The 71607-nt window shown below is 39.1% G+C and overlaps 3 protein-coding genes across 13 annotated transcripts in view; all 3 read left to right on the top strand.

Annotated features, from left to right (window-relative positions):
- The window catches only part of LOC104597819 (polypyrimidine tract-binding protein homolog 1-like), an 11014-nt gene extending 7191 nt beyond the window's left edge, over positions 1–3823 (top strand). For all 6 annotated transcript variants that reach the window (XM_088900877.1, XM_010259583.3, XM_010259568.3 and 3 more), the window contains 5 exons: positions 1130–1187; positions 1647–1751; positions 1845–1926; positions 2924–3036; positions 3254–3823. In XM_088900877.1, coding sequence (XP_088757003.1) covers positions 1130–1187; positions 1647–1751; positions 1845–1926; positions 2924–3036; positions 3254–3655 — 760 coding nt within the window. In that variant the 3' untranslated portion in view covers positions 3656–3823. The remainder of the gene's footprint in view (positions 1–1129; positions 1188–1646; positions 1752–1844; positions 1927–2923; positions 3037–3253) is intronic.
- A 17038-nt stretch (positions 3824–20861) lies between these two features.
- Positions 20862–45936, top strand: LOC104597797 (polypyrimidine tract-binding protein homolog 1-like). Of its 4 annotated transcripts, XM_088900698.1 has the most exons (12): positions 21014–21375; positions 23165–23374; positions 23590–23651; positions 23979–24009; positions 24239–24301; positions 24421–24494; positions 24594–24689; positions 43220–43277; positions 43351–43455; positions 43547–43628; positions 44550–44662; positions 45228–45936. In XM_088900698.1, the coding sequence occupies exons 1-12, from the start codon at positions 21190–21192 to the stop codon at positions 45636–45638; spliced, it is 1491 nt and encodes a 496-aa protein (XP_088756824.1). In that variant the 5' UTR covers positions 21014–21189; the 3' UTR covers positions 45639–45936. The 4 variants fall into 4 exon arrangements, with proteins under 4 accessions (XP_010257830.1, XP_010257821.1, XP_088756823.1 ...); XM_010259528.3 differs by lacking the exons at positions 23590–23651; positions 23979–24009 and adding an exon at positions 20862–21007 and having other exon boundaries at positions 21190–21375; XM_010259519.3 differs by lacking the exons at positions 23590–23651; positions 23979–24009 and having other exon boundaries at positions 21008–21375.
- A 3682-nt stretch (positions 45937–49618) lies between these two features.
- On the top strand, positions 49619–58104 carry LOC104602979 (uncharacterized). Of its 3 annotated transcripts, none has more exons than XM_088900864.1 (5): positions 49619–49760; positions 51335–51528; positions 51890–52155; positions 56766–56806; positions 56889–58104. In XM_088900864.1, exons 3-5 carry the CDS (start codon positions 51999–52001, stop codon positions 57834–57836), a joined length of 1146 nt encoding a protein of 381 aa, XP_088756990.1. In that variant the 5' UTR covers positions 49619–49760; positions 51335–51528; positions 51890–51998; the 3' UTR covers positions 57837–58104. The 3 variants fall into 3 exon arrangements, with proteins under 3 accessions (XP_088756990.1, XP_019053581.1, XP_019053582.1); XM_019198036.2 differs by having other exon boundaries at positions 49634–49771; XM_019198037.2 differs by having other exon boundaries at positions 49634–49771; positions 51335–52155; positions 56889–57045; positions 57157–58104.
- Positions 58105–71607: the final 13503 nt, after the last annotated feature.

The raw sequence follows: 71607 nt of genomic DNA, 5'->3' as shown, positions 1-71607 counted from the left end.
TATATATATATATAAAGATTTTGTAATGAAAAACATGTATATGGGCAGTGACTAGATGACTAAGATGTTTTTTGTATAATTGGCTGAGGTTCAAGTCTTGAAACTTGCATTTTATTTAGAAATATACGTGTTTGATCAATATTTATATTAAGAGTCATAAATGTTTACAAGGGACACACTGGGTTAATGGCTGAAGGCTAATAGATGTAAGTAAGAGGTCTCAAGTTCAAATCCTCTTACTTTCTTTTTAAAATTTGTAGCCATTTGTTGGTCCGGGCAGGTCATGGAAAACTGGTTGGATCGTTCAAACTGGCCGGGTTTTGACTTGTTCCACCAATTTTCCAGAAAAATGGAAACCAGGAATTTTAAAAGCCGGAGTGCTTTTTAGTATATGTGTGTGTGTATAATTTCTGTACATCTGGACATGTAGTGTTGATTTTGGCTGATAAGGTGTTGCTAGTTGATGTGTCTGCTTTGTTATCTAAGGTTAGTGAAGCTTGCTGGCCAGAATACAGATGTGTCTATTATGATCACTTAGTAATTTCCTTCATCTTATATGAATTATGCATCTGTGGTAGCTTCCAGAGCTCCTTTATTTAGTTGTGCTATTGTTAGAAAGTGCATTTAATAAAGCCAAGTCACTTCTTTACTTAAGAAATAGAAAACCGCAAAGCCCTGTCACATCCAAATTTTAGTTGTCAACAAAAATTTGACATGGTTAAGTTGTTTTTTAGTATTCCATGCTCATTCATATGCAATCTTGAATTCATTTTCTCAGTTGTTCATGGTTAAGTTTTTGACATCTTGTGGAAGTTTATTTAATGCCTTTCTTGTTCAGAATGGATTGCTAGTTTGTGGGTGTGTGTGTATACACATCTTTTTATGAGCTTCTATCTACTTTTATGATTATTTAACTAGGAATAAGGAACTGGCACTAATGAGGGTCAAATAGGTGGAATCTGGTTGTGTTTGTATGTGGCATTGTGGTGTCTTTAATTTCTTCTTTCTCCTATTTATTTTTTGCAACTGCTGTTGCTTGGTTGAACATGCTGTTTATATGGAATTATTGCATGCTGCATTTGTAAAACATGTCATGGTATAATTGGTTCTTTGTGTTTTGTGTTGCCAGGGATTATACAAATCCTTACCTTCCTGTGAATCCTTCTGCCATTGAAGGCACTATGCAGGTACGCTTCCTATGTTCGGGCCGTCAAGTGCTTTGTGTTGAAATTATTAATATGCACTAACAATTCTCTCTTTCTATATATTTTTTGATTGGTAACAACAACTTTTATTAAGTTGTATATAAGAAACGGTGAGTTATTTACAAATGGTACATAGAATGCCTAGCATTCACCTGGTTAGGTTGGCACCTGCCCCCTCTCCCTACATGCAGTTCCCTATTACAATATATCCCAATACAACTGTTCCCCGTTCACCCCTTGACTCCCATAGCGTCAGCTACCTTGTTTGCTGATCTGTATGTCCATATGAAATTTGCATCCAGTTTTGAAGCTAGTGTTCTTATCTTTCATGTGGTGCCAATAGTGCCAAGGTCCATGTTTGTTTTGTTGAATCCATTTCAACACCATATTTGAGTCCCCTTCTAGCACACGTTGCCTCACTTAACAATTTTCTGTATTCAGTCTACTGTAGGTCCTGATGGAAAGAAAAAAGAACTAGAGAGTAATGTGCTTCTAGCTTCAATCGAGAATATGCAATATGCTGTCACAGTAGATGTTCTTCACACTGTAAGTATTTCCTTTGATGGTTTCTTTTTGCAAGTTCCTGTTTGCTAAATGTTCATCCACATATTAAAATGATAAGAGTTGCACTGTTTTCAGGTATTTTCAGCATTTGGAACTGTCCAGAAAATTGCTATTTTTGAGAAGAATGGTGGAATGCAGGCACTAATCCAATACCCTGGTAGGATTCTTTGTACATTTAATGCAATTCATTAGTCACTGTCTCATTATTTCTCTATTGACTGCTGCTGATGTTAGGACATAGTATCCTCCCTCTAGTTCCACTTTTAATTTGGTGGAACTTGGAGTTGTTCAATTTTTTTTTTTTTGGGCTGAAAAGGGCAAATTGAAATATCAAGTAGTTGCATAAGCGTTTTTTCTTTGATGTGGTGTATGCCTATTTTTTGTTACAAGTTGAAGGGGCTACTAGTAGGGCAAGGGGTAGACCAAAAAGACATGGGTAGAACTTAGAAGTTGTAAGAAATGATTCCAGCACCATTAATTTAACAATGGATATGGCATTTAAAATAACAGATTGGCAAAACAGTATTCATATAGCTGGCCCCATATAGTTGGGATAAGGATTGGATGATGATGATGATGACTCGTTTTCTTTTGCTGTTGCCTCAATTCATTCAGGTCCTTTCAGGATCACTATCTGTCAGTCTCTGATATTAGAGGCTTGCAAAAGTGTTTTCTTTTTACGTGGTCTATGCATATTTCAATTTCCACAGATTACTAATTTTCTGTTGCTGTAACCTCAATCCATTGTGGATTCCATTGTCTATTATGCTAATTTCGGTTCATTTATAGCACCACTATAACATTCATACCCATCTACATATCATCCAAATGCTTGACACATTATGCCTTTATTCGTCAAAATTCGTTCGATAACCTCTCTTTTACCCTTTCATTCTGCTTTGTTTTCAAATTTCTGACTTCTCATTGGTCCGTACAACGTTTTGCAAGACAATGCAGTTATTGTAATGGACTTGCCCATCCTATTCTATGTTTAGGCTCCTCATTTTATCTTCAGGAGAGGAGGATTACTGTACTATTGTCAATCTTTCTTTATGCTATTTTTAACAATGAAAAAATTGTAGTGCGCTGCTTTATGTGGTATTTTTTTCCTGTCAGTTGTTTTGTCTCATCTTTTATTGCTTTTATCCTGTCAGATGTCACAACTGCAGCTGTTGCCAAAGAAGCCCTCGAGGGACACTGCATCTATGATGGTGGCTATTGTAAGCTTCATCTGTCATACTCTCGTCATACTGATCTCAATGTAAAGGTATAGATAAGAGTTTTAAATTATTATATCTATGATCATAAATAGGAGGGAAAAGTTTTACGGCTTTAGAGGAAAACAGTGGGTCCATTATTGTTCGGAAAACCAAAAGAGTTGGTCGAGCAACGTATGCTTCTTGACACTTGTTATTATTATTTGCCCCTACTCTTATTTATGCAAGCTTTCTCGAGTTTGATTGGCGGTTTATATATCCTTGTAGGCTCACAATGATAGAAGCAGGGATTACACAATCCCTGAATCCGGTATACTCCCGATGCAACAGGCTGCTGCTGTACCTAGTGCAGTAGGTGGTTGGCAAACTTCTCAGGCTACATCAATGTATACTGGCAACGTGCCTGCACAACTTCCTGATGGACAGGTAGCATCCTGGGATCCAAGCATGCAAACCGGGAGACCAACATTTGTCTCAGTTCCCACCACATTTCCAGGTCAAACATATCCACCTCCTGCTGTTCCTACCTTCCCTATGGCTGGAGGAACAATGCCAGTTCAGCAGCTAGATCAGGGTCCTGCTGGAATTACTGCTCAGAGACCGCCACAGTATGGCCTCCAACCAGGTGTGCAACCAACCCCAGGTCAGCATCCTTTTTATGGTCAGTGAGTTTGTGCTGTTTCTAGAATTCTTTTGTGAGCTACAGTGTTTTGGTTATGCCACAAAAGGTTTTGTACCTGAATTCGGTTTTGTTTGGAGGGAAAATATCAACTTGTATTGACTATTTAACATTTCAATTTCGTTGCTCAAGGAAATTTACCATTTTTTGTGCATTCACTTGTCTGTACTGTACTCTGGTCTCTCTAGCAGTCACAAATATTCTACGCAGTTTTTGGCGTATTCCGTTCACGGTGTAAATATTATTACTATGTCTCCTTTCTGTAAGTTTGCTAATTTTGGGGTTGCATATACCAGCGAGGATTAAAAGGGAGGTTTATTGGTGTCTACTAGCCAGTCTAGCCCTGAGTATGACCGTGTTCTAACTTCTTTAACTTGAAGTCCAAACGACTCAGATTTTGAAGTTCCATTTGCGCCTTGTTACTTGGAGTTGGAGGAACTGCAGCACATTGTTTCAACTTTCAAGTGGTTTTTGGATCTTTTTGTTTGAACAGGTTGTATGGGAAATGGAAATGTTGTCCTCCCTGCTAATTATGACCAATGCACTTATAGAGAGAGATAAACAGTTGCAGTAAAAAAAAAAAAAAGATAAACAGGACAAATATCTTGTGCGAGTCCTTAAATAACACTAATATGATTTTTCCCATTTTGGATTGAAATCTTCTATTCTTACAACTTCTGCAACGTAATAATATTTGTTCCTAGCTTATTTTATATCACAAACCAAGGGATGAATGGAATAGTTGAATCCCACAAATGGCTCCGTATTGATGAAAGTGCTAGCTAGTCTGCTGCTGGTAAAGTCTCTAATTGGTTGTAAACTTGTAATGAAGACCTGGGCTTAAACCTGGCAATTGGGTTGGTTGGATCAAGGCAATTCCTTGTTGATTCGGTTTGGATTAATAATGCTGAACCCTAGCCCTAAATCTTAGGTCAGTTGATTCACAGGGCGAACAAGTAAATGTTTCAACTACCTGGGTTAGTGGGTGTTTGACCAAATCAGTGGGTTTTTATCAAAAACATAGGGGTCTAATTGAATCATTTGGGTCAATTACAAGTTGAAAACATTAGTTAGAAAATGGGTGACCTAGTGGGTTCCTCGTGACCTGACCCAACATTTTTCTGAGTTGGGTTGGGTTTGGTTTGGTCATTTTCCATTTCAGGTTTCTACCCTGCTTTTTGGGTAGGATAGGATCAGGTTCATGGGTTGGATCAACTTTTTGCAGGTTTACTTGGGATTGAGCCTATTACAGGCTGGAGGGGTTTGGGGGATTGGGTAAGGGTTTATCCCTTATTATGGTGACGGGATTTGAAAGCTTAAGCCATGCACACACTCTGCAAGTATAAGCATTCAATTGCACATTGGGAACATCTCCTGTATACATGTACAAAAGATATTTCTCAGGTGCAACTAGATTCTGTATTTTTTTTTTTTTTGCTTTCTAGAAATGCAGGCTCGCTGTTGTGTAGCGCATTACAAAAAAAAGGATGAAGGGAACATTTATGATATTGGTATGGCAAATAGAATTGGAAAGGCAATTTAGAAATTTAGATGCATTTCAAGAGAGTTTGGAAATGCATGGATATAGTGAAATGATTTGGATAGGAGAAATTATGTTATGAAATTTCTTAAATCTCATATATCTTTTGATAGCAAAAGAAACAGAATTTATTGAAACTAAAAAAGATTTTTTTTTGTGAAGATCTTTTTGAAAATAAAATTTAGATCTGCAAACGGTAGCAGAGCCAGTAATTAAAAGCTTATATAAAACCCACAACTGCATCAATAACAAATTGGTATTACCGTATTACATTAATATAAATTCTTTTGATACTAATTTTTTTTTTCAAAATTTACTAGTTGAATAATGACCTGTTCAATATATGAATGAGAGAGAGAGAAATTAGGGTTTCTTTCTTTCTCAATTGTTTTTATATAACAAAATTAAATTGACCTATTTAGACATTATGGACAAATATTGTAGAAACAAGTAATTAAAAAAAATGTAGCATTAAAATAGAATTATGATATGTGATTTTAATAATAATAGGAGAACAAACGAAGATGAACTCAAGATTTGAGATCAAGAGATAATGCCATGTGACTTTTCTGATATATAGGAGTGTAGACATCAAAATTTTCATGGGTTTCCATTTGGGCGCTACCCCCATAAACTCAAATTCGCTCATGGGACTCACTATAAAGTCCAAGTTAAAGTTCAAATTCAAATTCAATGTGAATTACATATCTCATTGGTTTATGAAAATAATTCAAATAGAACCCATCTCATGTCCTAAAGATGGAAATCTAGTCAATAATTAAAAATCATTCTCTCTGGTTTTTTGGATCACCTTCCAACAAAACACATTTCAACCCCTTATCAACATGATTTGACACTACACATATCATACATGGCAGGTCCCACTTTTATGGTGGGTCCCAGTTTCATGGTGAGATGTGTGGTGCCAGATCATGTTGGCAGGGGATTGGAATGTGTTTTATTGGTAGGAGATCCCAATTGCATGTCCCATCTCCGACCTTAAACTCAAGTACCTTGCCTTGAATATCACTAAGGGTTAGAAATCTTAATCCCATTCCCATCATTGTAGGAAATGGGGATCCCTGATTTTGCCCCACCCTGCCCTACCCTAGTATGCCTGTCATAATCGGGGCCTGCTTCGTGGGGACATGCCATCTCTACCTCCGTAATCACAAAGGCAGTAAGGTTATGTTTGGTTGTACTGGTTTCACCTTTCTCTTCCATTCCCTACGTTTTCCTTCAAACCAAAACATAGCATAAATTTAACACTTAGGCGAGTAAAGGATCGCCATTGGACCTCAGATATTGGTATACGTGTACGGAAGGCATGGAGGCATGGAGGCATTGACTAGATAAAATAAGGGTAAATTTCTTAAACTATCCTTATGGTTTAGCTAATTGACTAACTCTGCCTTTATTGTTTACATATTGTCTTAAAGTATCCTTACTATATTTGACAATTGTCTAAAACCTCCCTTGCTATTAATTTTCTATCACACTCTGTTCACATGTGACATCATATGGTTGGTATTTTTAAAATTCCTAAAATACCCTTCTTATTAAACTGTTCATCATCCTCAACCTTGAGACTAATAGTAGAGCAACGGTGAGTTTTTCATCATGTTCTTCAACAGCAACCAAAGCATAGCTGATGAAGGGTGATTTGGCCCGATTTCATAATCAGGCGACACGTGTACATGACTCGACATGAGCAGATCGGCACATGGACATGACAACGTAGATGACAACTCAGCAAGTATCAGCTCGCTATGGAGTGAGTTCGGGTACAATAATGTCCTGAGATGAAGGTACTTCGGGACGAGTTCATCCCATTTCACAAATTAAAATGATCAAGTTCGTGGCAGTCTAGACCCAGGCAAGTGAGCCGCCTCGGAGACGGATCACCTCGGCACGTCACCAACAATTCATCACAAGTAGCTCGCCACTAGGTAGCTCGCTAGAAGGCTGCTCGTTATCGAGTAGCCCGGTGTCCCGCAATAAGCTTTTTGTCTGACAACCGTACCTGCCAAACCTCGAAGGCTGCTCCCACGTCTCTTGTCTGACGGCACAGTATCTGACAACTCTGAGGACTACACTCATTGTCTCTCGTCTGGCGGCGGCGTGCCTACCAACCCCGGAGGTTGTCTCCTGCCTAGCGGGACCGTACCCTACAACGGTCACATTGGCCCACTTGCTCCCCAGTCTTGACGATAACAGCCAATCACTCTGAGGCGTTACCTAACAACAGATCGTCGCGGCAGAGATTTGGGATCAGCCCAGCCGCGGTGCCCAATAACGCCGCAGAACTAGCAATCGCTCAACCACCGCCGAAGTAGCCATCCTCGCCAAAGAGAAATCTCCCAAGCCTCATCCCGTAGCAGGAGAGAGCCAGTAGCTTCCACTGCCTCGCGGCTACAAGGCGGATTAGAAAGCGCTCGCCCCACCAAGGCCGGTCCGTCCCAGCGCGTGCAACTGGAAACCTCACTGACGGGCAACCAATTCGAAGTCTTGGCCGCGAGCTCTGAGCAAGACCCTTCGGTTCGCGGAAGCCAGTACCAGCCCGATTCTCACCAGGCCAAGACCCGGCCTGATAGCACTGAAGCAAGCAGCACCAACACGGATCCACCAAGAAAGAACGAAGGCGGCGTCCCAAGGATCGCCGCACGATAATTCCTGAACAACTCGCGGAGTCGAGTCAACCCGAGCAACCCATAGGTAAGACGAGAACGGGCCCGGGAGTCGCAAAGACCACCCCTCTTCTCTCGGTGCCATCTTCCCTCTCTCCTGATCTCCTGAAAGCTCCCATGCCAAAAGACTTTAAGGTACCTCCTCTAGACAAGTACGGCGTTCCGTTTGACCTGAGTGACCATGTATACTCCTTCCAGTCGCAGATGCACCTTATCGGGGCCAGTGAAGCCTGCATGTGCGTTGCCTTCTCCACGACCCTCAGAGGAGTGGCGCGCATGTGGTACAGAAACCTCCCATCCAGGGCAATCCAGAGCTGGGCGTAGTTCGTATGAGCATTCACTTTGCACTTCGTTACCAGCAAGAAATGTCTGAGGTCGCAGGAAAGCCTTCTTGGCATAGTCCAGAAAGAGGGAGAGTCCATTCGGAGCTACATCAAGCACTTCAATGATACCTGCCTCTTGATCTCGAACTTGGACCCCGCGGTGAAACTCGCCGCAACAAAGAGAGGAATCACTCACCGGGAGTTCAAGTGGCACGTAGCGATGAACAAGCCCAAGGACATCACCTCTTTTCTCAAGCTCGCTGACCAATTCATCGAGACTGAAGAGGAAATGAACTAAAAGGCCGGAGCTCCAGCGGAGAAGAGAATGAGGGATGATGACAAGACACACCATGAAAGCGGTAAGAGGAAGAAGAGCAAGTCCTCGACCAGGGGAGACAGCAAGTCAGGATGGCACCCCTGAACTCCTTTAGTGGAAAGGACGAGTTACACTCCCTCAACGCGAGGCGGGGGGAAATTTTAATGACGATTAAAGACGCGCTCCGTTTGTAAGGTGGCCACCCCGGATGAAGGGGGACCCCGCCACTAGGAATTAGAATGTATATTGTCATTTCCATAAGGATCACGGTCACAGTACTGAGAACTGTAAAAGCCTCTGCGACAAGATTGAGGAGTTCATCTGTCGCGAATACCTGAAAAATTTTGTACAAAAGAGTAATAAAAACCAAGCAGATCGGCAGGGGGAGCAGAGGAGAGATGCTCCCGAGTCCAGTAATAGACAAACTGAGCAGGGACGACCGCCTGAGGAAAGACCAGTCCGCGGAGTGATCAACGCAATTACCGGTGGGTCCATCATCGCGGGCTGCACCTCGGCGGCAGGAAGGACCTCGGTCCACGAACTGGAACGTGAAGAGCAGAATCCGCCGAAGCGCCCACGGCCCACGACCTGTGGACCTCATATCCTTTATCGGGGACAATGCGCGAGGAGTTCAGTATCCCCTTGATGACGCATTGGTCATAAGGATGAAGATCAACGACTTTGAAGTCAGACGCGTCTTGGTGGATTCAGGGAGTTCGGCTGACATCCTGTTCAGGAGCACCTTCGACAAGCTGCAGCTCAAGGAAAGTGACCTCCAGCCCGCAAGTACCCCTCTAGTGGGCTTCAGTGGAGAAGAAGTTAGGCCCCTTGGCCGGGTCTCGTTGCCTGTGGAGATCGGAACTTGTCCTAGCACTGCAAGGTTCGAGCACGCCTTCCTAGTAGTAGCGACGCCTTCCCCATACAATGCTATCATAGGATGGCCCATCACCCACGCGCTTCGCGCGGTGATATCGACCTACTACCTAACAATGAAGTTTCCCACAGACTTTGGGATAGGGGTAGCCTGGGGCGATCAGCTTGAGTCCCGGAAGTGTTATGTTGTAGCCCTCAAAGGGAAAGCCAAGCTAGCAAAAGGTGTCGAGCTCGAGCGGCTCATAGAGTACCCTGAAGAGCGAGCTACGGAAACCGAGGGAACGGTCCCCGTCCCGATGTCGGAAGAAGACCCAACTAGGATCCTCCAGATCGGAGCAACGGTAGGAGAACCCCTTCGAACTTAGCTGGTAAGTTTTCTGCTAAAAAATTTAGACATATTTGCATGGTCCGCGGCGGAAATGCCCGGCATAGACTTGAAAATAATAACTCACAAGCTAAATACTGATCCCTTAGTCAGGCCCATTAGACAAAAGAAATGCAACCTCGCCCCGGAGCGCTGGAAGATAGTCAACAAGGAGGTCGGGAAACTTCTCGCAGCCGATTTTATCAGGGAGGTCCATTACCCAAGTTGGGTAGCTAACCCCGTTCTGGTAAAGAAGGCCAACGGTAAATGGCGCATGTGCGTCGACTATACCGACCTGAATCGGGCTTGCCCAAAGGACTATTTTCCACTCCCCAAGATTGACCGTCTAGTGGGCACGACCTCAGGGCACGAGTTGCTGAGCTTCCTGGACGCGTATTCGGGCTACAACCAAATCAAGATGGACCCCGCCGATGAAGAAAAAACGGCTTTCATTACCGAACTGGGCCTGTACTGTTATAAGGTCATGCCCTTTGGGCTGAAAAATGCCGGAGCGACCTACCAAAGACTTGTGAATCGAATTTTTGAGCCGTTGATCGACGATAAAGTTGAAGGTTATGTAGACGACATGGTCGTCAAAACCCGATTTTCGAACTGTTTAATAAGTGACTTGCAATGTGTATTTGAAATCCTGTGCAAGTATAATATGAGACTAAACCCTAACAAATGTGTCTTTGGTGTCACCTCGGGAAAATTCCTAGGTTACATAGTTAGCCAACGTGGCATCGAATCCAACCCTAAAAAAATAAAGGCCATCTTGGACATGGAGCCCCCTTGCAAGTTGAAAGAGGTCCAGAGGTTGAATGGTCGTATTGCTGCCCTGAGCCGCTTCATGTCCAAATCGGCAGATCGTTGCCTACCTTTTTCAAGGCAATTAAGAAAAGCAAAGGCTTCGAATGGACTGAAGAATGCCAGTTCGCCTTCGACGAACTAAAAAAGTACCTGACTAGCATCCCGATTTTGACTCGAGCCGAGGAGGGTGATGTTTTAAAGTTGTACCTCTCCGTGAGCGACGAGGTGGTCGGCTTGGTACTAATAAAGGAAGTAGATCGGGTCCAATGACCTATCTACTATGTGAGCAAAGTTTTGCAGGGAGCCGAAACTAGGTACCCAGAGATCGAGAAGTTAGCGCATGCGCTGATCACAGTAGCTCGGAAGCTTCGGCCATACTTTCAAACCCACATAGTCATCGTTCTTACCAATCAACCCCTGAGGCAAGTCTTGCTCAAGCCTGAGGTATCCGGAAGACTGACGAAGTGGGCTATAGAACTCAGCGAGTACGACATCAGGTACGAGCCCCGAACAACAATTAAGGCCCAAGCTTTGGCCGACTTCATGGCAGAATGCACTTTCAACACTACAGCACCCAAATTGATGGAAATCAAGCACACGAAGGAAGCCTCAACTAGCACAGAACCAGTCCCAATTAGGACGAGGAGCCCTGGATTCTTCACGTAGATGGTTCATCGTATCAACAAGGAAGCGAAGCTGGAGTCATCCTATACAGACCAGGCGGAGCGAAACTGGAGTACGCACTCCGTTTCGAGTTCACAACATCCAACGACGAGGCTGAATACGAAGCGTTGATAACAGGACTCATGCTAGCAGGCGAAGTACAAGCAAAGCACCTCATCATCTGCAGCGACTCATAGCTCGTGGTCAACCAGGTAACCGGTGATTACGAAGCTCGCGACCCCACCATGGCCGCCTATCTGGCCAAGGCTAGGGAAGCTCTACGCGGCTTCCAATCGTACTTCATCAAACAAATTCCAAGATCTAGGAACGCTAAGGCCGATGCATTGTCCCGGTTAGCCAGCACGAGCAGCAACTCCATGAGGACCGTGTTTATAGAAAGCCTACCTCGACCTAGCATTCTCGGGGGGGCAGAAGAGGTGGCTCCCGTTGCACAAGCAGAGTCGAGCTGGATTGACCCACACGCGAGCTACTTACTTCACGGGACCCTCCCTGCGGATCACAACGCAGCTAGAAGGGTAGAGCGAATGGCAACCTAGTATGTCATTATAGATGGACAGCTTTATAGAAGGTCCTACACGCTCCCCTACTTGCGCTGCTTACGACCCTCAGAGGCCAAGCTCGTTCTCCGCGACACTCATGAAGGATTGTGTGGTGGACACTTGGGGGGCAGGGCCCTCGCCCAGAGAGCCCTACGGCAAGGATATTACTGTCCCACGATGAAAGCAGATGCACTCGAGCTCGTCAAGAAATGTGATAAATGCCAGAGGCATGCCAACATCCATCATCAACCCGCTGCCGACCTGAAGTACCTCATCAGCCCCTGGTCCTTCGCACAGTGAGGAATTGACATTCTTGGACCATTCCCACCAGCGATAGGACAGAGGAAATTCCTAGTGGTAGTAGTGGATTACTTTACAAAATGGGTAGAGGCAGAACCCCTACCGACAATCATAGCTCGAACGGTGCAAAACTTTTTCTGGAAGAATGTCGTATACCGCTTCGGACTACCCCGAGTACTCATCTCCGACAATGGCAAGCAGTTCGAAGATATCAAGTTTCAAGACTGATGCGCCGAGATGGGGATATAGTAGAACTTTACTTCGGTGGCACACCCTCAAGCAAATGGGCAAGCGGAAGTCACGAACAGAGCCATACTCCGTGGACTGAAAGCCCACTTAGCCCGAGCTAAAGGATTATGGGTAGACGAGTTGCCCAGCGTACTATGGGCCTATCGAACTACCGTCAAGACCGCCACAGGTGAAACCCCCTTTAATATCACCTAAGACAGAGAAGCGAACGATGACGAGCTTCGCACCAACCTCGACCTTATAGAAGAGGTACGGGACCTCACGTACATCCAGACAGCAGCTTACCAGCAAAAAGTAGCTCGGTACTATAACAATCAGGTCAGGAAGCAGCACTTCCGTGTCGGCGACCTAGTCCTTCGAAAAATAATGGAGCCTGAGCCCGACGTAGGTAAGCTTGGACCGAACTGGGAAGGTCCCTATCGAGTAAAACGAGTGCTCGAGGAAGGTATGTACGAGCTCAAAACGTCGGAAGGGAAGCAAGTACCTCGGGCTTAGAACATCAGCAATCTAAGGCAATACTACCAGTGACCGATGAACGAAGGGGGCGAACTGAGAGTCGCTCCCAGAAAGCGTAGGAGTGGATGAGTCGCTCCCAAAGTCCAAGGATTGACGAACTCGTCACTATACAAGTCCCAGTCGCCTCTTCGACATGGGCACCTAAGTCTCAGTCGCCTCCTCGGCATGGGTATCTAAGTCTCAGTCGCCTCTACGGCATGGGCAAAGCCTAGGAGTGGACTCCAAGTCGCTCCCAAAGCCTAAGGGCCAAGGTGCCGAACTGATAAAGACCTCGGCACCATACAAACCCCGGTCGCCTCTACAGCATGGGCAAAGCCTAGGAGTGGACTCCAAGTCGCTCCCAGAGCCTAAGGGCCAAGGTGTCGAACTGATAAAGACCTCGGCACTGTACAAACCCTAGTCGCCTCTACGGCATGGGTAAAGCCTAGGAATAGACTCCAAGTCGCTCCTCGAGCCTAAGGGCTACAAACACCGAACTAATGGAAACTCCAATGACGCATAAGACCTCGTTGCCTCGCTACTAGAATCAAGTGTAGACAGCTCGGGCATGAACCCTATGATGTCTATACCACCTCGGCAACAATCATAGTCTAGTTCTGTCAGGGGACCAACGTCCAAACAAATGGCTTGTATGCGGACAACTCGAGGTAAGAAACTTGGAAAAATTTTGCTAAGGTTACCCTTACTCGTTACCAAGCTTGGTAGCCTAATAATTCAGGGTAACTCGCGCGATTCGGAATAACGATCCCTACTTCGGTTGCCCCCGCTTGTCGACAGCTCGGGTAGCCTATGCATGTGTCACTTAGATTGGAAAAGAATCATTCTAAGCAAAAAACATTTCATTAACAAAGTTTTCAAGCTCTTTTACAAAAAATCGAGCTCAATAGCCCGGGACAATACATTCATGGCCCAAAAAAGAAGAAAACAAAAAGACATCATACGGAGGGATCCACCACTTCCACCTCGTCGTCACCCTCCTCTTCTGATGAGTCGGGCTCCTCGTTCGCTGCATCTGCTGTCTCCGGAGCCAGGCCCTTCATTGTGATAGCCCCAATGTCAAGATCAGGAAACTCCTGCCGAACTTGGTGTCTGCAGAGCTTGAACCCAGAATGGTAAGAGCTCGTGCTATACTCGACCTGGAGATCGCGGAACTCCGAGGACACCTTGAAGCGATCTACAGCCTTGGCCCTCTCCTCCGACCGAGCCTCCTCAACGGCGATGTCAAAGGCCCGAGCTCGCTCCTGGATCATGGCTTCGAGGCCCTGAATCTTCTGTTGGAGTTGTGCCCTCTCCTCGGCCATCTTCGTAGACTGCTCCTCCTCCCTCACGGCCATAGCAGAGACCTGCTCCCTAAGCCCGCCGTTCTCCTCGGTCAGTGAAGAGATTTTCCCCTCTTGCTCCTGGATCATCACCTTCTGGGCTTCATTCCTCTTCTTTGCCCGAAGTACTTCACCCCGAGTTAATCCTAGCTCATGATGGAGCTTTTGTTCCTCCACCTGAGCATCCCGAGCCCGTCTGGACTGGATCGTGGACTGACACGCCAGCGCATGAAGAGCAGAGTTCACCTGTCAAAGGAAATTTTAGGTCAAAAAAAGAGAGAGAGAGAGAGAAGAAAGGAGGGGGAAGGAAGAAAAAGAACGAAGTACTTACGATCATACAGTGAGTGGTGGCCAGCCCTAGAAGCCGCTTCGGGACTATATCAACCCACCGCGCGACCTCATTCAGAAAGATCGCGTCCCGGCTCTTTTGCACTGCGAGCACATGGTTCATGATACTCTCCTCTCCCGCAGCAAGAGCAAGCTTTGACGCAAGAGCGGGCCCCTCTGAAGCTGGAGTGGGGGCATCCTCAGACTCCTAACGAGCCTCCTCGTCACCACCCTCTATGATCTCCACCTCGCGCTCCACAGGTTGGGCCTCCTCCGAGGGGAGCTTGGTAGGAACTAGCTCTGCGACTTGGGCCTCGAATGCCCTGGACGTTGAAGTTTTGTCCAGACGCGACCTTTTCGCCGCTCTCTTCTTCCCCTTCCGGGAATTCATCAAGAGATTTCGTGCATCGACCTCTGGCATTGTAGCTGCAAAAGACAAAAATAAGGTTAGCGTGAACTATTAAAACCTTAAAAAAGGAAAAACCCAAAGCAACCTACCAGGACTTAAGCCGGCCTGCACGAGCTTATCTTCAGCGAGGTAGTCCGCGCAGATAAGGCCGAGCTCTGCCCAAGACTGAAGTGCCTCCCTCATCTTCAGGTCTAGCCTAATGCCAGAATCCTGAATGGTAGCCCTCCAGTGGGTTGGGAAAGGCCATCCCTCGGGGTTGCGGACCACGAAGTAGTCCCGTTTCCAGGCCAGGATCTTATTAGGCAGCCTGTGAAGAAGCTTGTAGCCCGGGCGGGGAGACAGATAGTAAGACCGCCTGTGCGCAGGGGCACCGCGGGAAGCGTTCTTTATGGACAAGATCGAGGAAAAGATTTCAAGGGTGAGAGGGAGACAGTACTCGTGGAAAAGGGAGATAGTCCCTACCACGTTTCGAATAGAGTTCAGATGCAATTGATCTACTGTAACATCAAAAAGCTTAAGGACCTCATGATTAACGGGTGCAAAGGAAGACGAAGACCAGTCGTGAGCTGTTCTTTAAAGATCACAATCTCATTATGGTCGTGCTCCCAAGGGAAGTTACCCGAAGGGAGACTGTAGGAAAGTCCCCTCGGGAGGTTGCACCGAAGTACTAGAGCCCGGAGCCTGTCCAAGGTCATGGAGGAGGGACCGAAGTTATCTAGCACCCGACCTCGATGAGAAGCAGATGCCAGGTTACTGGAGGCCTCCCGAGCCTCCGGGGGAGACTGACCCTTAGGAAGACCATGGGCTACCCCTGAGCCCGAGGTAGCTTCGTCCCGGCTACCGACCCGGGCCGAGGTACCCACCTCGGCCTCATCCAAAAGGCTATCAAAACTAGACATAACTAAAACCGAACTAAAATGAAAAGCAAAGGAAGACTCACCAAAGAAGGGTGACCGGACTGAAGAAACGACGTGAACTAGAAAGACCCGAGCTAACAGAGCAAGAGCGCGACCTCAAAATCAAAGGCAAGTCAGTTTGGTGTGAAAAATGAGTCTCGGAACCCCCTATTTATAGCCACTGTATCAAAGAAGCAACGGTCCAGATCAAAGCAATCTGACGGCTCACAAGAAAACTGGCTGCACGACCCTCGAGACCAAAGACAATTTAGCGCATTTTTTGGCGTTCACGGGACTTATAGTTCATGTGACGTCTGCGTGTAAGCTACACCCGATCTAACGGGGCAACCTGAACTCTGAGCCAAATCCACTCGTCACATCATGAACTCCCCGCACTAGGTCAGGACCCCTAGCTCGGGGAGTGGGGGGTAATTGATGAAGAGTGATTTGGCCCGACCTCATAATCAGGCGACACGTGTACGTGACTCGACATGAGCAGATCGACACGTGGACATGACAACGTAGATGACAACTCAGCAAGTATCAGCTCGCTATGGAGTGAGTTCGGGTACGATAATGTCCCGAGCTGAAGGTACTTCGGGACGAGTTCATCCCAGTTCGCGAATTAAAATGATCAAGTTCGTGGCAGTCTAGACCCAGGCAAGTGAGCTGCCTCAGAGACGGCTCACATCGGGCAGAACCACCTCGGCACATCACTAACAGTTCATCACAAGTAGCTCGCTACAAGGCTGCTCGTTATCGAGTAGCTCGGTGTCCCGCGAGAAACTTCCTGTCTAACAACCGTACTTGCCAAATCCCGAAGGCTGCTCCCACGTCTCTTGTCTGACGGCGCAGTATCTGACAACTCTGAGGACTACACTCATTGTCTCTCGTCTGGCGGCGTCATGCTTACCAACCCCAGAGGTTGTTTCCTGCCTGGCGGGACCGTACCCTACAACGGTCGCATTAGCCCACTTGCTCCCCAGTCCTGACGATAACAGCCAATCACTCCGAGGCGTTACCTGACAACAGATCGCCGCGACAGAGATTTGGGATCAGCCCCTCCAAACCTGCCTGAATGTTAGTATATAAAGATTTCAACCCCCCAGGGGCCAAGGTATCGCATATTCACCACTCTCTAGCTTTCTCATCTTCTTGCAAACTTGTTCTCTTCCAGCTTACAACCGAGTACTAACTTAAGCATCGGAGTGTTCCCGCCGAGTAAGCAACCTCGGGTTCCTTCATCTCTTTTCACGCAGGTATCTCTTGCCCGTCGCCAGCTAGAAGCATAGTCACTTCTAGCTAGGAATGGTCGGATTGCGCATCATCAATAGCCATTTGTGCTTGCATTGTAGGCTATTTTGGAGGAAAAAAATAATACACGGAGGCTCTTTCTTGTGTTATGTGATATTCAGGAAACAAATAAACCGGGAAATAGAACCAAAGAATAAAAGCAAGAAACCATCTATGTCTCCCACGTATGTAGCACTCTGTGAATTAGAAGTTTAAAACTTCAAAATTCCAAACGGATTTCAAGTTTCTGGTGTTTTTCAGAAACATTAATTTTATATAATTCTAATAGATAATCAGAGCAAAAAAAGGAGATAAAAAACTGCATTTCTTTAACTTGGTAATAGTTTTCTGGATCATTCTGAATAAGATAAGACAATCAAGACTTGACTCAAATTATCTTCCAATTTAGAGGGTTATACCTTATAAACCCAAAACATGAAAAGCTTTATTCTTAACAAAATAAATATATTAGAAAAAAACATGAAAAATAAAGACAAAATCTCTTGACAATCCCCCCTTATTTTTCTGATAATTCATACATAGGAAAGTAGGAAACGGAAAAAAAGACCGAGTTGACAATGACCAATGACTCAGCCACGATTATTGTCAATCCATTTACCACATACAAGATACAACAAAGATATCATATCATACAAAGAGCAATCCCTAATAAGGGAAACCATCAAATCAAACAATAGGGTCCACATTATAACTGATCAAATAATCAAAGGAAAGAATAACGGGGCATTGTTGGGGACATGTTTTTTTTTTTTTTAAGCAAAGGATCCATTAGAAATACCAAAATCAAGGATACAAAATCAGACCTCTATTACAAAAGTATGAGTGATTTCTCTGTGGCAGAGGTCTAGAGAGTTCTATTTACATTTGCCCTCGTCGCTATAGCATGAGTAGGGCTAACATCCTTCTTGTTTATATACATTAATTTTAGGTCAACAAAAAAAAGTAAGGAGATACTTAATGTGCTCTAGCATAGTCTGTTAGTTCCATGTAATGTTTCCAATGGTTCCTTTGAGCTTTAACAAAACATCATTTGCATCTGATAGAAGAGTGGCTTTACTGTTTCCCAACAAAATAAGTCTTTTTAGGCCTCTGATGACTGCCCAGATTTCAACTTTTATGGTGTTAATGGCATGGCATTGTTGTCCTTCTGTAATGCAAACATTGTGTGTATAAAACAATAAGTACAAACCTGTAGAGGCTGAGCAAGTATTTGAGTTCCATGATCCGTCAACTATTGCTAGTAAGTGTGAGTTGAAGAAGAACTGATGGGTAGAGAGAGAAGAGTAATCAAGTTCCCTTGTAACCGGAAATATCTCTTGCACTTCTTCAAAATTTTCTTGAGCTTATTAAATTCAACCCCAGGTAATTGTTTTTCCTGCCCTCACATGTATTCTTACCTCTTACAGAACTTCATTTCTGTTCCTCTTCTTCTTCTTTCTGAACCAGGAACTTTCAACAAAATCTATGAAGATTTCTCACCGGTGGCAGAAATTCCTTTTCTTGTTTTAGAAGCTCTCGAACACTCAAAATGGTGCAATAGAGCAATCAAAACGATAGTCTAGAAGTTGAAGGATCTATGTTTTGGTTTCTATCTCTGATGTGGATAACAATCCTCACTTCCCCTTTTTCGGTTTTCTTTCCTTTGGTTGGGGGAAGTTGCTTTTGGCATATTTTGTTATTGGGAGGTTTTTTGCGTCTCTGAAACATCATTGTTGGAGTTACCATTCCCTTCCTCTTCTTTCTAAATTTTTTCATCTGCTAGGTTTTATTTTAAAAAATTGAGGAATAGTGAAGGGCAAATTTAACATTTTATTTCTTTCTTTTGACACTTAACTGCAATGACAAGTTTCATAGATGATAGGAGTAATTAGAGACAATATGTAAATATTAATAATAGAGTTAGTCAATTAGTTAAACTATAAGGGTAGTTTAAAAAATTTGTCCATAAAATAAAGGGTAAATTACAAAGGCCCCCTGTACTATGGGGTCAATGATAAAGACCCCCCTATACTTTGTTTTGTGACAAAGACCCCTCCGGTGCTATGACCATGAGACAAAGACCCCCTTTCCATTAGCTTTCTGTTGAAATCCGCCGTTGTAATATTTTTTAATCCCCATACTACCCTTATAATAACTATTCGGACAATTAGGAGAAAAACATTGTTCATCTTCCTTGACCTCACGATCAACAACGGTGGTAATCCCTTCTTCCCCTTTCCATCGCATAGGTTTATTTTGTCCAAACTGTCTAATCGTCAGACTCTCCTTGGTCTTCTCTTTCCATCCCATAGGTTTAATCATAATCGGATTACCGTCAAAAGTCCGTCTATCAAATGCCCCTGAAGAAGGTAATTCTGTTTCGAGCAAGCAATATGTTCTGTCTATTTTGTCCAAATTGTCTAGTCTTCTTCTCTTTCCACCGCATAAGTTTAATCATAGCCGGATTACCGTCAAAAGTCCGGATGTCAAATGCCCTTGAAGAAGGTAATTCTGTTCTGAGCAAGCAAAAAGGCAAAGAGGTAGAAGATTGGACGATCATACTTGTGCTGGATGGTAGCCTTTGCATAGGCAGGAATTTCATTCTATATAGCACGAGGAGCTCTCATCACTCTCAACAAGTTTTCATCAAGATAATAAATGAACAACGGATAGTAAGGCCCACGCCATCACCATTAAAGTGAATCTTGACCTTTATAATAAGCCTGATAAAGGAACAACAATGCTATAGCCTATAGGTTTGATCAACTCTTTTTAGGTTAAATCATAGCAACCAATGGGGGCGGTTCTGAGAAAGCAAGGCCGGAAGACTCGGCACCACAACCACCAATAGCAGAAAGCCAGAACACATGATTTGGTCTTTGTTCTGTTTGGACTCTCTAGTGTTTTAATCACTAGACTCTGGTGTTCTTCATGATGGGTCTAGTGTTCTTCAATACAAACAAAATACTACTGTCTTGAGAGGTTAATTGTTATGGTGGACAACCTAATAGAGTCCTTACCATTAAACTCTGATTTTAAACTTGGAAGAAGAAGAAGGAAATTAGAATTGAACTTGTGATTAGTGTGGAAGATGAGAGGTAGGAAGGCTTTATTTTAGTCCTAACTCCTAAGAACTTGGTCAAGCACAAAACAAAGCTTCCTAATCCGAACAAAATAATTTACAGTAGTATGACCTAATGAGTTACGAGCCTAGGAGTTATAGATATAGAAAAAATGGGTTACTTTATCAAGTTCTAACTTTTCTCATGGTGGGATTGCAGAACTAACAGCTTAGCTTCGGCGATGGAGAGAGAAAACCAAGGAGAGTCTAAAGACTAGATAGTTTGGACAGAACAGACAAAGCAGAGAAAAATAGGAAGAAGAAATGGGAAAGGGAAAAAGAGAGATCGGGGGGAGAGAGAGAAATGTGAAGGAATCTGAAGTAGAAGGGATTACCGCCATTGCTCTTTGTGTATCGTGAGGCCAGAAAAGATATAAAGTAATTTTCTTCTAATTGTCTGAATAATAATTACAAGGATAGTATGGGGATTAAAAAACATTGCAATAACAAGTTTAACAGAAAACTGGAAGGGAGTCTAAATAAAGTAGAGGGGTGTTTGTAATTTACCCTAAAATAAAATTGAAAAAGACAACTAAATGAGTACAGCTTTCGCTGCTTAACATGGAAAAAAACTTACGGGTTAGACTATGATATGAAAAAGATATTATATCGGAAAAATATCTGACCAATAAATTGAAATTAGAAACGTGATAGCGAATCAGGTATTATTTATGAAAATTCATGGGTGGATTTATTGGTCAAAACACTTGCCATTGTAAAGCAAATTACGTCCTTACCTCGCAATAAAGGAGGCTGCCGCTTCTCTCCGGAGAGTCGTAAGTCGAAACCCAAACCATCTCTGAACATTGTTTTTTTCTCGTTTTAACTCTCATCTCTCCCTCTCGCGCAAAGTCCTAAAATCCCGTAAAACAAGGCAGAAGCCCTAATTTCATAGTTTTGTCCATCTCTGCCTCTCCTCTTCAAGGCCCTAATCCTAACTTTGAAACTTTTATCGTAGATGTCTTCTACGTCGGGGCAGCCTCAGTTCCGGTACACGCAGACCCCGTCGAAGGTTCTGCACCTACGTAACCTTCCATGGGAGTGCACAGAAGAAGAGCTTGTTGAACTCTGTAAGCCCTTCGGCAAGATTGTCAACACCAAATGCAACGTCGGCGCCAATCGGAATCAAGCCTTTGTTGAATTCGTAAGTACTTCTTTTCTATCCTCAAGAGTCCAGATTGGCTTTTCTTCTCACCTCTTGTGCCGTCGATTTCGATGCGCATTGAGATTGTTTTTTGCTTTGGTCTATAGTCCATGAGTTTATTCGATCCGAATTGCCGTCCATCTGGTAGATTCTTCTAATAAAGTATAGAAATTTCTGAACATGGAAGGTTCTTATTCTTGGATCTTTGTTATGATGCGTTTGTATATACTATTTTCAGCCATGGAAATTGCTGAAATGTTGCCTTTGCTTCCATGGCTGCCCTTTACGACGTCCAAATAGAATTAAGTCTAATGACTTCGCCAGAATAGGATTGGGTAATTTTCCAACTAAAATACGCAAGGCTGAAATAGATTAATGGTGGAAGCAAGGGTAGAGTGGACTATTGCCAGAAAATAAATGTTGTGAGAATAGGCTTAGCTTGTTAGCCCAGGCAATACAGAAATGCATTTTGGTAGGTTCTGCCCTTAATTGGAAGTTGCTAGTTCATATTTGGTGGTCCTTTACTTTTGAAGATAAGCTAGCTGTTTGGAAGATAAAATGTCAGATGATTAATAGCAAAACGTTAACCCTTACACGTATAAAATCAATAGCGAAGAGAAATAACGTTTCCAACTCTAGTAGGCTCGTGTTATGCTTTGGTTTGTTTGCCAGTTACCAGTTTCAAACCATTTTACTTATTTGCTGTAACCATGTAGAAATCCTTTGTGAAGTTTAGGCAACAACTTGGGGTGTTTAATTTTATTGCTTTGATTTGATGCAATTTGGATATTTTGTATTTCTGTTTTCTACCTCCTGACCGAATGTACAATCTGGAACTTGTCAAGACTTGAAAGTTAAGTCCAGAAAGTTTAACATGGAACCTTCTGTCTTTCAGATAAAAAAAACCTTTTTATGTCTTATTAATGCAGGAGGGAGCAGGAATCCCTTTAATATGCCAAAATGTGTTTCTAGAAAAAAGTCAAATGGCTAATTGTATGGTTTGACAAGCGGTCCATGTTCAAGTATCTTGATTGCATTGTTGTCAATGAGTATTTCTTGAAATAATTTCTATGAAAGACATGCATTTTTGTACCCCTTGTTTCTTTCCTTTCTTTTTTCCATCCATAATGAACTTGTTTTTCCCTACTTTTCCTTCCTTGAGTTTTCTTTTTGTAAGGCTCAGTTTGGAAGGAGTACAAATACAAATATGTACAGTGCTAATACATATAAAATAATACAAAATACACAGATTTTCACTGTACATATTGTATTTGTACTCCTTCCAGACTGAGCCTAAATCATTGGAAGACCAATAATTTTGTTATTCTCTTCACTGATTAAAGTAGTACTATCGTCTCCTCCAACTGCAGCTAATTCTTATTGTATAGTTTTATTGCTAAAAGAAAATATGTAAATAATTTCCTCAACTTTGGATGCACAATGCTATTGTGTCATGTAGAACATGCCTTGTGGTTTGGAATTTTGTTGCTTGTGTTGCTACATGTCTTGTGATTTTAGCCTTGCTTGTCCTAAATTGGATTTTTTTTTTATTTTTTATTTTTGTGTAGAGCTACACATGTTCATAATGTCATATTTTTAGTTTTCCTTTACCAATTTTAAAGCAAATGTTTCTTTTCTTCACTTTATTATGCATTAGATGAGTTTATACCATGTGGTGACTTAACTCTTTAAGTGATTGAAATGTGTTATACTTTATATTATGTTTTCCCAATTTCATTTATGTTTCTCAAGTAGCAACTGTATTTTGAAACGAGTCTTCCTTTTGCAGGCAGACCTGAATCAGGCAATCTCAATGGTCTCCTATTATGCTTCTTCTTCTGAACCTGCACAAGTTCGTGGTAAGACTGTGTACATACAATATTCAAATCGACAAGAAATTGTCAACAACAAAAGCTCTGGTGATGTTGCTGGAAATGTCTTACTTGTGACCATTGAGGGTGTTGAAGCTGGTGATGTCAGCATAGACGTTATTCATTTGGTTAGTTCTCAATGCACTAGAAATCTTTGACATGTCATTGGGGCTCATTGATTTTACCAACTGTATGAAAGACTTTCTTTGCCTGGTTGATCCGAGTGTAGGAAAGGATGGAGTACTTAAAGATGCTTTTTAATAGATTATTTCTGTAAGGAAAAAATGGTTTTACACTTTACTTGATTTTGTGACTTCTAGTTGACATACTCTGCATGGATCAGCAGGTCCATGTTAACACGGAGAAATCCTCGTTGTCAGCGTACTGCATTGGGAGAAATATCACGTGTGTTTTGCTTATCTCTTTCTTTTGATCGTTCTATTCTATGCATTGTGCACGTAATATCATACTGATGGTATTTCTTCTAACTGCTCTTCACGTGTCATGCTTAATTCAAGTTATAGACATGCGGAGCCATAGATTAGTTTTCCATCTCCAAAAGCTTCCATTGTTTATTGTCAGAATCCAGTGAAAGATTGTTGGTGGTGATCTTATGTTGTTATATAATCTTCGATGCAGTAATTTTGCCACAACTTGTTCCCATGGACTGACATTTTCTTTTTATTATTCTTATTTTGTTTGAAGATGGTTTCCTGATTTAGTTATGTGCAGTTGTTTACTGAAGTTGGTTGCGTCACTTATGGTGATGACCACTCCCATTTCACTTCTGTCATTGAGGCATTTAAAAAAATATATTAATGTCCATATAGTCCTTTTTAAAGTACATTGGAATGATTTTACTACAGGTGCCCTCCAGCACTTAATTGAGATCTTTTAATATTCCTATTAAAATCTATTGTATCACTGACTAGAACTTTTGCTGACTTCTTTTGAATTTTGGTGTGTAAATGTCCAACTCTTCTGTATTTCAGGTTTTCTCTGCTTTTGGATTTGTGCACAAAATTGCTACATTTGAAAAGGCTGCAGGGTTTCAGGTCATGTTGTCTCCAGTTGCAGTATAATTATTATTTGATAATATGGGATAACTTGTCCGTGTCCTACTTCTCATGCATATATCTTTAACTTGACAAAATGTTTTTACATATTTTTTCAGGCATTGATCCAATTTAGTGATGCTGAAACTGCATCTTCAGCCCGGAATGCATTGGATGGAAGAAGTATACCAAGGCATGTCTTTATAGATATAATTATGTAACTTCAATTGTTTGCAATGAATCGATAAATGTGTCTTTGCTCTGACACATGTGACTGATTTTTGACTTTTAGGTATTTGCTTCCAGAACATGTTGGATCATGTCACTTGCGTATCTCATTTTCTGCACACACTGATCTGAATATCAAGTTTCAATCTCATCGTAGCAGGTACTAGGATGCTTATGTGGCAAGGAAGTTACTTTGTACTGATTAGTACTATAAGCCTCTTACATATGTTTTGAATTTCTGATACATCTAGACATGCATTGTTGATTTTGGCTGTTGAGGTATTGCTAATTGATGTGTCTGCTTTGTTATCTAGGGTTAGTGAAGCCTGCTGGCCAGAATACAGATGTTTCTGTTATGCTCACTTAGTAATTTCCTTCATCTCATAATGATAATTTTAAGCATCATCTATGGAGCTGCTTTAATTAATTATCATTACTATTGTTTTTATTTTTTTAGTAATGTGTTGAGTACAGTCTGTAGTAGTAGTTAGTAAGCCACGAGTGTGGGGTTCCATACCCACACTCAGGCTCTAGTGTGTGTGGTTCCATACCCACACCTAGTTATTTTAATTCCTTTTAAGATGGGCCGGCTGGCCTTGTCCATGTTATGTTTTGTTTTATTAGGACTGGGATTTTATGTTTTATCTCCTATTCTTGTAAGGAACCAAAACTATATATAATGAAGTGTATGGGGTGGCAGAATTCATCAACCGAACCCCTTTCTTCTCCTCTTTCTCTCTTTTCTCTTCTCTTCAAATCTAGTTCTTTTCTTCCTTTTTTCTTTTAAGACAGAAGTCCACTAGCTTTCTTCAAGTTGGTATAACAGCTATTGGGAGAAAAACTAGGGTTCTCATGTTAGCCTGATCTGGTTGGCCTCATGAAAATCCATTAGATCAAGATCTCTACAGCAGCAGCCGTCTGGTTCTTGGAGATTACTGGAGTACTGAAGACTGCCCAAGAAAGTGAAAAGATTCTTGGAGAATGATCCGGTGACCAGGAAGAATCAGAGATCAGTTTTGATCAAGATAGGGTTTCAAACCAAGAGGATGATCAGAATTCTGAGAAAGAATTCAGATTCGATCAAGGTTAAAGTTTCAAACCAAAGAAGTTGATCAAAGTTCTTGTTGCTGAGAAAGGTACAACCTTTAAGGTAACTCGATAGAAGTTATCGAGATTTCTTTTATGATCAGCTTTCTTTTCTGAAAAAGGTGCAACCTTTAAAGGTTATTCGATCTTAGATAACTTTCTTTTAGCAGCAACATAATAGATCTGAGATCACCTTGCTCCTTTTAAAATCAAGACTTGTTCCCTGCTGAAATCAGTTTCTGGCTGTTGTTCTCTGATGTTTTGATTAAAGTTAAAGTTCTGTTTCTTATTCTTTGCTGAAATCAGTTTCTAGACTGTTATTCTCTGGTATTCTTGATTAAAGTTACAGTTTTGAGAAGGAACTGTTGACTGAAATTAAGTTCTGGTTTTCATTCTTTGCTGAGATCAGTTTCTAGATTGTTGGTATTTCAGTAGAAAACTTTTTTTCTTCTTGGAGTATTGTGATCTACTTAGTATGGAAAAGGATGGAAGTGAGGTGAAAACTAAAGGGGAAGTTTTTGGGACTGGTAATATGACAGAAAATTCGTTCCGGATTACCACTTTTAGGTTTGATGGAACAAATTACTTGGAATGGGCCCAATCGGCAATGATGGCCATTGGGGGTAGAGGGAAATTAGGGTATGTAACCAGAGACACAAAAGAACCAACCAAGGATGATACATCTCATCCAAGATGGGTTCAAGAGAACTGCTTGGTGATGACTTGGCTATGCAACTCTATACAACCCCACATCAGCCAAAACTATCTATGGGCAAAAACAGCCAAGGAAATTTGGAACAGCATGAAGGAGATCTATTCCTAAGTCCCAACCCCTCAATGTTGCTAGAGCTTATGAGCTAAAATGTGAGGAGAAAAACCTCAAGCAAGTGAGAAGCCCGTCTCAGTATATTTTGTTACTCTAAAATCCCTTTGGCACAAAATTGATCACTTGGAAACTATTGAATGGGAAAGCCAAAAGGATGCAACAACATATAGAAAATTGATTGAAACAAATAGGGTTTTTGAGTTCTTAGCTGGTATAAATTCAGATTTTGATATTACAAGACAACGACTTCTCACTAGGGAGAGCGTGACTCTATCTCAGGCCTACTCATTAGTCCACAGTGACAATGACTTCTCACTTGTAGTCTATGTAGATGACATTGTGATATCAGGGAGTGACATTAGTGAAATTGAAACTCTTAAACAACATCTTCATAAGGAATTTGAAGTGAAAGACCTAGGGGAATTGCACTATTTCCTAGGAATTGAGATAGCTCGATCTAAACATGGCATTTCTATCTCTCAATGGAAGTATGCTCTGAACTTATTGGAAGAAATTGGAAAGTTAGGAGTGAAATCTGCCGACACACCTATTGAGCTTATTCATAAAATAAGTGCAGAAAATGGAGAACTTCTTGAGGGCAGGGCTATGTACCAAAGGCTGGTTGGGGAACTTCTTTATCTCTGCCTAACTTGGCTAGATATTTTTTTGTGCTGTCAGTGTTGTCAGTCAATACATGCATTCTCCTAGAACCACCCACCTCCTTGCAGTAGAAAGGATTCTTGCCTACTTAAAGAGATGTCCAGGGAGAGGTATACTCTTCAAGAATAATGGTCACATGAAAATAGAAGTGTATACAAATGCGGAATAGGCTGAATGTGTTGATGATAGGAAATCCACCACTGGATATTGTGCATTGTGGGGGGAAATCTTGATTCCTGGAGAAGCAAGAAACAAAATGTTGTTGCTCGCTCCAATGCAGAAGCATAATATAGATCCATGGCCAATGGTGTTGCAGAAGTGTTATGACTGAGATCCTTGCTTAATGAGTTGGTAGTTGATTATGAGAAGCCTTTGATGCTGTATTGCGATAATCAAGTTGCAATTAATATTGCCTACAACCCAATACAACATGGTAGGACTAGGCATATTGAGGTTGATAGACATTTTATTTGAGAGCAAGTCACATCTCAAGAAATATGCCTTCCTTACATTTGCCTCAAACATGCAGTTAGCTGATCTCTTTACCAAAGCAGTCACAAAAATCAAATTAGAGACGGATTTACGCAAGTTGGGCATGATAAATATCTACTCTCAACTTGAGGGGGAGTGTAGAAATAGTTAGTAAGCCACGAGTGTGGGGTTCCATACCCACACTCAGGCTCTAGTGTGTGTGGTTCCATACCCAAACCTAGCTATTTTAATTCCTTTTAAGTTGGGCTGACTGGCCTTATTCATGTTATGTTTTGTTTTATTAGGACTAGGATTTTATGTTTTATCTCCTATTCTTGTGAGGAACCAAAACTATATACAATGAAGTGCATGGGGCGGCAAAATTCATCAATCGAACCCCTTTCTTTTCCTCTCTCTCTCTTCCCTTCTCTTCAAATCTAGTTCTTTTCTTCCTTTTTCCTTTCAAGACAGAAATCCACTAGCCTTATTCAAGTCAGTCAAAGCACTTCTTAACTTAAAAGGACAAAACTGCAAAACCTAATTGCTTTTTAGTTTCTTTATTTGGATGTCAACAAAGAACTTCCTAACATTATCACTCCCTCTATGTTCTTTCTTTTGGTCTTCCTGGTTCATGCCTACTATAATTTCATTCAAATGCAATCTTGAATTCATGTAGCCAATAGGGTTCACCAGCAAGGGAAAGAAATAAATGATTTGTTTATTGGATGGTGGAGGAAGACAGGGGTGGTCGATGCTAGCTATGGCATAAGAAGAGGTTACATTAAAGGAAAGGAAGCCAATGAAAATAGAGGATACAACAAATTTGGGAGCAAAAGAACAGAAGATGGGGCTTGGACTCTAAGTTAGAAGATGTAGAGGTGAGTAACAAAAAGTCAATTATTCTTGCTTTGTAATCCTGCTTGAAAATAATGTGGGAAGGAAAGAGAACAGATTGGGGAAAAGGAAGGTAGTGAAGGCAAGAACTGAAGTAAAAGATTGGAAGAAAATACTAGAAGAAATTATGGAGAAGACTCACTCAAAGGAGAAGGTGATCCTTATTCCTTTCGATGAATGGAAGGCAATCATAAACATGGGGGAAATCCAAATGGAAATGATGACTTTGGAAATGCCTCTTGGTTTAGTTATCTTGGAGAACTGGTCAGTTGCTTGTAATGAGAAGCTCCTCCTAGAAAGGACTACGATAATTAGGCTATTTGGGTTGCCATTTAACCTTTGGCAGGAACACATTTTTCACAAAATAGTATAAGTATGTGTTGGAGCCTTGGAAGTTTATTGTTTGCAAGAACTTCGAGTGGCCAAGATCAAGGTGGTTGGAGTGAAATAAAAAAGTCCACCGAGCATTGGAAATCTTTACTTAAGATTGCTAGAGAAACTATATATGTGGTGTTGGAGATCGAAGTGAAACTTTAGCCTCCAGAGATGAAGGAAGAAGAAGAAGAAGAAGCTAATGTGTGTGAATTGACGACATGTGGAAGGAATTGGGTGGACTGCCAAAAAGGTCAAATTAAGAAATTTTAGAAGCTGAAGGGTTGGAAGTTGGTTGGAAAATGTAAAATGGGCTTCTTTCCATTAAAGGTTAATTATTCAAATCTTTTTGAATTTAATCCGATGGCCTAGAAGTTATTTTAAGTGCAAGTGTTAAAATCAAGGGTTTCTTGCAGATAAGGGCAACTTTTCGCCCTGAATATCAATAAAAAGTAATATTTTTATAAAATAATCAAAATAAGATAACTTTTTTGCAAAAATATCAAGAAAGGGCAGTACACTGTTCATCATCTTCCTCTGCCTATTCAAGCGAAAAATATCAAGAAATGTACGCGATGGTTCCATTCTACTTTGCTATGTTGGTGGCGTATGGTTCAATGAAGTAGAAGATATTTATGTCGGAGCAATGCTCCAGCATCAATCGTTTTGTTGCTATGTTTTCTATTCCGGTGCTGTCATTCCACTTCATATCTCAGAACAACCCATACCAGATGGACACCAAGTTCATATTGGTTGATACTGTTTCTAAGATCTTGGTGCTTGTTTTGCTCTCCCTTTGGGCCATGATCTTCCATCGAGTCGGTTGGCATTACGGTGACTTGAGAGTGCTAGATTGTAGAAGACTCCCCAGTGAGACTGAACAGAGGAATACAGAACACTGGCGTGTGCTTGCAACATGCTCGAACCCGAACCATATTGGTTGCAACTGACGACAACGGTCGCATTCAGTAAACACTCCAGCCCCACCTCGCGAGTTCAACCACAACAACACTGATATAGCTTTCTTAGTGATTTAAAAGGCGTGCTTGAGGCGCGCCTAGGCGCACAGGCGAGGCGCATTTTGGGGTATGCACCTTGCCCAGGTCCTAGGCGCACCTTGAGGGACGTGCTACAAAGGCGACTCATAGAATCAAGAATGCAATATGTTTTACATCACATTAACTACTTGAATCAATGCAATTAAGGAAAAAAAGAGATTGTGGGTTTTACATGCTTGAAAATGCTTTATATGTTCGCTTTTATTTTTAAATTTTCATTTGAATAATACATGTTATGTTTATGTATTTTAATTTTAGATAATAGGTTTTTTAAATAATTTATTTTAAAATTTAAGTTTATATTTTTATTAACATTATGTTTAATATTTTTATTTTTTTTTTTGCATTTTTAAAGTTTTTTGGCATATTTTTTGGATTTTTTTGACTTTTTTTTGGAATTTTGCGCCTTTCTTAAAAAGGCGCACGCCTCGCCTTGTGCCTCAGGCGCAAATTGGCCCTTGTACTTTTTTTGCGCCTTGTGCTTTTAAAACACTGAGCTTTCTGCAATGCCGATTTGGCATTCGGCTACCACTCGACATCCAACCCCCAGTTATCCGGGTATGCAGCATTCGACGGCTACTCCCTCCAACCAACGCCATGCACATCGGTGACAGCATCAAATACACCGACGTGGATCAGATCTCCGACAGTTGGGAGGGTTTTCCGGTAGACGTCACCAGCATTCTCCGGCATGAAGATGGTGTGGGAGTCACTAGGGAAGGGTCAATCTAGGGGTGACAAACAAGGGTGCAAAGATGTTGGACCCGGAGGTACGTGGTAGAGTAGGCAGCTCTACTCTGTTGTATGGCTCGCTGTCTTAGCTTCTAGCGTTGTGTTTCTGTCAAGAGAGATTTGTCAAGAGAGAGCATAAGTTAAAGAAGAAAGAGAATATAAACAATACAGGCCAGGAACCTACTATGCTTTTCAGATTTATATTTTTTTCAGATTTTTAGATTTGTATTCGCATGAAGGCAAAGGAAGACGATGAACAATATTACTGCCATTTCTTGATATTTTTTCAAAAAAAGTTATCCTATTTTAGTTATTTTATAAAAATATTACCTTTTATTGATATTCAGGGCAAAAAGTTGCCTTTATCTGCTAACAAATCCCAACAGTCCATGTGGAGACTAAGGTTGAGAAAATTCTAGAAATTGCTAATCAAATGAATCGATCTAGCCAGTCTTATGGCCTCGATTGGGTAACTCTTTGGAAGTTGGGTCATGTGACATTTTAATGAAACATGTGACAAGTACTGGTCCTTTGAATAAGGACAAAAATTAAATTTTGGATTCTAGGTCTATCATCACCCCGTTTGAACCCTCCAAACTGCTCTTAGCCTCTTGCGGTTTCTCCCTTTTGCAGAAGTGGTCTCCCTTCCTCCTTGGTGATAGTTGGACCGAAGGCCCCATATAACACTTTTATTGGGAAGACCTGGGGGTGGATAACTCAACGACTCTAGAAAAGCCTAACCCTTGTTACAATAGAGCACTACATGAGGAGTTAGAGGGTGAGACCAACTAGGAGGACCTCAGGGATATTGAAGGTGAAGAAGTTGACCAGCCCTCAAGTGTACGAAGCATTAGTTCAACGAAGGGATGTAAAATTACAGACTTGGATTTTTTTGGAACTGAACTACTAATTTTTTTTTGATGAATATGGAATTGAACTATTAATTGGAGAAGATTTTGGTATTGAGGTCCTAGAATTGAAGTGGGAGTGGGATCTTCTATCGCAGATTGCGGGGGTTCTATAGAGGAACCCTAAAGAGGACACATGTACAACTCAAGCACAAAATTAGGGTGTTCGTAAATATGATTTGGGTCTCCAAAACAAGCCGAACTTGGTTTCACCTGAGGAACAAAATCGTTCTGCTATATAGGTATTTGCTGAAAAGGAACTCCACCGTTCACAACTTGCTTCTAGGCGGGGAGGTTTTTGCCAGGATAAGGGAATCTCTTGTCCCCTTTCTTCCCCCTGTCCCCCTCCCATTGTCTCTTCTCTTGCTTCTATCACTCGTTTTCATTGTACTAATCCTTCCCCTTTGGCCTTTGTAGATCCTGTCTTGGAAACCTCACCTAGTGTGAATATTTACCCTAGTGCCACAAAAAAGGAAGGGGGAGGTGGGGGTTTGGAGGTAGAGGAGAAGGAAATTTTGAATTTAGTCTTAGGAAACTTAGCAACCCTAGTTGAGTGTGAATAGAAGTTTGAGAAGAGATTGAGAAGCAGTCATGTGGGGGATCAGCACAGACTCGTGAGAGAGTAGAAGGGAGATTGAGTTAGCAAATGAAAAAGAATGTAAAATTAGGTTTTCACCAAAAAAGGAAGGGTATAAACCAAAAAGCTTTGGAAAAGAACAAACTAAGCTGAAATCTTAGGAAGGATATTAATGGAATTGAAAAAAGATGGAGGAAAATGGGTGATGTGGAGAAGTTAGCATGTGGAGTTTCCTATGACAAGGTTGAGAACCACTAGAGGGAGAAAAACAAAAGGGGTTTAGTAGTTGGGGAAAGAAGGGGTTTGGGTTTTCCAAACTTTTTGTAATAAAGATTCTTTGTTGGAATGTAAGGGGTTTAGGGAGTGCAAAAAAGAGGAGAATTGTCAGAAATGTTTTAAGAAAAGAGAAACAGATGTTGTAATGATGCAAGAAACAAAAGCTCTCTAAACTGGGAAAAAGGTGGATAAGAAACATTTGGAGTAGTAGGGGGTTGAGTTGGTCTTTTGCCCCTTCCTGGGGTGCTTTTGGGGGTATTTTTACAATTTGGAAGAATGAGGTGGTGGAGTGTCAGGAAGAGGTGATTGGACTATTTTCAGTGTCAATAAAAGCTAAAAGAATGAGTGATGGAAGAGAGTGGGTTTTAGCAAATGTGTATGACGCTAACTCATATAGAGAAAGGGACCTTCAATGCCATAAGATACACAAGTGATACTAATAACCCAAGCAATAGTTATTAAGGGGACGCCTAGGCGACAAGGCATCCTTGGAGGCTTGTCTCGCCTAATCGCCACACAATTTTGTACTTTCTATTATTTTTTTTGATCAATAACTGTGAAATGTTATTAATTAAGATTAAGAAAATTACAAAGCAAGGGGGCTAAACAATCTTAGCTCCCTAGAACAATCATTTGAGCACCAAATACAATTACAATACTGCCCAAAATAAAGAGTTTCTGTTCACCCCTTGCCTAGCTAGATCATCTGCCAGTGAATTTGCACTTCTCTTTACCCATTTGTACTGAATTTCAATATCCTTAGTCGGCCACATAACTTTTCTCCTTTCATTGCTGTAATTCCATATCCTAGAGTTATCCTCTTTTAACCAGTTCACCACAACTTCAGAGTTTCCTTCTATGGTCAGCTTACTAAATTGTATCTCCTTGACTCTTTGTACCCCTTCAAGAGCTGCAAGTATCTCAGCCCTCAAGGAATCTCCTTTGCCTATTGGTCCTGAAAACATAGCTAACATATTCCCATGTTCATCTCTTATTGCTCCCCCTATTCCGGATGGCCTTGGATTACCCATACTGCTGCCATCAAAATTCAGTTTAATAAAGCCATGAGGCGGAGGAATCTGTAGAGAAGATGGGCCAAATGGCCCATAGGCTGTTTATCCTTTTTTATCTTTTATGTTCTTTGCTGTAATGGGCCTTAATCTGGGCTTTATTCTTTCTTATGTTATGCCTTTTTAATTCTTTGCCCAATTAGGGGCTTCTTTGTAAATTACTAAAGTTTAACCTAACGAAATAGAATTAAGGGAGTAAGAGAAGGGATTATGTTCGAAAATCTCTCTTTGAACCTAAGTTGCCGCCACCTTCTTCTTCTTCTCTCCTTTGATTTTTGCTACTTTCTTTTAAATTTTTGCAACTTTCTAAACAGTCCTTTCTTCTCAAAAGGCTTTTTTTTCTTGGTATCAGAGTAGGCTCGTTTTTCCCTTTTTTTTTCACCTTTTTATCCCATACACAGTGTGCATGGAGAACTGAATCGTATGAATAGTTAAAGAAACCTATTTCAGCCAAGTTGTTAGTGGTTTCTGGAGAGAAGGGGACTGGTTTTGTCGTCCTCTTGACAGATTCAAGTGTGTTGCCCAAAACCCTAATTTTTTAAAGAAATCTGATTGCGGGCCCTATAGGAAATTTGACCTGGGCGCTCAGGGACTGAAGGCCTTCTCATTCTTTTTCTTGAAGATCGAATCAAGTGGATTGGTGTTCTGTGAAGTCTACAAGGAGCGGCTGAGTTTTCTCTGTTTCTCCCAACTTCTGGGTGTGACGCAGGTTATTGGTACGACTGCATAGAGGTTGGCTCACAACACAGTTTTTGTTTTGTCTTCATTTGTTGTTATTCGAAGTTTTTTGAAGTCATTTTTGAAGTATTTAAGAAGATGAACTCCTTAAACTTTGAAAACAAGCATGTTGCTGAATCAGTAAAAATTTGGATGAATTTAGCAAAGGAAATTTGGGATAGTGTTGCTGAAACATATTCCCAAAAATTAAATGTGGCCAGGGTTTAGAAGTGGAGAAGTGATGTGAAGAATTTGAGACAGCGGGAGAAACCATTAGCTGTATACTTCTCAACATTGAAGTCTTTATGGTAAGAAATAGATTTGATAGAAGCTATAGCCTGGGACACCACTAAGGATGCTGAGACCTACAAAAAACTGGTTGAGAGAAACAGGGTGTTTGAGTTCTTGACAGGGCTAAATCCAGAGTACGACATTACAAAGCAAAATATTTTATCCAAGGATAGTGTCTCACTATCTCAAGCATATGCCTTGGTAAGTAGTGAAGAAAGCAGAAGACTTGGCCAGGTCCAAGGGGTTGGTCCAAATGATCACTTTGCTAATATGGGAGTGAAACCCAAGGGGGTTGCAGGGACTCCAAGAAGAAAGAGTTTATTTGTGAGTACTGTAAAAAGCCAAAACACACTAAAGACAAGTGTTGGAAATTGCATCCTGAGCTCCTACCACCTTGGTTTCAGAAGAAGTCTGATAATATAAAGGCAGGGAGTGCCAATGTTGCTGTTGGTTCAGATAGTGACAGATACCAAACTGAAGAGATGACGGCTAGTGAGCAGTTAGCAGCTATGAAGGCAGAATATGAGAAGTTTGGGAGGATGATCAGTCACTTACAAGGTGTGACCTCTTCTTCCAACCCTCCAGGAAATTCAACCTCTTCTGCATTTGCTCATTCAGGTATACGGGCTTCTGCCAATAATACAACCATTTTAGGTAATCGTAGGATCCCTTGGATTATTGATTCTGGTGCTTCTGATCATATGACCAACCTTTATACTTTGTTTGTTTCATATGCTGTTCTCACTGCTACTTACCTTATAAACTGTATGCCATCCAGGGTTTTAGGGTTTAAGTCTCCCTTCAGTCTTCTTCATCTGGACAATGATCTTTTTCCTATTCTTCTTCGTTTCTTTGGCTGCACTTGTTATGTACATATCTCAAGTGTCCAGAGACATAAATTTGAACCAAAAGCCCACAAGTGTAGCTTCCTTGGTTATTCCCCCACACAAAAGGGTTATTGTTTTTTTGATCTGAAGATTGGCACTCGGTATGTTTTAATGGATGTCACCTTTTATGAGCTTTCTTCCTTTTATGGTTCCTCTCTAGAGAGACATTGTCCAAAGGGGGAGGATTTGTCATAGGTGTTTGCTCTTCCTCTTCCTGTCCCAATTGAGTCTTTTGTTGAGCCTCTTCCTCCTTCAAACGAGTCAAGGGAGATTCAGTCACTTCACTCTCATCCCAATTGAGTCTTTTGTTTCCCCTTCAACACATGAGCCTCATGCACTTCCAGTTACAGATGAGACAACAAGTACTGTTATAGGTCCTTTGTAGCCATCCTTTCTAGACCTTGATATCCCCATTGTTATTAGGAAAGGAAAAAGTGTAATGCACATTGCATTTCCAAACACCTTTCTTATAGTTTGCTCTCTCATTCATATTTTGCCTACCTTTCTTTTGTTGCTTTTAACCCAATTCCCAGGTTTGTGTCAGAAGGGAAGTGGTTGGTTTGCCTGAAGGGAAGGATCCAGTAGGTTGTAAGTGGGTTTTTACTATCAAATATCATGCTGATGGCACCATTGAACGGTACAAGGCTAGGCTGGTTGCAAAAGGCTATACACAGACATATGGGATTGATTATCTAGAGACCTTTGCCTCTATTGCCAAGATGACTTCTGTGAGAGTTTTGCTATTTTTGGTTGCACACTTAGACTGGCCACTTTATCAACTGGATGTAAAGAATGCATTTCTGAATGGAGAGTTACATGAAGAGGTCTATATGTCTCTTCCTCCAGGGATGTATGAAACAAATATGAAAGGAAAGGTCTGCAGGCTGAAGAAATCTCTTTATGGACTCAAATAGTCCCTAGAGCATGGTTTGAAAGGTTTAGGTCTACCCTTGTTAGCTTTGGCTATGTACAGACATGGTCTGATCATACTCTCTTTGTGAAGAGGAGAGGATCCTTGGCCGTTTACCTGATTGTGTATGTTGATGATATTGTTGTGACTGGTAATGATGTCTCAGGGATTAATGATCTCAAATCTTTCCTTCATACAGAGTTTGAGATCAAAGATCTGGGGGAATTGAGATACTTTCTTGGCATAGAAGTTGCTAGATCGAAGTATGGGGTCCTTATCTCTCAGATAAAGTATGTTCTTGATTTGCTCTCTGAAACAGGGAAGATGGGTGCTAGACCAGTTGCTACTCCTATCGATATGAGCCATAAACTCTCTGCTTCAGATGGAATATTGTTAGAAGACAAGGGAGTCTTCTAGAGACTACTTGGAAAACTTCTTTATCTATGCATGACTCGGCCAGGCATTGCATATGCTGTCAGTTGCATCAGTCGGTTCATGCATGCTCCTAGGGATACTCACATGGCAGCAACAAAGCGGATTCTATGTTATTTGAAGGGCTCCCCTGGAAAGGGAATTCTATTTGCTAAGCATGGCCATATGAAACTTGAAGCCTACACAGATGCTGACTGGGCTGGAAACATTGATGACAGAAGGTCTACCTCTGGGTACTGTAGCTTGGTGGTAGGTAATATTGTCCCTTGGAGAATCAAGAAACAATCAGTTGTTGCTCGATCTTCAGCTGAAGCAGAATACAGAGCCATGGCTCATGGAGTTTCTGAACTATTGTGGCTTAGATCCTTGATGGAGGAACTGGGTATTGAGCATGATAAGCCAATGATGTTATACTGTGATAATCAGGCCGTCATCAACATTGCTCACAACCCAGTGCAACATGACAGAACTAGCTATATTGAAGTTGACAGACACTTCATTCGAGAAAGAGTGGCTTCTGGAGAAGTGTGCCTATCTTTCATCACCTCTGAAGGTCAGTTATCTGATTTCCTCACCAAGGGCATTCCCAAGGCTAAACTTCAGCATGATAATGACAAGCTTGGCATGATTGACATCTATGCTCAGCTTGAGGGGGAGTGCAGAGAAGATTGGCCTTAATCTGGGCTTTATTCTTTCTTATGTTATGTCTTTTTAATTCTCTGCCCAACTAGGGGCTTCTCTGTAAATTACTAAAGTTTAACTTAATGAAATTGAATTAAGGGAGTAAGAGAAGAGATTATGTTTGAAAATCTCTCTCTGAACCCAAGTTGCCGCCACCTTCTTCATCTTCTTCTTCTTCTTCTTCTCTCCTCTTGAACTCTGATTTCTGCTACTTTCTTTTGAATTTTTGCAACTTTCTAAATAGTCCTTTCTTCTCAAAAGGCTGTTTTCTTTTGAATCCAACAAGAATTTGATGCCTTCTTTGCTGAAGCTAATTCTGCAATTTCCTTCTAGTTTTTTAGCATCTCATCTATTGAGAATTCTGCAAACAATGCCAAAGTTTTCAGCCAATGTATCTCCCTAATATGGATTACCTCCAATATTACTTCCAAGCTTCTCTCATTTTCTAAGAAGATCCATGAGTTTCTCTCCTCCCAAATAGTCCAACAAACTGCAACCCTCATACATCTCCACATAATCCTGGTCCTTTTTGTTGGCCAACTCGGCATGGAACTAAATAAACTTTGCACATTCAAAGGGGGGGTCCACTTGCACCCAAACAAAGAAGTACACCATTCCCAAATGACTTTAGTAAACCGACAGGAAATTAGTAAACGGTATTCAGACTCACCATCAACTTTACAGAGATCACACCAGTGAGGACACAAACAACTGTTTTCTTTCTAGAAGTACATGATTCATTTTGTGTTCTTATGTATTATTATTTTTTTTATTATTTTCTTATTTGTTAGGTTTGATCAACACAAACATTGCTAAATGCTGTATTGATCCCTCAAAGACTTAGAAACCTGAGCCAACAGGTCTAATCAACACATTTTCTTCTTCCATATCTTCTTCTTCTACCTTTTCTTTCATATCTTCCATACGTTCTACTTTTTCTTTTCTTCTTTTCCTATAACAAAAATAAGGGTTCATCCCCTATTTTTTTCAATTTTCTTTTCTTCTTTTTCTTCTCATGAACATGTTGATTTTCTATACCTCAACATGAACTTTGTACTTTTCTTTTGAAAATTATGAATAATTATTAAGGAAATATGATTATGGTACCTAGGGAACTACCCTAGGATCTATGTTTTTTACATAAAAAAATCCATCTCCTAGGCAAACAAGGTGCCCCCCCTGTCGCCTAGCCTTGCCTTGGCGCCTTGAAAACTATAACCGAAACTAGACTATAACCATGAGTATGAGGAAGTACTAAGTATGAGGAAGTTTAGTACCTTGGTTGACTCCTTAGAGCTAAAAGTACCCCCCTTTATGCAAGCTTCCTTCACTTGTTCTAACTTCTTGGAAAATCAAGTATGCTCAAAATTGAACATGTTCCTTTTTCCATTGAGTGGGAAGAGTTATGGGGACACCTAGTGGTGAAAGCACTCCCTAGGGTCACCTTATAATCATTGTCCTTTTGTGTTTAAAAGAAAAAAAATTAAGGGTTAGAATAAATAAGAGTTTGGGAGGCTAGAAGAAAGAAAGGAGGGACTTGCTAAAAGGATTAAGGAGCTTGACAAAAAGGAAGACCAAAGAGAGATTAGTTTGGAGGAAAGATCAGAAAGGTGGAGTCTAAAAGTGGATTTTGAGGAGATCTTAAGAAAGGAGGAAATTTCTTGGTGATGGAGATCGTGATAGCAGATTTTGGATAGGGATGGCACCGGGGAGGGTTTTGTAAATTCTAGACCCTATCTGCCTCCCTAAACCTCCCAACTTGTACCTAGTGATTCAATACATGCTGAATCTCTAGCCCTACTTCAAGGTCTAAAGATGGCTGAACAGATAGGAACAACAGACTTAGAAATTGAAGGAGACTCTCTATTGGTCATCTCTTGGGCCAAAAACATCACATCAGCACCTTGGAAGCTCAAGTTTATTTTCAGAGAAATTGACACACTTGCAAGGAAGTTCAATACTCAGTTTGGTTGGGTTAGAAGGGATGCAAATGGGATGGCGGATACCCTAGCAATCTTTAGCTATTGGGCAGAATTGTAACTGATTTCTGGAGATTGCAATTTCCTATGCAATCTTTAGCTATTGTATCTTAATCTCTCTGTTATTAATGAAAAATTTTCTGGTAAAAAAAACTTGTACCTAGTGATTTAAAAGGCACACCTAGGCATGCGCCTTTTGAAAATTTCATGCTTTTTTCGCTTGCTTTGCTCGCTCATCAAAGCTTCCAGAATCCTCTATTTGCTAATGTTCATTAACTGATCCTAATAAAATATCTTCCTAAAAAGCAATTAAAATTATAAAAACATTATTTTTTGTGTGAGAACTAAGAATTTAAAACCATAGCATGGACCTGTTTGGGCTTGCCTTGAGGGGCATGGCATAGAAGTGGCTCGTAGAATCAGGAGTGCAATATGTTTTACATCACATTAGGTACTTGATGTAATGCAATTGAGGAAAAAAAGAGATTGTGGGTTTTACATGCTTGAAAATGATTTATATGTTTGATTTTATTTTAAAAATTTCATTTGTATACTCTTTACATGTTATGTTTATGTATTTTAATTTAGATAATAGGTTTTTTAAAACATTTATTTTAAAATTTAAGTTTATATTTTTTATTAATATTATGTTAAATATTTTTTTTTTATTTTTAGCATTTTTTGAAGTTTTTGATTTTTTAGCTTTTTTTTGTATTTTTGCACCTTGCTTCAAAAAGGCCCGTGCTTTGCCTTGTGCCTAGTGCCTCAAGCGCAAATCAGCCCTTGCGCGTTTTTTGCACCTTGCGCTTTTAAAAACTATACCCGCCCAAAACCCGTAGCGTGTTGGATTTTGAGAATTCATACCCCCTTCCCCACACATGAAAATGCAAGTCCCTCCCTGCATACAAGGGTATGTCGGGTTGGGTTTGGAACCCACATCTAATTTCCTATTATTTCTTGTTATATATAAACAATAAATAAATAGGATAACACAAACAAACAACAAAATGTCCAATTATTTGATTAAAACATGTAAAAAAACACATAAACCATCAATTATCCTTCACATAAAATTCAAAATATTATTAAATTCAACACCTAACATAAAGTTTATATGCTTTCCAACAATATGTGGGTTGGGTTTAGCCTAATACCATACCCTACTCATAGAATCCCAAAACCCATCCTCGCCCCAAAACTCGTTCTTCAAGTAAAAAACCTGCCCCACCAGGGCAAGTACCCACTAGGTAGGGTAGAAATTGCCATCCCTACTTTTGGAGGGAGATGGTAACAGAAAATTCTCACTCAATGGCAAATGGAATATTAAAAAACATGATCTCTAACAGAAAATTCTCACTCATTGGCAAATTCATGATGCCTTTGTGGGATTTGGAGAAAGACCAGGGAGGGGAAGGTCTAATTTGTAAGTTGGATTTGGAGAAAGCCTATGATATGGTGGATTGGACTTTCCTCTTGAGTTTGATGGAAAAAATTGGCATGGGAGAAAGTGGATCAAAGGCTGTATGAGCTTGGCACATCTCTCAATATTGAACAATGGAGTGGCTAAGGATTTTTTTCCCTCGCTTAAAGGGGTCTAAGTCAAGTAGACCCTATGTCCCCTTGTTCACCCTTATTCCTGAGGTATTGAGTAGGTTGATCATTAAGGCTGATGTCGAAAACTAGTTTTAGAGGTTGGAGGATTGGTAGAAATGAGGTTGTTGTGACTCACTTGCAATTTGCAAATGACATAATAATCTATTGTGAGGACTGTATAGAACTCAGCTTAAGGAACTTGAAGTTGATCACTTCCAAAGGATATCAAGTCTAAAAGTCAATTGGGGAGAAAAGTTGTGTGGCTCCTAGAGTAACTTGCTATGCCTTTGGGAAGAAACCTGAGAGTAGATAGCTTTTGGAAACCAATAGTGGAAAGATTTGCTAAAAAGTTAACCTTGCGGAAGATAAGCTATATCTCTATGGGAAAAAGAATCACTTTGATCAAATCCACCCTAGCCAATGTTCCCACTTACTACCTGTCCACCGTTAGGATCTTGACAAAAATAGCTTAACAACTAGAAAAATTTATGGGGGACCTCTTGTGGGAGCCAAGAGATGAAAAGAAAGATCATTTGGTGAAATGCGAATTGAGTGTAAACCTAAGGAGCAAGGGGACTTCTTCTAGGAAAGTGGCTTTGGAGATTTCCCTTAGAAGGAGATAGACTGTGGCACAAGGTTATTGGAAACATTCATGGAAAACTAGCACCTCATACTGCTTCAAACTCACCTCGGAAAGCAATCTTTGAGGTATTGCCTACCTTTCTTAACTTCATCCGCCTTCATGTTGGCTGTAATGAGTGTGAATCACTTGTTATCCTACTCTCAAACTTGGAAAAGTTTTTTGTTTTTTGTTTGGACCATAGTCTCTAGGGTGGTTGGGTTTGGTACCCCTCACTTGATGGCCTATTCTCTTGTGCATCCTTCTTTAACCTTCTTGTCCGCTCAAAACCCGTGGGGGTGAATTTCTTGGTGAGAGAAATCTGGTGCAAACCAATCCCTCCTAAATTTGGGACTCTTTGTTAGGAAATGTTCCTTGCAAAGATCAACACTTGTGACGTGCTATTAGAAAAGAAGGCCAAGCAATTGCCTTTCTCCTTGTGTTTCCTTTGTAAGGCTAGTGGTGAGACCCTTTCTCATTTAGTAATCCCCTTCTCTTTTGTGACTTGCATTTGGAAATATTTCTGTTCTCTCTTTGGTTGCAGATGGGTTCCCCCAGGCCCCTAGGATGTGGTTAGTTTGTGTAACTCCAATTCTTGAGGCAACAGAAAAAAGAGGAGATGCTTATGGAGGATAACAAGAACAGCCTCGGTATGGAGTATTTGGGAAGAAAGAAACCAAAGGATTTTCAATGAGAAGAGTAAGTCAAAGGAGGAAGTGATTGAAACCATAAAAGTTAGATCTGCACATTGGGAAAAAACAATGGAACTCTTCAGAGTTGTCTCTACAAATGACTTATTATGGAAATGGGCTGATGTGGTACATACAGATACACATAAAGAAGGATTGTGATCTTTCAATTTTACACATTAAACAAGGATTGCGATCTTTCTCCTTTTTTCATGTTTTTCTCTTTTATCTGGTTTTTGAACACATGACTAATCACTAGAGTCTGCCTCTCTCAACTTTTCAAGTTCTTGAAATTCCTACAACCTTTTCTCATCCTCTCCAAAACCATTTTTTTTCTTAAAATTTCCCTCCTATTTATTCTCCTATTTTCTTTCATTCCAAAAATCTTTCCTATTATATTGGATTGTTTATTTTTCATTTTGCGTTTTTTTTCTCAAGCCTATCCACCTTTAAAAATGCATAGCCTTTCCTGCTAGTCTGTTTGGAAAAACCAAGTGGTAATTTGAGTTGACGTGTGGACAACATTCTTGGTGGTCATGGTTTGGTGTTTGACCTTTCACATTCTATAATTTGTCTGCTTTCACTTAAATGATCTTTTTGCTGCTGAGGTAAGTCATATCATAAACTTAACCTGAGGCACAAGAACCCAAGAAACATTATTGTGATGTTTTCTGGTCCTTGTCCAACCAGACACCATTATAGGAGTTCCTACCTTCTTTTTATGAATATATAACTAGGAACAATGAACTAGCAACAAAATGGGCCAAATGGGTATCTTTAGTGGCATTTATATATGGCCATGCATTTATGTGGTGCTTTTAATTTCTTCAATTTCCCCTAATTATTTGCGACTGCTTTTTGTTTGGTTGAACATGATGTTTATATGGAATTATGGCATGATGCTTGTATAATGTATAATACATGTCATGGAATGATTGGATCCTGTGTGCTTTATGTATCAGGGATTACACAAATCCTTACCTTCCCGTGAATCCTTCTGCCATTGAAGGAACCATGCAAGTAGGTTTCTTATGTTCAGGCATCAATTGTATTTTGCTGTCATTAATGTGTACTAACAATTCTCTATATTCAGTCTACTATAGGTCCTGATGGGAAGAAAAAAGAACTAGAGAGTAATGTGCTTCTAGCTTCAATTGAGAATATGCAATATGCTGTCACAGTAGATGTTCTTCACACAGTAAGTATTTCCTTTCATGGTTTCTTTTTGCAGTTTCCTGTTTGCTTGTTCATCTACATCCTTAAAATGATATGAGTTGCACTCTTTGCAGGTATTTTCAGCATTTGGAACTGTCCAGAAAATTGCCATTTTTGAGAAGAATGGTGGAATGCAGGCACTAATCCAATACCCTGGTAGGATTATTTTTAAATTTATTGTAACTCATTTGTCTCTGTTTCATGTCTTGTTTTTTTTATTGTATTTGACTGCTGACTGCTGCCGATGGTTGGAAATTGTATCTTCCCTTGGGTCCATCATGAATTTGGTTGTGATGTTCAAATTTTATTGGCTAATAGTGCAAATTGGGTTACATAAAGTAGTTGCAAAAGTGTTAGTTTATGATGTGGTGTATGCATATTTGTTTCACAGAGCACTAATTTTCTGTTGCTGTTACTTCATTCAATCGAGGATTCCTGTATGTGATATTTAAGATGCTTGAAATCAGACAATTCCATTATCTATCATGCCAGGTTCAATTGATTTATCACTTCACTACAACATCCATATTCATCTCTACTAGGGGGTCTGGGGTCCATTTCGGGCCCTAGAAGCATTTCAGTTTTCTCCTCACTTTGATACAGGTGCAGCCTGAAGGAATTTCTAAAGAGTGATTATGCTTTCTTCATCAAAATTTGTTTAGTAACTTCTTTCTTTTATCCTTTCATTGTGCTTTGTTTTCGAGTTGCTAACTTCTCATGATCTGTACACTGTACAACTTTTTCAAAGATGATGTATATATCCTTTTATGCTTTGATTGTGCCTCTCTCTATTCTATGTTAGTCCCTCTTTTGATCTTCAGGCCAGGAAGGTTGTATGTATATCCTTTTCACTAAATCAATAAATCTCTTTGATAGCAATTCTTTATCAGAAGAAAAGGTGAAACTTGCCTCGTTGCTTTCTTTGTGTGGAATTTATTTTGTTGCCTTTATGAACTTTGGATTCATATTGTACTGTACTGTCAAAAATGAAAAAGAAAAAATCCTGTGCGCTGCTTTATGTGGTATTTTTTTCCCTGTCAGTCATTGTCTCATATTTTATTACTTTTATCCTGTCAGATGTGACAACTGCAGCTGTTGCCAAAGAAGCCCTCGAGGGACACTGCATCTATGATGGTGGCTATTGTAAGCTTCATCTGTCATACTCTCGTCATACTGATCTCAATGTAAAGGTATAGATAAGAGTTTTAAATTATTATGATGGTGTTTGGTTCTATTGCCGTTTATCTGAAAAAACGATGCCAGCTCAGTGCCATATAGGTATTTTCCCCAATGAAGCTTGAAATGTTGTTTTGTTAAACCGTTTATTAAAGAAATGTTTTGTCTTGGTTTGTGTGAGAGCCATCTGTTGGGGAAGCTTCTTTTTGGTGTTTTCCTTAACACTAGGGTGTTTTTTCACTATTCAGCTTATGTGGTGACTAATGGCGTCTAATGGCACCTAACTGTTAAAAAACATCAAAAAAGTTATTCAACCTTTTTAGATGAATGCCGTGCAAAATGTTTTTTTAAATAAATGGCAACGGAACTAAACAGCCCCTATATCTATGACCATAAGTAGGAGGGAAAGGTTTTACGGCTTTAGAGAAAAACAGTGGGTCCATTATTGTTCGGAAAAACCAAAAAGAGTTGATCGAGCAATGTATGCTTCTTGACGCTTGTTATTAACATTTGCCCGTACTCTTTTTATGCATGTTTTCTGGAGTTTGATAGACTGTTTATATGTATATACCCTTGTAGGCTCACAATGATAGGAGCAGGGATTACACAATCCCTGAATCTGGTATACTCCCGTTGCAACAGGCTGCTGCTGTGTCTAGTGCAGGTGGTTGGCAAACTCCTCAGGCTACATCAGTTTATCCTGGCAACATGCCCGCACAGCTTCCTGATGGACAGGTAGGAGGATCCTGGGATCCAAGCATGCAGGCATCAGGGAGGCCAACATTTGTCTCAGTTCCAACGACATTTCCAGGTCAAACATATCCACCACCCGCTGTTCCTACGTATTCTATGGCAGGAGCTGTTCCAGGAACAATGCCAGTTCAGCATGTAGATCAATCTCCTGCTGGAATGGCCACTCACAGACCGCCACAATATGGTCTCCAACCAAGTGTGCGTCCAGCAGGCCAGCCTCCATTTTATGGCCAGTGAGTTATTCCGTTTCTAGAATTATTGTGACCTATATAGCGTTTTGGGAATGCCACAAAATGGTTTTGTACCTTAATTGGGTTTGGTCCTTGGTTCTCTGTTGGTGCTGGGGGTCTGGGGCTTGGTCCTTGCGAGGCAAAAAATGTCAAGTGTATTGCCTATTACATCGCAACTTGCAATGTGGTTGCTTAAGGAAATTTACCATTTTTGGTGCACCGTCATGTCGGTAGGGATCCTTCAAATATTCAGTGTTACGGTTGCATTTGCTATTAAATATTTACTTGTTCCATGAGAATTACAATTTTTTTTTTGTTTTATCTTTGCATTTATCATGGTTTTCAAAATCGGATTGGACTGGAAAACTGGGAATCGTTCACTTGACCGGTTCTGTTTTTTCCCAAAACCGTTGATTTTGGTCAGCAAACTGCTGAACAGGCTGGTTAACCATTTGAACAGTTTTGACCAAATTTCAATTTTTTTTTTTTATTTTTTATTTTATTTTTTGTCAGAATGGGCTGATCGTTTGGACCACTTGACCAGGTAATCGGACTCCTGATTGGTTTGGTCGCCAGGTCGGTTTTAAAAACCATGGTATTTATGCATGTACTGACTACTGAGGGTGGGGGGGATGGAGGGAGGTAGTCGGTTGGTAATTTGGCATGTTGATGCTACTTGTGAACTGGCTATATGGTAATATTGTTCTCTTTTATTTAATGCTATTATCAATATAAATAGCAGACTGTATTATTAACTAAAAAAATAGAATTGTTGCAATCTTGGCCGTAAATTCGTTATTTGTGTCAACTTTTGCAACTTGTACTGGCAGAAAATTAAGTTATGTTGCTATACCGTACAAGATAAATATAAATATTATAAATACTTGCAAAAAAAAAGACATTTAAAATCAATGTTACTTTATCAAGATGTTGTAATGGTAATTTCAGCTCCTTTGATTTTAACCACTAATCGGTAGTGTGATTTTTATATATGGTAAGAGTAATTACGAAATAAGAGAGAGATTGCAGTTGTAGGGGTAGAAGGTTGACCAAAGGGCGACAAAGGTAATATATCATTCCCGTGATACTTTCGTATGGAAGAGCTTCCTAAAATCTTTTTTTTTATTTGTGTGTGGAAAGTTTACTGCTCTGATGATATGATCATAGTCAACGGGAATATCACCATCATATTAATGGAAGTATTTGTTAAATTTATTGTATTGAAGCCGGATTGCTATATTTTCATTTGTTTATGGTTTTTATTCTCCTGATTACTTTAATTTTAGAATATTTTTGATAATGCATTAATGCCCCCCCTTCCACTAATATTATTACTTAAAAAACTTTGGTTGACGTCTCAACAATCAAACGTTTCTATAATCTATTCATCCATTTCTTTTTTTTTTTTTTTGTTTATTGATGCCTCCACGTTTCCTCCTTGTTTCTTCCTTAATGGATTTATTACTTTAGAGCTGGACATGACTCACTGCCTACACGTACAGAGTAAATATTCGATAATAGTTCTTTTATTTTTCGTCAGATATATAGCAAACTAATATATTAATAATATCATGAATTCATGAAGCCAAAAGCCTGTGAGTGAGAATTTGGTAGTCAGGTACAACGTCATCTTTTTAGCTTCTTTATTGTATCCCATTCTTTAATTTTCAGTAATGGATGGTTGAACCATTCATTTGACTAAAATATCAAGGGTCCGTGTTAACCTGGTGAACTGTCCATGTCAGAGAAGAGGATTGGAAAATGAGTCAGATACTTAAAGAGAGTTAAGACCCATCCACCATAAGGAGCTTGAGTGTCCTAGAATTCTGCCGCATTTATGGTTTACCGTAAGATTGTCTGCCTGTCTCATATAACTGTGGACCTATCACTGGTGAGCTTAGTTACAACTTCAGGGCTTTACAGAAACATTAATGAAGCATATTTTCATAGACTCAAGGGATCTGGATTCTGGAGCCAAATCCCAACGATTTGGCTTTGGTTGTCACTTGGGACTAGGGGAGTTAGTGGAGAAGATGCCCATTCTTTTTGGTGGTACAAGGGGAATGCATAGCTTTTGATAAATTCCACTCTAGCTGTAGCTTGAAATGGGTTATCCATCCACAAATCACAATAGTCAGAATCCCACTCCTGAAAGAAGGGACAAACAAGGAAAGGTGGGAGTAATAACTACTTAAGAGAAGCACAACTTGGCAAGTTGGCAGTAATTGGTGTTGTTCTGCGAGATTATTCATCATTGTGGTCGCTCCCTCCTGAATTTATTCAAGATAAACTTTACAATGATTTAATATAACAATAAAAAAGAAACTCGTTATTCTTAAAAAATATTTATATAATATTTAATACATACAAATATGAAACTAAGGCCATGTTTAGGAGTGCTTATGTTAAAAATAAGTGTTTATTCGAATAAGCACTTATTTGCATTTGGCACACAATTTTTTTAAGTGCTTATTTTAAAAAATAAACACTTCTTTTATATCGGGTGTTTTGGTGGTCTTTTTCTCCAATAAGCACTTAAATAAGCAATTGTGACTCTTTCGTCCTTTATTTTCTTTCAAATTTTCAAAATATCTGATCCAAAGTGAATGAATAAAAGTATTTTGATAAAAGTGCTTTTATAGTAGTACTTTTACAAAAGTACTTTTATAAAAGTACTTTGATAAAAGTGATCCCGTAAAATACTTTTATAAAAATGCTTTTATAAAAGCGTTTCCGTAAAAATGCTTTTATAAAAGCATTTTTGTAAAAGTGCTTTTATAAAAATACTTCTGTAAAAGTATTTTCATAAAAGCACTTTCATAAAAGTACTTTTGTAAAAGTGCATTCGTAAATATACTTTCATAAAAGTGCTTTTACAAAAGTTCTTTCATGTAAAAGTACTTTTATAAGTTCTTTTGTAAAAGTATTTTTATAAAAGTGCTTTTGTAAAAGTACTTTTATAAAGTGGCTTTCATGCAAAAGTACTTTTATAAAAATACTTTTATAAAGTGGCTTTCATGTAAAAGTACTTTTATAAAAGTGTTTTTATAAAAGTATTTTTATAAAAGTGCTTTCATAAAAGTACTTTCAAAAAGTACTTTTGTAAAAATATTTAATTTCGTAAAAATAGTTTTCAGAAAATTACTTTTATAAAAGTGCCTTTGTAAAATTGTCTTTGTAAAAGGGTATAATTGGTATTCTAAAAATTCACCGGGGACAATTATGGAAGAAAAAAATTGAATAAGTGCTTATTGTATGAGCACTTAAAAAAGTTAGGAATTTGGGCTAAAAAAATAAGCCATTATTTTTAAAATAAGCACTTATTTCAGGCTTATTTCCCAAACACCAATAAATGCTTAATGGTGTGGTCCCTGTCCAAATAAGTACTCCCAAACATGGCCTAAATAGGGTTTGGGTCATCACATCAACCCTAATCCTAACCTTCAACCGGATTCTATTCAACCCAACTTTTTCAGGTTGGTTGGGCTAACCTAACCTGGCCCAATAGCAGCCCCATGTATTTGGCTACTGGATCCAACATTTTGGTATGATCGGTTGACTCGCACTAATAAATAATAAATGTTAAAAATAAAAAAATAAAAAGTACATAATTCTAAGTTATCTTACAATGGAATAAATTTGCTACACTATACACCATAAATTATAACAGAAAACTTTTGGCATCCAAACGAGCCTTAGACAGCCGTGAAACTTGGACAGCGATTTTTTGGTAAAGGCGCCCATTAGGGCATGTATTTAGCGAAATTTAATCAAAGTTAATATTTCTAAGAAGTAAGAACCATGCATCCCAAAGATCCGTTTTGGCTGCTGTTCTCGGTCCCAACCGCCCGGTTCTATCCGGGTTTGACCAACACACGTCACAAGACTCACGAGTCACAACCACAACAGTTCCTTAGGACAGAAACGACATTTTCAGCAAACCCGGGGGTAGTTTTTAGGGGACACTTTCTGCTTATCATAAAGCTACCAATATTAGTTGATTGTTGATAGGTAGAACTAAATCACTTCTTTAATTTCTTCTTCCCTCTTTTCTCTCTCCTTCCTTCCTCAATTTAGGGTTTGTTATCGTTTTCCCCATCTGCATTCCAATTTCCGCTGCCTTCTTCCGGTAATGTAACTGTAAGCTCTCTCTCTCATTCTATTTATTTTAGTTCCCTTTAAATCATGTTTTTAAGTCAAATATTTATACGGAGCTGGGTGTTATCCCTTTCGAACTTGTGTTTCAGTAAATTCTCTATTTCCAGTTACAAGTTTCACCTGATTGATGTTTGGGTTTTAAATTGCTTCCACATAACAAAGTTGTATTCAGTCCGGTAGGTTTTTGTCGCGACTTTTTAGGTCTTATTGTTGTTATTATCGGGCTCAGTCTTCAATGGTTTATCCTGTTTCATTGTCATTCCCTGGCGCATCTATTAGGGCTTCGGGTTGCAAGGGTTGTTATGGGATTGAGCCTTGGCAGTAAAATAATGGCTTCCTTTTATTGTTGTTGTTTGTGCAGATTTACTTGAAAAGACTTCATTTTGTTGTTCATTTGAGTATCATGAGACTATATTAGGCAGACAGACAACCCATTTAAATCCTTCAACTTTATAGTTTAAATTCTATTGGGGATTCTAGAATATGGTATTCTTATGGTGATTCTAGTTTTATTTTGTGCGTTCATCTCTTAGTTGTATAGCTATTAGTAATTCAGTGTATGGTGTTTCCTTATACTGATATTAGATCATTTTGTGAATAACCAAGATGCTGTATTTCATCCATTAAGTTGCGGTGGATGTTTTCGAGTTTGAGTGATTTTTTTCTGCAAATGCTATGGTGTTCTTATGGTGATTCTAGTTTTATTTTGTGCGTTCATCTCTTAGTTGTATAGCTATTAGTAATTTAGTGTATGGTGTTTCCTTATACTGATATTAGATCATTTGTGAATAACCAAGATGCTGTATTTCATCCATTAAGTTGCAGTGGATGGTTTTCTAATTTGAGTGATTTTTTCCTGCAAATGCTATCTTGTCCTACCAAGTGCCCTTTTGGCTAGTCCTGATTTTGCTGCAATACCTGTGTCAATGAACATGAATCCATATCTATGCCCCACACAAAAAGGAATGAACGGTGGTGCTCCTTTCCTTGGACCTTACTGTTGGTTGAAGTGAACTACCTTTTTGTCAAATAGATTGATTTAGTTTCTCTTGCCTCCTCATATTCTCTTCTAAGCCTAGCTGTTATATTAAACTGCCCTTTTGTCATTTAAAATTTTAAGAAGTAAAAGCGGGTTTTGTGGTTCCAAACCACCATGGAGGGACCATTCATTGGGTTAATGCTATGCAAACTGGATTTATCATTTGATTTAGTTTCTCTTGCCTCCTCATATGTAGCTGTTATATTGAACTGTCATTTTGTCATTTAAAATTTTAAGAAGTAAAAGCTGCTTTTGTGGTTCTAAACCACCATGGAGGGACCACTTGTTGGGTTAATGCTTTCCAAATTTGATTAATCATTTGAGTGGGTGCAGGGCCTAACTAGTTTTTGTCCAGTCATGTCCTTTCTGTATTTGGGTAACATAGGATGCATTGTTTGAATTTCTGGGGGATGTTTAAAAGCCATGGGGACAGAGAGGTTTTCACATTTGTCTTGGTTTCAAATGGCCATGATAACTACTAATTTATTAATGCTGTTTGTTGCCAGGTTCTACTTTATGGCTTTATGCAACTAACAGGCTCTTCAAGAAGCTTGAACATCCAGTAGAGATTGAGTTTGTTGTTGAAATTTAAAATTCGTTGGTAACATTTGGGGAAATAGATTCTATCAATGAGACCTGGTGTAAGTGTATGCCTGATGAAGAGTTGTTCTATCTGAAATAAAATTTTCTTAAACCATGAGTAAGTTATCCTATGGTGCTTCTCATCCCAAAGCATTTTCTTAACATTATCATTGACTTCTGAATCTCTAGTACATGGTGGTTTTGGATCAGTATTTAGAGGCCTGAGCTGGTGTTGAGGCTGCCTCAATTGACATGTTACTAAAATATTGCACATGAATGATTATTATTGTGCTCTAAGTTGGTTGTCATCAACTTTTAGAAGCATAAAAACAAGCTTCACAAAACATAGCTAAGACGGGGTCGCTTTGTTGTGTGGCTGCAAGGCCACATGGATCCAATGCAGCCAGTGGAGAATGGTCCATTGGTCCCAATGAACCGTATTGGCAAACTAATACAAGTTTTTCACCACCCTTATCCAGAAGATGGGATCACAGGTTCCAATCTGAAGGTCTTCCATATGGATCAAATAATGCTATTCAGCTCTATGGGTCTTCTATCTCATCAAACAGTAAAGAAAGCAGAGTGTGGATGAGAAGTGACCAATTCTCTCATCATCATTATTCTGCATCTGATGGTTTTGGATCTTATTTTAGTAGTCCATCAGATAGTTTTCAGACCCAACAGTGGACACCACCGCCAGTGCAAAGAGCCAGTGCTGATGATTATGTAACTGTGACACTGAGAGGTATGACAAAGTAATGATTCATTTCTTCCGATATTAACTTGTATCTAAAGTTTGAACCCAATCTTTCTGTTCATTGCTCAATAATGTCTGGCTTCATATGTGAACTGCTTAACATCTGCTATATGGTTTTGTTACAACTTCAAATTCTAATAATTAAGAAATTGTGTTGCTGTAAAGTTAATTTTGTTTTCACATTCCATTATGGATGGACTGGTGGAGATATAAAAGCATGAGTGCAATTACACAAATTAATGCATTTTTTATTCTATTCATGTTTGTTGAGAAAAAAAAATCTCTTCAACCACTGGTTTTCTATGTTCTATCAATGGCCACTTTGCATTCGAAGCCCTTGAGAAAAGCTATGTGTTATGCTCTACCCCTTGTCTTATCATTTGGATAGCTCCCTCTTTTCAAACTTTTGGATTCATCCATCTTTATTCAATCCAAGATCCCCTTATACCAGAGACCCCAGATCTAAATTACCATGCTTGGATATTTGGGACTCATAAGCATGTGAACCAAAGAGGTTATTTTCTCTTTCATGTTTCATCAACTTTAACCTAGATTGGTCCCTTCTAATTGCAGAGACTGAAGAAATTAAGTCTCTTTGATGCTTTCAAAAGGTCTGCACTTCCCTGTTAGGATTAGATGCTCAAATTTAGTCTTCTACCTATTCTGGCCTTTTATCCACTAATTATTTTATTTTATTTTTTAGAATCCATTACCTCTACTGGTTTTTCCCACTCTCACATCATGTGCTTAGAATATGGTGAATGTGCTAACTACCACCTTCATTTATTGGATATAAAGAAGCTTTGCTGCCTTTTCTTTGGCTCAGTGAGCATTGATGAGTGGCTCTAGGAGGAAGCTTCAATATTAGAAGCCTTTAAGGCTTGGTTGGTGGGCACTTTTCTATTCCAAGTTGTTGGGTTTTGACCTCTTAGGAAATTTCCTAATTAGTTTCATAGGTATATCACTTTAGAGATTTTTAAGTCCTGAATCATTCTCCTATGTAAAGATAAGTAAAATTTAGTGACTTTTATGCCCATTTGATATAAATTAATGACTGTTAGTTGAGGTGCATTTTATGTCTTCACCTTAACTGTTTTGTGTAATGGTGAAATCAAATATATATTTTATCCTAAATGAAACAAGGGAGGCAAAGAAGAATATTGGTTGGAGTACCAAAAGAAATATCAAAGTGTTCACAATTTCCATAGGATAAGTGGATTGGAAAAACTGAATTCTTGTAGTTGATTTTAAACTGTTATGATAAGGCTTTGTTGAGTTGGCATTTTAATGATCAAAGGGAACTTTCTTAATAGTAGTGGACCGTAGGGCATGGAATAGTTATTGATTAGATGACTGGCTAACCTATTAAAAACTCTAGTGCTTGATTAGACAACCAGTTAAGTGTGAAGTTAGGAGGTGCTGAGGTTAGGTGATTGCTTACGAGTGGCTAGATGATGATCAATACTAATGTTCAAGGTATTGATATGCAAAAATGGCCAGATGCCCTAACTCCCAGGATTTTAGTGTATTGGTGACCTTGAAATTCGATATGATATGCTTGATACGCCCTGTATTGTATTGATACTTTGAAGTTTGAACCTTGTCAAATACCAAGTTTTTAAGTGATTGCATAGTCTGTTTTGGTCATGTAGACCTCTTTATTTTGATTATGGTTTGGAGGTATGGAAGAGGGGAAAGATTAAAACATCAACTGCAGTTGAGACAATGTTGGCAAGGGTTTTGTCCCATTTATTGTTCTTTTGTGAACTAATTGATAAGCGAACACAGATGCGAAGCTGGATTAGCTGAATAGCAAAGGCTGTAGTGTGGGCTGTGGAACCAATAATACAACTCCATTACAGCTTTGAACATTAAGCTAAGGTCCCGTGCACAAATCCCTTAATTGAGACTGATGGAAGACTTTTTTCTTTCTAAAATCTCTCTCTCTCTCGTAGTACCCTACCCCTTCTTGTCCCCTCTCTCCTTTACTTTTGCTTCCACCTCTATCCTCCCCTGATCACACAGCAAGGACCAAACCAACCCCCCTCCTCTCATATACGATCTCAAAACTTGGTTGGAGCCTGGAGGGAGCACCTATGACTGATTTATGAAGCTCTGGTTTGAATCAACAATAGTACATGAAACTACGGTTAGGGAGTTGAACATGTTTTGCATCATTTTCAATATGTTTTACATGTTATGCGTCTTTTTAAATTGAGATAATAGGTTTTTTTAAAACATTTATTTTAAATTGAGATAATAGGTTTTTGTATATTTTCTGATTTTTTTGACATTTTTGCAATTTTGTGACTTGCTTAAAAAAGACACGTGCCTTGCCTTGCATGTTTCTTAGGTACAAAATGCCCCTTGCATTTTTTTTTGCCTTGTGCTTTTAAAGCACTATATTAGGGGGATTAAGCATTAGCTATTTGAATTAAGATTGAGAGTTTTGCATGCTTGAATGCATTTTTTTGCCTTGTTTTGCATTTTTGCGCCTTGCATAAAGGCATGTTCCTCTCCTTGCACCTTGTAGCTCGGGCACAAAATGCCCTTTGTAATTTTTTTACCTTATGCTTTTAAAGCTCATGACCACACAATGAAACTTTGGAAGAGAATAATTGAGAAAAGTGTATGACATGAAACATGTAAAGAACCCAATTTGGGATAATGCCAAGGAGATCAACCATGGAAGCTGTCTTTCTTTTGAGACAATTGGTAGAAAAGTTTAGAGTGGAAAAGAGAGATCTCCATATGGTTTTTATTAATCTAGACAAAGCATATGATAGAGTTTCTAGCAGATAATATGGTGGGTCTTGTAAAAGAAAAGGGGTTCAAAATTGGTATATAGGCTTAATTAAGGATATGTATGACGATGCAACGACCAATATTTGAACACTTGTGGGAGAGACATCAGATTTCGTAGTTTTGATGGGTCTTAACCATGGTTCAAACACTTGGCCTTTATTTATATCAGTGATTTAAAAAGCGCACCTAGGCGCTAGGGTATGTGCCTTGCCTAGGTCCTAGGTGCAACACATTCAAAAGGTGTGTGCTTGGTGCGCCTTGTGCTTTAGCCCATAATTGCTAATGTTGCTCATTCATTCATCCTAATAAAAGATAATTTTAAAAGACACTTAAAGTTATAAAACCTTTTTTATAGGGATTAAGAAATAGGACCCTGATATGGACTTGTTTGGGCTTGCCTTGAGGGGCTTGGTACAAAGACGGCTTGTAGAATCAGGAATGCAATAATGTTTAACATTACATTAGCTATTTGAAGTAATGCAATTGGGAAAAAATAAAGGGATCAATAGTTTACTTGCTTGAATATGTTTTTTATGTTATGCTTGATTTTATTTTTAAATTTTCATTTTAAATATGTTTTAGATGTTATATTTGTGTTTTTTAGTTTGAGGTAATAGTTTTGTTACATATAGTTTAAAGTTTAAGTTTATATTTTTAGTTAATATTGTGTTTAATATTTTTAATATTTTGCATTTTGGCTTTTTTTGATGTTTTGAAAATTTTAGCATTTTTTGTATTTTTGCACCTTGTTTCATAAAAGGCACGTGCCTTGCCTTGCACCTTGTGCCTCAGGTGCAAAATGGCCCTTGTGCTTTTAAAACACTGATTTATATAAAATAATCATGGATGACATGACTAAACATATACATGAGGAAGCCCTAAGTTGTTTTCTGACATTGTTTTAATTGATGAAACTAGTAAAGGATTAAATGCGAAATTAAGTTTATGTGCAAATGCCTTCAGAAGCAAGATGCTTTAAAGTAGGTAGGACTAAAACAGAATATATGACATGTGAATTTAATGAAAATGGAAGTGCAAATCAGGGTACACTTAGGATCGGAGACCAAGAGATAACTCAATATGGCCTTTTTCAGTACCTTGGTTTGATAATTCATATAAGGGAGAGATTGAGGTGGATGTCACCCATAATATTAGAGCAGGATGATCAAAATGGAGGGGCGCATCTAGAGTATTATTTGATAGGCGAATACCACATAGATTAAAAAGGAAAATTATATAAAACAGTTGTAAGGCTAGCTATGTTGTATGTATTAGAGTGTTGGCAATCAAGAAACATGTCTAGAATGAATGTGGCAGAAATGTATGCTGTGATGGATGAGTGGAAAAGCTAGAGAAGATAGGATTAGAAATGAAGTCATTCATAGGAACTTCTCCAATAGGTGATAAAATGAGAGAAGGTAGGTAGACTATGATGGTTTGGTCATGTGCATAGAAGACCATCAACAGCACATGCAAGAAGTGATTTGTTGCAATTTGAAGGGGCTAGAAGGGCAAGGGGTAGACTGAAAAGGACATGGATAGAATAGTAAGAAATATTTTAAGTGCCAATAATTTAACAATGGAAATGGTGTTACCAGGATAGACTAATGAAATAGGATTCATGTAGTCAACCCATACAGTTGGGATGATGAATGCGCATATCATGTATGTGCCAAGAAATTTTCTACCATTTCTCTTGGTATTGTCTGTTGTGTATTTCTTCTTATTTATGGTTCCAACAATGCTGTATTACTCCTGTTGTTACTGATAAATTGTTCTTTTTCTTCTTCCAGAGCCAACATCAGGGCCCTTAACTTTTACACCGTTAATGGAGGTACTCATTGTTGCATTCAATGTTCATTTTTCTTAATAGTGTGTTAAAAACCTAAACTCCTTCGGGGGTTTTTACTTCGCAGGGATCTTCAGCTATCCCGTACAGTGCAGGATCCACTTCATCCCGTTCAGATGGTAGTGAATATGAGCCCATTACCAAGACACATGCTTCTTCACATCGTCGCTACTCTTTCATGTCCAAGCCTGTTCACCCTCTATCTTTTCCGACCTTAACTCTGGGTAGGGAAGCTGATGGAGCCATTGCCCCTGGAAACTGTGTTAATCAGCCAACTGTCCATGAGAACAGCATGTCTCATCATTCTGATCTGAAATATGCTCAAAATCTTGCAGAGCTTCATTCTGCTTCTGGCTTTCCTGAATTTGGTGCTACTACTCCCCAAAGAGAAGCACTTCAATGGAGCAGTGCTAGCAGCAGCATTGATTTCACTGATGCTTCTGAGCAGTTGGATTCTGAATGTTTTGCACCTTCATGCAATCCACAGGAAGGATTCAAATGCGGATTGTGCGACAGGTTCCTGTCTCAGAGATCACCTTGGAGTTCTCGCAGGATTGTCAGAAGTGGGGACATGCCGGTTGCTGGAGTTCTTTCATGCCGTCATGTTTTTCATGCTGAGTGCTTGGAGCAGACAACCCCGAAGACACAGAAACATGACCCTCCTTGCCCACTTTGTGCAAGATTAGAGGAGAATGTACCCGAGCAGCGGTTGGTTTCCAGGCTAAAGAATGGGCTTCCAAGGCTCAGGCCCTTTTGTGAGGATGGCCCATCAAGATCTTGGGGCTGTGGACAGGTAGGGGATTGTGTTGAGGGTGCACTGCATGGACCCCCTCGCAATGCTATGTTGCTGCTGAACCGGAGCCGCCTAAAGAAGCACCTCTCCATGAAGGGCAGTTCAAGCAAGGAGATCCCAGAAAAGTTGAAGAAAAGTGGGTCTTACGTGTTGAGCAATTCCGTTGATCAGGGAGCAGTTGGATGCTCAAGAACTGCAGGTCTTACACTGAAGAGATGGTGAACCTATTGACTATGATATGGATATGGGTAAAGAGAGGATCATGCAATTGCTTCATAGGGGGTTTGCATTGTCCTTTTTTTCTTTTCATGGGCTCTCGGATTGTGACAAATATTGAGCTTAAAGTAATTGATATATGATATAGTTAAAAGCAGCATTAGCAATTATCGTTGTACAGATTCAATGCATGAAAGCTTGGTGGAACTGAAGGGGCATGCAGTTATTTGTTTCTTTTTCTTCTTCTTTTTAAGCAGAATCATGATTTTTCACATGTGATGTTTTCCTATTCATTTTCTCTTGTGATATTTTGTTAGTTGCGGCAGTTTTTTTTTAATAAATTTCGGGTTGGGTAACCAATATATTTACTAAGGCTCTATTTGGAAGGAGTACAAATACAAATGTATAGAGCGCAAAGCCTTGTATTTTGTATTATTTTGTATATATTTGTATTGTACATATTTGTATTTATACTTCCTTCCAAACTGAGCCACATTGATGCTATTTTCATAACAGAATAGAGTGATACATATTGGCTTGATAAACATAGATAATCTATGCTGAATAAATTTCTTTTTTTTTTTGTATAGATATTGCTAGATAGATCTTTCCTTTTTTTGGGTATTGACAATTTGACAATACGGGATAGGATTTCCTGCAATCAAAAACTCTACACTGAAAGCATGGGAATTCAGCGGCAATCGGTGGTGGCTATATATTTTCAATGTACAGCTGGATGTGATGTGCATAAAATTTTTGCTTACAGGAAATCCTGGTTCACACATTACGGAATCGGTGGTGGGGCAGATCACAGCGCCCGTGAGACCCGCTGGCCATAATCCCACATGGTGCATGAATGGGCAGTATGCTGGATTGGTTGAGTCTGGTGCAAAACTTAAACGGATTGGGATAGTTGGGTCTTATTCCATTAGAGTAATTATAATGACAGCTATAATTATCTATGTTAATAACAATTTAAAACTTGATAAAATAGTAAATAGTTTATATGTTAATAAATCAAATATTTTTAATAAAAAATATCTTAATATATTATCTATCAAATATATCCTTTTCGGCAGAATATAATAAAAATCACAAAAAAAAACTGGGAAACCTTTTATATATTATTAACTCAACAATCGGTTTGGTTTGGGTCTTAATTGATTTGGAAAATCAAAACCAAAACCCATATATATATATATATATATAGGGTGGATGGGAGAAATCATTTAATCATTTAGCAGTGAACAATATAAAGTTAAAAAAATGCTCCCCTCTTTCTCTGGGGAATGAGAACGGGGAGCCATGAGCAAAAGAAAGTGATGAGAATGGAATCTGCAGCCAAATGTAGATTTTCTTTGTTTGTCTGTCTTCAGCCGGTCAATATTTCGGTTACAGACCGAAGGGGAGGGGAGTTAGAAAAATAGTTGTGCAATCGGATCGTCTTCAATCTCAGGGCTCTCAAGCATTTGATTGACCGAAAGACTATTTTCTTCAGTTCAGTCGTGAATCGTGTTTTAGAGTTAAAAGTTCAGTTATTCTTGCAGGCAACAAAGCAGCTCATCTCGTGGCTGTTCATGGTTTCTCCGCAAGTGCAGAATTAGTTTATAATCCTCGTATTTGGATTTTGGATTGAATTTCTAATGTTTTAAATTTGGATGCTGTTACTTGTTAGGGGTTGTTCTGTTGATTGTATTTTTATGACTCTTTTTTGGTTTAATAAAGTTCTGCTTATTTACCAAAAATTGAAAGGTTGTTATTTTCAAACTAATTTTATGACTTATTATCACTTCACATCAGACATAAGATCTAACAACATTTTTATTTTTATTTCCAATATGTCTTTGTACAATTTATTCATACTTTATTATTAGTAGCATATTCTTGTTATACTTTATTAATATTTTATAAATAAAATACAACAACAAAAACACTTGTAGTAATGATGGTGATGATTGTAATATAAAATATTAATAAAATAATAACATAACAATAAAATATTTATGGAAATTCAAAAATAATATTAAAATAGTAACATAACAATATAAAATAGTAATATTATTTTATTAATTCTTATTATTATGTTATTACTATTTCATTATTTTGCTTGATTAATACTGTTGTTTTTTATTAATATTTTAGTATTATTTTGTCTTATAAATATCCATTCTTAGATTCAATAGTGGGGACATAATTGTATATTATCCATTTTCAGAATTTAACATTTAATTTTAGAATAACATTCTTTGCATTTAGATATCAGATCCACCAGAGATCATAAATTTTCACAGTACTTTCTTTTAGGATTCATGTTAGAGTGCAAAAATAAATATTTGCAACACATTAAATCTTGATTTCAGTTGATCACGTTCAAAACTTTACATGGTCTATTTCATTGGTTCATGTTTCACAAGGTGTACTTGTTAAAGACTTCAACAACATTAAAGATGCCAATTATGTCGTGCTACTTTTATTTTTTATGCCATAGATTTTGCCTTATTTCAAAGCTTTTTTGTTTTTCAGATTTTAATATACTTCAACCCAAAGCATGAAACCTAAGTTATAGACTTTTTTTTTTTTTGGGTAAGAAACCTAAGTTATAAACTATGTCTATATTTTGGGGGTAGTGACATTTAGCCCCTAAACTTTCATTTATGATAATGAACTTTTGAGATTCTAACACTTTACTTTCCCTCTAGTAATGGGTTTTAGGGTAAAGATAAAATTATTAAAATGTCCATTGAGGTTTTGTTTTCTTTTGTATTTTTCTCCTTATGTACTTTTCTATTTTTCTTTGTTGACATTTTTCTGTATTTTGTTTTATTTTCTCCTTTTTTATTTTGTTGTATTTCATGTAAAATTTGCAATTTCCTTCTTTTCTTTTTCTTTTTTTATTATATTTGAGTATTTTATCAACGCTCTCATAAAATAATATAAAGGAAATTTGGAGTCTTAAAAATGTTTAAACATGCGAGTGATAGGAATCTAGATCTATTGACTAAAAAATGTAATGCACTAAACTCTAGCTTCCCGTGGAGAACATCTCTTGTACCATTTGTTGTCATTCATGGGAAGATGTTTCTAGTGTAGACTATGATATCTTATGCATAATTTGTAGCTAATGTTTACTTAAATTAAAAGTCACATGAGAATTTTATTCTTAGATATAGGTTTCCTTGTCTTTTTCTTCCTTTTCCTACATTTTTCTTTCAAATAGAACACAACATAGGGATGAAAGTAAAACACAAGAGGTTAATTGCTTAAGTATCTAAGCCTATTGAAAGGGATTTTGGAGCAGTATCATTTGTATGCCCATTTATCTTTGGGTGATAGTTGAGATTTTTTGTCAACAAAACATGTTCTAACCCTCTACCAACTTGATCTAACACCGCACAGTCTCAACCATGAGACTGGGACCCACCATAAAAGTGGGAACTTCCATGTATGAGATGTCATAGTTTTTGAATCGTCGTTGACCTGGATGGTCGGACTATTTGGCCCAAGAACCATCCAGGCAACCAGTTTCATTTTACCCCAAATCGGGTCCTTGGCCAAAATCTGTTGAATTGGTCAACGACCCGTTGACCTGTGCAATCGAACTGTCGACCTGTTTGATCCGTTCAACGGTTTTTGTCCATTTTTTATTTTAATTTTTTTTGTTAGAACAGACCATCTATTCAAACTGGACAGTCAAACTATCGACCCAAAAACCCATAGCCAAAATGATTCTGGTTTTAGGTATTTTTTAAAACATTGTGAGATCATGTTAGTAAAGGATTGGAATGTATTTTGTTGGTAGGTGATCCAAACTTGGGCAATACGTGGTTATGAGTATTAAGCATGCGGTGTTGATCTAGACTGCCTTAATCAAAATGTCAAATGGTAATCTCGTAAGTCATGATTGTGGGTGGATGATAGTGGTGGCTATGGCAGTTGTTGCCCATTTCCTGCCAATTAAGCCTATTGGACGGTGGAGAAGACATCGTGTGTCTCCATTGTGATTTACGGACCCTTATAGTCTGTTTGGTTTGTGCGACTGGATTGGGAAAATAAGAATATTCTTCAAAGATTCTTATTTTCCCAAGTTTGTTTTGGACGAAATGGTGAGAAGCGACAAGAATATACTTCTTAATTTTTGGGATGCGGGGTCTCACCAAATAGGTACAACCCCACTGAGAAAGGAAACGAGCATCATCTTCTTCTCAGACGCCGTCCAACCATTTACTCACCGGCACCATTCTCTGACGACCTTCTTCTCAGACGTCGTCTTCTTCTTCTTTTCAGTTTACTCAGTCTAGCTGGGTTGCTATTGTTTAAAGATCTGCTTGATCTTTCAGAGCAATTCCAGACGTCGTCATCATCATCATCATCATCATCGTCTTCTTCTTCTTCTTCTCAGACGTCATCTTCTTCTTCCGCTCGATTTTTGTGTTCTAAAAGCAGTAGCGTTCTTCAGTATGTAACCGTTTTGTTTCATTTCTGGACAAAAAGAGAACCGCAGGTCTGCTCCGATCAAGTGATGCAAAGAACATAACAACATCTGATAGTATCTTTTCTTGGTTAAGTTCTGGTTGGGAGCAAGAATGTATGGTGGAGGAGATTGCCAGGTTCTGTCATTGATAGGAGGAAACGTAATCTCTTCAGACCCACTCTTCTCGTCGCCAATCCGAAACTCTAATCTCAATTTCAGGTCAAACCTCCCTTTCCATCCTTTCTCTTCCATCATTCCGGTAACTTTCCTTATTTGCTCAAGCAAAATCAATCAAATCCCTCTCTACGATTTCATTCTATGCTAAAATGCGCTAGCCAGAAGGCTAACTGGGTACATTTTGCTTTGTTGCAGAAAGAAGAAGTTGGGGTGGTTAGAGGGAAGGAGGAGGAGACGGAGAGAAGTGGGTCTGGTAGTGGGCATGTAGAAGGCGTGTCTAGTAGTGGTCTTAGCAACCAAACACAGTTGACAAAATTGAGAAAATAAAATTTTCTCTTCTCTTCTCTTCCATCCTTTCTCGGCAACCAAACAAACCATTAGATTGGTAAAAGCAAAAACATGAGTTGATGAGACAGTGGTACTCACTACTGCCTACTCTCGACAACCTTAAAATGAAAGCTGTCCAGATTAGGGAAAAGTTTACATCATATCAGTGAAAAAGTAAAAATATGTATTAAAAAAAGCAAAACCATCTACTTCAAATGTTAATAAGATTCATATTAAATTTTTTTATTCAGTTTCCATACTTTCAATGGTATATGGGTCCCATTCTTTTAGATGAAATAGGTCGTCAGTTACAAAGTAAAACCTAATTTAATTTTCTTCAAAAAGATTTCCAAATTAGATTAATTTCAAACAAAATAATACTCATAGCTGTCCGTCCTGTATTCAGCACGGTGATCATTACCTAACATATATATAATGCATTTGCATATAGCAGTATCTCTAAGATAAAACTATTTATAATTTATGAGTTGTTTCTGAAACGGTTATAACTTATAAGTGGGTAATTTCTAAATAGTTATGAGTAGGCAATTTCTGAAGTGAGAGTGAAGGACATATATAACCTATTTATGGCCGCTGTGTGCTTAGACAATAAGAGTAAAAAAACATCCAATAAAAATTCTAGAAAAAAGGGGAATTCGTTCTTATATATCTATCTATTTATCTATATTTCAAATCCTGAGACTAAAGGGTTTCTATTAAGACAAGTGATTACCTTTTTAGAAAGAAGTTTTAAATACATCGTTTCCTTCTCTCTCAAAGAAAATAAGAGTAGTTTCTCTTCATTCCCTAAAAAAGTTTTCATTTCAAATTAGGTGCAACTTGGGCAGGCTTGGTTTTAGTTTTTGTCAAAGTTTGAATAGGACCAGCCCCAAGGCTTGAATATGAAGCAATATACATATGCTAATTTGAGCCAATTAAATTTTGAATTACACTTCCTACAATTGATTCCGCATGACCAACCTTTTAATTTAATTTCCCAATTCATATCACCATAAAGATTTTCAATTTATTAATTAATGCATATTGCTTGGTACTTAGCACGGGTGGTCATTTGCTGCTAATCAAGTCGTTTTTGTTCATGACATACAATTCTCAAATCTAAGTTTAATTTATTTTATTAATAATATTATAGTATTCTGACCGTTTTATTAATAATTTTATACAATACTTGTACAGATTTCTCTTTCTTTCCCTACCTTCTTTTAAACCAAACAAAGTCTAATGGTGTTCATATCAAATCCCATCAAGTGCAATGGATAAGATTAAATTTGAAATCAAATATTGATAAATCAAAATTACAACTAGTATACCGAATTTTCATTGCAGTCCTAAAGAGAGTACCATCCTCGGACTTAGAAAAGGATCTTCATAATGATTTTCGAATTTGAAGTAAAAGAATCGCTAGGGTAAATGAGAATGAGATGAATCCTCATCAATGCAAGGTTCGAAGTATTGATATATATTGGGCTGTATTGGTCAATAAGTATCATATTATGGGCTTCGTGACACACCCCTACAGGGGGTGTTTCGGGGTATTGACCATTTTAGAGGGTGGACAGACCTTAAACTGACCCCTTTGAATCAGATTTGAAAGAAATACTAAAAAAATAAAAAAAGCTATTGATACTGTCTAATATGCCACTATTGACGTATTGAGCATATCGATATTTTGAACCTTGTACCCACATTTGGTCCTCATCTACCAAGTTAAAGAAAAAAAAAGACAAATTTCTTAAAAATACCTTTATGGTTTAGAAACTTAACTAACTTTACCCATACTGTTTACGTATTGTCTTATAATACCTTTAAGGTTTTTTGATAATTGTCTAAAACCTCCGTGATCTTAATTTTCTGTCACATTCCATTCACATGTGACATCATTGATATAATTTTTAAAATTTTAAAAATACCCTTTTATGAATTTACTCCATCTCAGTCTTTGTCTCCGTTTCCGACTCCTCTGAGTCTCTGTGATGTTATTTAATTGTATCCATTTAATCTTTGATAAGGTTGGCAAGACGTATCTAATGAATCAGTATCTTTGAAAAATCAGACTTGACTGATATGGACGACGATTGGTAAAGACACGATATCGTGCCATTCCGAGAAGACCCTTTGGAGCAATCGCCTCTAGACTTATGCAACGTGCAGCCGCTGTTGCAGTGGTAAGACCTCCACTCGATTTCCAAGCTTCAGTCAGCCATGCAGTCAGAAAAGACACACTTGAACAACCCTGGAGCAGCTCCAGTTTTCCACTCTAGTTGTTTTTGTTCGACCCCATTTTTATTTAGATAATCTGGAAATTATGTGCATTTTTTTTTTCTGTTTTTGGGTAGAATATTTATCGTTGCTTGGTCCTGACCTATTTGTCTTTTTTTGTCTTGTTTTACTTCTTCATTAGTTAGGCTAGGCGCCTCCTTTTTTTTTATTCTTTTATTTTCTTATTCCAGATTTGTTTTTCCATTGTAAATGAATTTGAAAAGTAACGAACAGCAAAAACAATAAAAAAGTTGTGGAATAATCGGTCAAAATCGTTTTTTTTTTTTTTTTTATCTGGGTTTTTTCATTGAGAATGAAAAAAAGCGTATATAACCTGAATCAAATCTTTTGTTGCAGACAGAATCTCTATCTGTTCTAATCACAAAGCAGTTGAATGTTATTTTGAAAATTTGAGGAATTATCAAGAGTAAATAATATTTTGTTTTTTAATATTACTACTTAAGGGTAGCTTAAGATAATATAATATGTATAAGAATAGAGTTAAGTCAATTTCCTAAACTATTTGTGGAAATACATGAAAGGCTACCAACTCATCAAAGCAGACGTAACTATCAGACCTTGATCTTCTCACAGAGCAGACCAGTGATTTCTGTGAGGTGGGAAATTCAAATCCTTAAACCATTTGAACAAGAAAAGCCCATGGGCTTTCAGAACTCAGCATCGTCCAAATTCGAAAAGATCGTAGTATCTTTTGGATTGGTGACCGGTGTGGTGAGAGCGTGAGAGGGGACCATGGGTTCTCATTCTCTCCTTCCTCTCTCACTCATGTAGTCATGTGCACTGTTGGGATTAACGGTTACAGTTACTGATCTCACACTATCCGTGTAAAACGACATGATTTGGATCCTTCTGCGAAACTAATGTCCAATTATGCTTTGTACCCACTGACCACTTGCTCAGTTGGACCATATTGGACCTTGACAGGAACCCATCAACCCATCCCTGGCTATTGGGTACCCCATGCTCTAGTCCTTGAAGATAAAATTTCAACGGAGGTGCTTTCGTTAAGTAACATCAATAGGTTGGGACGGATATTTTTTTTCTGGCTTAGCCTTACCTACCATCAGCAATTTAGGGTCCGTTTGGTTCGCAAGAAAAGGGGTCTAGAATCAGAACCTGAATGATCCATTCTGATTCCAACTTTTTTATTGTAATTCTCTTTTCGATTCTGGTTTGAATCAAAAAGACTATAAGAATAGACCATTCCAATTCTGATTCTAATAAATTTTGATTCCAATTCCAACTCTTAACGCTGTAACCTGTCTCACAACAGCGTAATTGAATGAAGGCCTAATATCCAGAGAACAGGACACCGGCATGACCTCATTTTCAGAATTCTCAAATTCGCCAAGAAGGCGAAGCAAATTTGATCAGAGCTCGTCACATGTTTAACCAAACAAGAACAACACAGGATACTTTGGTCACAAATTTGCTCTACCCAGAATTGCTCTGGCAATGTAACATGGTAACCATTTGTCTGAGAGATACTTTGATGAATGGGAATGAATTTGACCATTAGGACTGTAATGACATGGAGAATGGTAAATTTGAGCCTAGCAACCTCTGCCAACCCATTAGAAGGGAGTAGCTAGACAGTTGAATGGGCCCACTAAATTCGATAAAAGTTAACATGGGTTAATCAGAGTGGGCTCTCTTCAAATTTGAATAAATTAATACTTTTTTGGATCAACACATGGGCATGAGTTACTGATGAGTAGTACCCAATTCAAACAAGGGCTTCCGCCAAAAGTGTACAAGTGTTGAAGAAGAAAATTTGTACAAGTTAAGGGCTGTAGTGGTGGGATTTTAAGAGTAAGCTTCCTCAGGCTCAGGCTCAGGCTCAAGTAGCCATGTGATTACCATGTGGTTGGGGACCCATCTACCCTTTTTTGTACTAAATTCCTATGACCTAAAGCTATACCAGTCAAATTTACATTTCCTCGTTCCAGCCCCAAGGAATTCAAATATGAAAAACAACCTAAAATGTGAAAGCATTCATTCACGAATCATGAAGCTGTGACTGTGAGGAAATTTTCCTAGCAACTCAAGCTTTCCAAATTCCAACCATGTGACTACTGCTTTCTTCTGACAGGGGAGGAGTCATATTTCAGCTCTCTGATAAAAATCAAAGGCGTGAGGTGTTCCTAAATATTATGTTTGGTTTGAAAGAAAATACATGAAAAGATAGAGAAATTTCTACAAATTTTATATAGATTTCTCTGTCTTTTCCTTTTTTTTTTCTTACCTTTTCCTTCAAACTAAACATAACGTAAGTATCTAAATCATATAATTGATCACGCTTTTATGTCTTTTTTTTTTTTTCTGTAGTGCTTTCTACCTCAACACCTTGTCAATGGCGATGGAGATATGATGATGATGATCTTATCTTCAGTGGAACGTCAAGTGGTGACGCCACAAACTTCACCCTTCTCTCTACATGTCTTACTCATGTCATGCTTACGGCATATCTGATATCTCTTCCATCTATACATGATGGATACCTTTTTGGACGGAGAGGGTATTTGGGGTAATTTTTGGGTGTACGTTTCTTTTTAGGGTAAATTATAAAAACGCCCCCTGTATTATGGGGTCAATGATAAAGACCCTGCACGATAAACACCCCTTAACTTTTACTTTGCGACAAACTTCCCTTAAAATTTACCAAAATACCCAAATACCCCTTAACTTTTACCAAAACACCCCTTAATTACCAAAATACCCTGCTAAACTTGCTCTATTTTCTTTTTCTTGCCTTTTTCTTTTAAAATGTAATTGACCCAAAAATACCTCCATTGCTTACCGTTGAGAAATACTTTTGTTATCTCACCTGTGAAATTATCGCCAGAAAAGAAAAACATCTCACCAGAAAAGGAAAAAGTGAAAAAACCATTGTACAAGTATGTGTTAAGGAACCATGAGAGGATTTGTTGTCATCTAGAACAATGTCAGAAGAAAAATTTATGTTTTAGTCCGTACAAACCCTAATAAGTGTAAAAAGCTGGAGACAAGTAATCCCTTGCCACACTTGAATTTAAACTTATGGAAACCATACACAGTTAATAAATTCATTGCGAGCAAGGTTCAAAGTATCGACATGTATCAGCCCGTATCATGTTAATGGCTTTTCGATACGTCTCTATAAGGATTATATCAGGTTAAACCACGGTTCAGAGGGTAACCGGGACTTAAACTGACTCCTTTGAACCAATTTAAAAATAAATAAATAAAACATAAAAAAAGTATCAATACAGACCGATACACCCTATGTCGATACTTTGCAGTTTAAACCTTCATTGCGAGTGTCAGATGGGTTTCCGACATTTATCTCCTTGAGGATCAAATTTCTCAAATGAAGGCAGATCTTTGAAGCGGAGATGGATCGGTTTCTTGAAGAAAGCAAAGGCAAATTTGTTAGTCGGGTTGAAGCAGGAGGAGGACATAAAAATATGTCTTGACTACCATACTGAGAAATTTGTAGAACGAAACGGAGGATCTCCGATAAAAAAAAAAAAAAAAAAAAAAAAAGACAAAATAAAGGGTAGAGAGGGAGATGGTGACCTAGAGTCTGAAATTGCGTTAAACCAATTCAAGAAGTTATAAAGTGACTACAATAGTGTTTTAAAGATTAAACGTGCTGAAATTGTACAGACCATAAGCAACTGCAGTGGTGGGCTATTGATTCACAAATTGTGATTCTCCATGCTGCAAATGAAAGCATCTGCCAAGGATGATTTATTGTTGGAAGAGGAAGAGCATGAAATGGCCCAAAATCAGTGACAAAATCATCGTTTTCAAAATTGGATCGGACTGATGGTCGGACTAGAAAAACTGAGAATCGGTCAAGTGACCGGTTTCATTTTTCTTTAAATTGGGATTTTTCAAAAAACCGTTGATTTTGGTTAATAAACCGTTGACCTGGGCGGTTAATCGTTTGAACGGTTTTGACCGTATTTTATTTATTTTTATCAGAATGGGCCGACCATTCGATCTGGTAACCGGACCTGACTGGTTCTTGTCTCTGGATCGGTTTTAAAAACCATGGACAAAACAGGTTCCATGATTCATTGTTGGAAGAGGGTGTTCCTCGTGGAATTTGAGGAGGCGATAAATGAGCAAGAATGAACAGATTTGTTATCTCAAAAAAACTGAATTGGGCTATGGATTTGGAAGGTTCTGAATAGAAAACGGAATTGGGCTGGTCTTTATCAATAGCCATTTCAGTTAATTTCAGCTGGGAAGATAATGAAACAGTGCAAGTACAAAAACGAGAAAGATTATTTCATAAATTAAAAGAAAAGATAGTTTGAGCATTTAAAAAACTTAAAACAGTAGGATGAGAATCTTTTCCAAAGTTAATTGACGGAATGGTAAGAGAGGAGGATTTCTCTAACGGCCAAAGTTGAGGGGTGTTTGTGGTGAAAAAAAGTAGAGGGGATCTTTGTAATTTATCCTTCTTATTACCTTTTTCATAATTCTCAAATCTTTTGTTTCCAACCCATGTGCCTACTTAACTCTTTCTTGTCCCTTGGGTGGTTGCCATGTTTATTATACATGGACCACCTCTGGGTGTGATGGACTATAGATCCATTGCCTCAAGGTCTGAGATACAATACATTTAGAAGTTGTACTTGTCAAAATCCCTGGCCCGGGGCCTATTTCATTACACACCCAGTTGGAAAATGTTGTAATGTTCAAACAGAAAATGTACTTAGATGTTGGTAGTTGCCTAGGCCACATGCACATGGGGCTTGGCCCATTGAGCCCGGCTTTGCTGCTTGCTGGATGAGACTAGTCAAAATGAAACAGCAAGTTGTCGAACACCTCTCAATCACAATGTCATGATCATGGGTGTCCATTGGGATCACCAAAGCCTGCTTTATTTAAGTGCCTAATACATCTTTCTTTCTCCCTAATTTTGCACATTAATAAGTGCAAGGTGCAGATGATGCTTTAAAATTACAAACTACTGGCGGGGGAGATTAGTCATCAATTATTAGAAAGCCTAAAGTAGATGATGGGTCATACAAGCTGAGATTTGTGTTGCAGGTGTGTCTCTGCTTGGGAGTTTGGGGCTTGAGAGAGAGTCACAGAGGATTGATTTTATTTCATTTACCTAGGATGCTTCTTTGTTATGTTATGTATTGCAGCATTGTTTGTTTGTTTGTTTTGTTTGGTTATACTCATTCTGACATTTACCACTAGTTAAATGTCATGATGAGTGATAAAACCTGTCGGACACTTTATTCCTACATATATTCGGCACGTGCGATGCGTTTACTATTTGTTTTCACTTTTCACAAGAAGCACAAATAATGACCCAACTCAGCACTTTTCCAGCTGGGGTTTGGTTTAAACTGTAAAGCATGATACATTGTCATCAATCATCCATACTTAACAACTCTTACTCTCATCCCTTAGCCCCCAAGCCAAAAGTCTGTGGAGGAGCTTCTAACACTGCCTCTTGGGAGAGCTATTGCAGAATACACGCATCAGCGTGCCCAAAGCCATGTGGGTGCACATGTATCTTTTGTATGTTCTGGAGCACACTACGTAATGCTTTATTGTAACACTAGGCTTCTACTTCACCTACGGCTGCTTCTTTACTTTTCAAGTCAACCTCAACCATAGCTACGTATCAATGACAATGTTACTGAGAATGACTATTAGCTAACTCTTTCCCACACACAACAAGGAACAAACCATTTAATAGTAACCCTCATTTGTCTATGGTTACATCAGTTGGTTCAATATATACCAACCCCCCCTGGTCCAACTTCATGCCTTGCTCTTCTTTCATCATACAACCTGAAAATTCAGTTCAGTGTCTGTCGCCTGCCATTCTGGTAAGGCCAAAGTCCGGCGATTAAATGCTAGTGTACGTTTTTGGACAATTAATTGAGTACACCTTATTTCTAACCTTGGAGCTAGGCTGGCTAACAGCCACATTTTTGACATTACTGCTTCAATCCAACTTAATTAATTACAAATAGATACCCAATTGAAATGGTGATTTTGAATGCTTTACCTGGCTAGTTTAGTTTCAACTCACCTGATCGATCTGAGTTCCTGTTTTGGGATTTGGGTACAAGACAATAAAAGGAGAGAGTGAGAGAAAGAGCATTTCTCTTTGTCTGGGAGTGAGTGGAGGTGGAGCCTTGTAACTTTTCACATCCAATTTAAAATTCCGGGGGAAAATACAAGAGAATCTTGGTGAACTTTGCACGAGCAATTTAAAATTTGAAACAATGATCCATCATGAAAACTATTTTAGAAAACCAAATTGCAGTTGACAAGCTTTTGGCAGCATTGTCGGCAAAGGCAGATCTACTTTAGTTGCTTTTGCACTCACCAAATTGCAAAAGAATTCTTAATACCCAAATCAAAAATGGGTCTAATTAAGCAATCATCCCCCTCCCTCCTCTTTACAAATCTGGGCTATCTTATTCTTTCCCTTTTGTTGAATCAAAGATGGCCTTCTTAGCAAGTCATTTAAATTAATTG

This window comes from Nelumbo nucifera, chromosome 3, assembly GCF_055504915.1.
Source record: "Nelumbo nucifera cultivar China Antique chromosome 3, China Antique-T2T, whole genome shotgun sequence".
NCBI lineage: Eukaryota > Viridiplantae > Streptophyta > Magnoliopsida > Proteales > Nelumbonaceae > Nelumbo > Nelumbo nucifera.
The sequence above is the reverse complement of the archived record's forward strand: the minus strand, read 5'-3'. Positions and strand labels throughout refer to the sequence as shown.

Coding starts and splice junctions, on each gene's coding strand:
- LOC104602979 (XM_088900864.1), top strand. CDS start 51,999: ATGAGAAGTGACCAATTCTCTCATCATCATTATTCTGCATCTGATGGT. Junction 52,156..56,765: donor TGTAACTGTGACACTGAGAG/GTATGACAAAGT, acceptor TTCTTCTTCCAG/AGCCAACATCAGGGCCCTTA. Junction 56,807..56,888: donor CTTTTACACCGTTAATGGAG/GTACTCATTGTT, acceptor TTTACTTCGCAG/GGATCTTCAGCTATCCCGTA.
- LOC104597797 (XM_088900698.1), top strand. CDS start 21,190: ATGTCTTCTACGTCGGGGCAGCCTCAGTTCCGGTACACGCAGACCCCG. Junction 23,652..23,978: donor TGCATTGGGAGAAATATCAC/GTGTGTTTTGCT, acceptor AGTTATGTGCAG/TTGTTTACTGAAGTTGGTTG. Junction 24,690..43,219: donor TTTCAATCTCATCGTAGCAG/GTACTAGGATGC, acceptor TTTATGTATCAG/GGATTACACAAATCCTTACC.